This window comes from Beta vulgaris, chromosome 7 (genome assembly GCF_026745355.1).
Source record: "Beta vulgaris subsp. vulgaris cultivar EL10 chromosome 7, EL10.2, whole genome shotgun sequence".
NCBI classification, from domain to species: domain Eukaryota; kingdom Viridiplantae; phylum Streptophyta; class Magnoliopsida; order Caryophyllales; family Amaranthaceae; genus Beta; species Beta vulgaris.
In genome coordinates this window covers 36520803-36592891 of record NC_079208.1, presented here as the reverse complement: position 1 = coordinate 36592891, position 72089 = coordinate 36520803, and the positions used below count along the sequence as shown (strand labels likewise).

Below are 72089 nucleotides of genomic sequence, written 5' to 3'. Positions count from 1 at the left end.
CGGTGTAGGAATTGGTTCCTCCAGAATAACATCAGCCAGTTCCTCAATAACTACCTTAGGCAGTTTCCTCTTGCTAGAGGAACTGGGAGCTGTTCTCCCTTGAGTGAGTACTCCCTCTTGGACAGAAAGATCCAATCCATTAAGAGTTTTCTCATTCAAGATATTTCCCTGTTTAACTCCTAAAGTGGGCCATCCAGTAAGTCTCACTTCGAAATGATGAAGGAGAGATGTAATCAAGGCTCCATAACCAATAACACAGTTGTTTTCGATACAGTGGGTAAGATGTTGTATAAAGAGAGAAGGAAAGTTGATTTGTATGTGGTGGTCTAAACAGAACATGTAACACATGTCTAAGAGACCCACTTCATTCCTCTTTTCAGTGCGAGGAATGAGTGCTCTCCATACTAAGTTGAACAAGACTTTGTGAAGAGGAGAGAGTAGGTTATGGTTTATTTTGTTCTGACCAGCAGTTCCTCCAAATAATTCAACAATTTTATCCTGAGGAAAATTAGGGAAAGAAACAGTTCCTTTCCTTTCAAAATACAGATTTGTTCCTTTGCAAGGAACTTCCCAAACTTTCCCCAATGTTGCTTGATTAAACTTAATTTTCTTTCCCCTAACTTCAGTTGCGCAAAGACCATCAGTGTTGGTAAAATTTGCACAGAATTCATCCATTGCTAAAGGAACAAGTGCATTGTTAAATGCAAATTCAAAAAGGAATTCCATACCCTGTTCCTTTAGAATGTCTGTTAATTCATGAAATTTCACATTATTTGCCCATTCTAGATCTACACAAAAACCTAACACATACCGTGATTCGCTTCTTTCAACCCGTTTCTTGAAAGAAGAGGTAACAGTTCCTTTGGAAGTAGGCATGGCAAATGGGCGGGGCGGATGTGGATACCCCTAAATCCACACCCACCTCCACCTAAATTTTCCATACCCGCCACCTGCCCGCCAACCATGGCGGGTACAAGTTTCCATATCCACCTCCGCCCACGTGGGTATAAGGTTATACCCACATCCGCTCCACCACCCAAGTGGATATCCATTACCCACTTATACCCGCCCATCACCCAGGTGGATATTCCGTCCGCCCACCTGATTTATTTTCTATATATAACCTATTATATAAATTAATTATTTGAAACACCCATTTCAAAGAAAAAAAAAGTACACATTCTTTGTCATACATAAAGTGCAGTAATTCAACCTCAAGAACAGTTGAAAATTGTTCCAAATGACAATACAAAGTTCACAAAACACTAACAAACAAATACAATTATACAATACAATTTCATTGTTACTAATAAATCTCAAGAAACATCAATTAATTCAATTTTTTACAATTTTTTAGATTTATGAACATAATTCTTTATTTTATAAAGGGTAAATTAGTAAATATTATACGAGGCGGGCGGATATGGGGCGGGGCGGGGGGATTTGGGGCGGGGCGGGCGGATTTGGGGCGGATGTGATCTCATATCCACCACCTACCCACCACCCATGGTGGATTTGACTTTTTGTATCCATACCCACCCACTACCCACCAAACTCATATCCATACTCGCCCCAACTGGGGCGGATGCGGTGCGAAACCCACCAAATTATACCCACCTGCCATCCCTATTTGGAAGGAACAGGAGTGATTTCTTCTTCCCCCTGAGTTTGTTCCGAGGACTCTTCTTCATCATCCTCCCCTATTAACTTCCTTCTTCGCATACTCCTTCTTGGTGATTCTAGTTGATGCTCATTAATGGGTGTTTCTTGATTTGGTTCGATTTCTAGGGTTTTGGTAGGAGAAGGAGAGTTTTCCATTTTAGAGGAGTTGGGAGTTTTTGAGGGTGGAAAAGGAGAATTTCGTGAGGTTTTTGCCATGAGTGAAGTAGGATTGGGGTTTTATGGTTTGTGAAGAGGTGTGAGGAGTTTCGTTAATGGCGAAGATGAAGAGTTTTAAGGAACACGGTTTCTAGAGATGAATTAAAGAGGGAAGGGGATGCATGTAACAGTGTTTTTGTACACGCGGGAAAAAATAAAACCAATAAAAAGAAAAAAGAAAAAAAACGAAAAGAAGATAAATGAGAATCAAGATTTAATTAAATCTGATTCCTATATTTTTCGGATTTTTCGGATTTTTGGAATTTTTATAAGTTTTTAATTTTTTTTGGAAGGAAAATAAATGCTAAGGAACTTGTGCTATAGGAACAACTAATGCTACATATCAATGTTCTTCATATCATGCATGTTTCTTTACCTTAGGAACAGTAAGGGGAGTATTATATGACATTTGTGAGTTGTTTAATTCCTTTGAATTCATGTTTATGTTTTGTAACATTCTAATTTGCAATGGTCTTAGGCAATTAAACACAATTATTTTATAGCACACAAAGTCACTCAAATTAATTCAGACATGGGGAAACACTAGTAGAAAAAGGACGATTTGCGTCCCCTGATTTGCGTCGCACAGACACGGAAGTGACGCAAAAAACTTATTTGCGTCGCATGCTGTAAGGAAATGTCGCAAAAGACAACCTATGTGCGTCGTATCTAACTAACGTGTGACGCAAAATAACTATGTGCGTCGCATGAAGCCCATGGTGCGACGCACATAACAGAAGCTATGCGCGTCGCATGAAGCCCATTGTGCAACGCACATTAAAAGCCCAGTCCAAGTTTTAACTCACGCGTGTTATACTTGCTCTATCTCAACCCTAATTTTCTTACTGTCTCATTCTCTCATCAGCAGCCTCTCTCTCCAAATCCTCTCTCTCTCTCTCTTTACTCGCCATCACTCCTCCTCTCTCTCTCTCAGATCTCCTCCTCTCTCTTTGAAAATCTTCAGTTTACAATTTCAGTTTTACAAACGCTAAAAAATTCATATCTCTTTCGAATAATCTTATTAACGAAGTGCGTGGTCGTGTTTGGTGGTTTCCGGCGAAGAGATGAGAAAGAAAGAAGGTAAAATGGCGGTGGTCTGTGTCGGTTTCCGGCAATTTTGAGTTCTCATCCCTCCTCTCTCTCCCTCCCTCGCTCTAAACCTAAGAAACAAATGAGTTTTCCGACGACAACATACAGCCGTTTTCCGACGATTGCCTTTTCGCAGGTAAAATTATCGTTTTCTCGTTTTTTAATTGTTTAGATCTACAATCTCGTTTTTTCATTTTTTCATGTTTTCAGATCTACTATTTTTTCCTTTGTTTTTTCATTTTTACATTGTTTAGATCTAATTTTTTCATTTTTTCATTGTCTTTCGATTTTTATCTCTCGGAAATTATTTTCATTTGGAGATTTGTTTTTTTCGTTTTTTCATCTTGCACCTTCTCTTTCGCAGCGGATAATTCTTTCTCCATTGTCAACCCCACTCAAATTACTCTTTTTTCATCGCCTCATTATCATATTATTACATATACACAGGTAAATTTCTCCTTTATTTATCTCTTCTGTTATCATATTTTGAAGTACAAGCATATCTATAATCTATTCGGTGTTTAAATATACTGTTTTTTACTTTTTAGATCTGATTTTTTATTGACTTTTTTTTCTTACTTTCATTTGCAGATCTGTTTTTTGGTTTCTCTGGAAGTTTTCTTCGTCAGAAATGGAAGGAAATTGATAGAATTTTGCGTCTCTCTACTCTAGATCTCTGATTTTTTATATTATTTGTTCGAGTTGTAAATTATAGAATTTTGGTGGTTTAATGTTTTGTGTTGGTGTTGTAAATTATAAAATTATTGAATTTTGTTGGTATATATTTTGTTGTGTTTAATCCTACTTCGATTTCAGTTGCTAATTTATCTCTAAATCTTCTACTCTTCTACTGTTCGAGAATCATCTTTGCAGTATATCCTAGGTCTAAAAAAAATATTTTTTTTTTATTAAAATAGTAATTTGCGTCGCACATAGCCCGAGGTGCGACGCAAATCACTAATGTGCGTCGCACCCTAGGCAATGTGCGACGCACATTACCCTCTGCATTACTCTGAATTGGGCTGGGATAGCCATCTGCGTCGCACCGTATACGTGTGCGACGCAAATAGCTGAACCATCTGCGTCGTTTCCGCATACGACGCAGATCGTTTCTAAGTCATTTGCGTCGAGGGCTTTGGCGTCGCACCAGAGTCCGACGCAAATAGGCGCCTCACATCCGACGCAAATTGCCTTTTCTGTACTAGTGAAATGAAATAGGAACAATCACTTAATTTTTATTAATCCTAACTCAAGCCTTAATTTTTCATATCTATCTCTTTGTAAAGGCTTAGTTAGTATCGGCAATCTGTTCTCAGTTTGACAAAACTCAAGTTTAATCAAACCTTTTTCAACATTTTCTCTTAAAAAGTGATGTCTGATATGTATATGTTTAACTCTGGAATGATGCACTGGATCTTTTGAAATACTGATTGCACTTGTATTGTCACAATAAATAGGAACACAATCAAAGTATATTCCATAGTCACTAAGTTGTTGTTTTATCCAAAGCATTTGAGAGCAACATGCAAGCTGACTACTATTCTGCTTCAGCAGTGGATAAAGCAACTGTGTTTTGTTTCTTGGTACTCCAAGAAACTAAACTATGACAAGGAATTGTCCATACCTGAGGTGCTTTTCCTATTTACAAGATCTCCAGCATAATCTGCATCTGCATATCCTTTTAGTCGAATGTATCACTTCTTGGATAGTAGAGTCCAAGATCATCTGTTCCTTTAAGATATCTAAGAATTCTCTTCACGCAGTAGATGAGACTCTTTGGATTTGCTTGAAATCTAGCACACAAACCAACACTGAAAGCTATGTCTGGACGACTAGCAGTTAGATACAAAAGTGAACCAATCATTCCTCTATATTTTGTTTGATCAACACTTGTTCCTATGGAGTCTTCATCTAATCTAGTTGAAGTTCCCATAGGAGTGTGATTTATCTTTGAATTTTCGAGGCCATATTTCTTTAATAGTTCCTTTATGTATTTTTGTTGGTGAACAATTATTTCCTTTTCAGTTTGTTTGATTTGTAGTCCAAGAAAGAAATTTAACTCACCCATCATACTCATTTCAAATTCATTACTCATGAGAATTGAGAATTCTTTGCACAATGTTTCATTAGTAGCTCCGAATATGATGTCATCAACATATATTTGAACAAGAAAATGTCAGTTCCTTTAGATTTTAGGAACAAGGTTTTATCAACCTTTCCTCTTTTAAAATTGTTTTCTAAAAGGAACTTAGATAATCTCTCATACCATGATCTAGGTGCTTGTTTTAACCCATAAAGAGCTTTATCAAGCTTGTAGAATGATTTGGGAGATTATTTTTCAAACCGGGGTTGTTCAACATATACATCTTCTTTAGATAGCCATTTAAAAATGCACACTTAACATCCATTTGATATAATTTAAATCCCATGTAAGCAGCAAATGCAATTAAAATTCTAATGGCTTCTAATCTAGCTACAGGAGCAAAGGTTTCTTCATAACTATTCCTTCTTGTTGATTATAACCCTTTACTACAAGTCTAGCTTTTTTCCTTACAATGGTTCCATATTCATCTAGTTTGTTTCTAAACACCCATTTTAAGCCTATTACTTTTTCTTGTTTAGATGAGGAACTAGATGCCATACCTTGTTTCTTTCAAACTCATTTAATTCAGCTTGCATTGCAGTAATCCAATCAGAGTCAGTTAAGGCTTCTTCATGATTTCTTGGTTCCATCATTGATAGGAACGCATGAAATGCACAAAAGTTCCTTAACTGAGATCTAGTTTGCGTACCTTTGGATATGTCGCTGATTATGAGTTCCATGGATGTGACTTTTGTTGTCTCCAAGGTTTTGGTTGAAACTCTCTTATAGGAACATGTTGTTCCTCATGAGTTCCTTGAGTAGATGAGGAACTCTGATCAGTTGTTCCTCTGTTAGCCTCGGTGGACTCAGTTCCTTCATTTGAGGAACAGGAACATCTTCTCCTCCTTGAGGAACAGGAACTCATCGATGTGATATATTCAATTCCTCGTTCCTTTCCTCTTTCACTTCTTCTTCTTCTTGTGAATCTGCATTTTTCCACTTGGTTTACCAACCCATCTCATAGTCATCAACCTGTATGCTTGGATTTATTTGTCAGATTCATCAAAGATTACTGAATACTTTCTTCAACACACATAGTTCTCTTGTTATATACTCTATAAGCTTTACTATGTGAGAGTATCCTAAAAATTGCTTCATCACTCCTTGCATCAAATTTTCCAAGATTATCTTTTCCATTATTATGCACATAACATTTGCACCAAATGTTCTAAAATAGTGATATTGGTTTCTTTCCAAAATAAAGTTCATAAGGAGTTTTATTAATGATAGGTCTCATCATGGCACGATTAATTATGTGACAAGCAGTATTAACAGCTTCAGCCCAAAAGTTCCTTGGAAGTTCACTAGCAATTAACATGGTTCTAGACATTTCCTCCAAAGTTCTATTTTTCCTTTCTACAACACCATTTTGTTGTGGTGTTCTAGGGGCAGAAAAATTATGATCTAGGCCATTATCTCTGCTTAAGTCATCAAATTTATAATTTTCGAATTCTTTGCCATGATCTGATCTAATGTGCATTATTTTATGACCACTAAGTTTTGAACTCTTTTAGCAAAGACAAGGAACTCATCATAAGTTTCATCTTTACTAGTGAGAAAAATAACCCAAGTATACCTAGAGTAGTCATCTACATAACTAAAGTACATACCTCTTTCCACTTCTGCTTTGAATTCTCATTGGTCCACATAAGTCCATATGAATTAATTCTAATGGTTTAGTGGTACTTACAATCGTTTTAGATTTGAAAGAGGATCTTACTTGCTTACCTCGTGCACATGCATCACAAACTTGATCAATATGAAATTTTATGGATGGTAATCCTAAAACAAGATCTTTTGATCTAAGTTTCTCAAGTAATGAAAAGCTAGCATGTCCTAGACGCTTGTGCCAAGAAGTGAATCATCTTCAATAACACTAAGACAAGTTAAATTGATTTGAGGAACAAGGTCTAGATCCACAATGTATGTGTTCCCTTTCCTTGTTCCTTCCAAGATAACCTTCTTAGTTTTAATGTTGATGATCAAGCATTTTTCTTTATCAAATTTTACAGTATTTCCTTGTCACAGAATTGAGAAATGCTTAATAGATTATGTTTTAGACCTTCAACTAAAAATACATTTTCAATGGAGTGTAGTGGTGACTTACCACCTTCCCATGGCAACTATGTTACCTTTCTTATTATCACCAAATGTTACACTCCACCTTCATAGGTTGTGAGTGAGAGAAACTTAGTTTTGTCTCCTGTCATGTGCTTGGAACAACCACTATCGAGATACCATGTGTTGTTCCCCCTCACTCCAACCTGCAAAAATCAACTATGTGTTAGTTGTAGGAACCCCATCTTTCGTGGGTTCCTGTTCTTGACTAGGATTTGTTTTGACAACCCATTTTTTTACTTATTTCAATTTTTCCCAATCATTTCAGTTTTAGTTGACATTGATTTTAATGACCTACCTTCCACAATACATAAAAATTTCACTAGGTAGATCAACATATTTCTTTGTCTTGTTCCTTTTCTTGTAGTTTTCAAAACCAAGACCTTCCTTTTCTTGGTCTGTGGTTTCTCAATCCACTTAGGACAACCATGTTTTGCCTCTGTTCCTTGCGACAACCAGTTCCTTTTTAAGATTACAGATCTGTTCCTTTAAAAATTTTTCTCTTTATTTAATTTTCAATCTCAGATCTGTATCCTTTCAAAGGGTTGATCTTATATCAAAGGAACTCAGAACAGGGACAAACTCCTTCAAGTGTGAAATCTCTAAATTAATTAGATAATTTTCATTTTTCAAACTTTCATAACATTCTTTGATTTTTAAGTTTTTATCAAATAAATCAAAGAATCTTGTTTCAACATCTGTTCTCATTTTCTTAAGCCATTCTATGTGTTCCTTGCAGACCTTTAAGGCTTGTTCGTTTGTTCACGTTTTTCACGTTCATCTCTACATTCAAGAATTGCATCATAAAGAAGATCATATATTTCAGGCCTAGTTTTACAATCTAAGTCTGACTCAAGACCATGTTGACTTACCTCAACTTTTTCTTCATCTTCTTTTTCGTCATGTTTGCCATGAGGCAAAGGTTTGCTGTTTCTTCAGTTTGTTGTTCTCTCTTCTTCTTCCGTCTCTAATCTCCCCAAGCAGCTATCATAGCTTTGCGCACTTTGCCTTAGAGAAAGGTGCTTTGATTCTTTGTTCCTTTCAGCAAAGCGTTCCTTGTTCCTTTCTTTGGTTTTGTCATTTTCCCAAAGAGGACATTCCTTGATGAAGTGATCTGTACTACCACATTTATGACAAGCAGCTTTGTTAGAAAATTTCTTAGTTTTACCTTTGAATTTCCATTCTTCATGTTCCTTACATCTTTCGAAATTTTCGAACCATGAGGGCTGCTTCTTCTTCTTCTGAGTCCGAATCATCTTCATCATCTGCTTTGAGAGCAATTGATTTTGATTTGGAGCTTTCACCATATTCAGTATCAAGGTGAAGCTCATGAGTCATAAGTGACCCTGCCAGCTGTTCTAAGTTGAACTTAGTGAAGTCTTTTGTTTCTTGAAGAGCAGTGACTTTAGCCATCCATCTGTCCTTAGGAAGACTCCTAAGAACCTTTCGAACCTGTTCCTCAGATGAAATAAACTTTCCAAGAGAAGCCAACTCATTATAATGTTAGTAAAACGAGTAAACATGTCTCGATGCTTTCTTAGTTTCATGCAGAACAGTTCATATTGATTCATAAGTAAATCAATTTTTGATCTTTTAACTTCATTAGTTCCTTCATGGGTTACTTCTAGTAAATCCCATATTTGCTTTGCGGATTTGCATCCCATGATCCTATTATGTTCATGGGGTCCAAGTCCACAATGCAACAGTTTAATAGCCATGGCATTTACTTCCATTTTTTCAAAATCAGATTTGTCATAATCAGAGAGGGGTTTAGAGTTACCTCATTTTTGTCATTTGTAGTTGTGACTTCGAAATCACCAACTTCAATGACTCTCCATACCTGATAGTTTTCAGCTTTGATGAATATCTCCATGCGGTTCTTCCATAGTTGTAGTACTTCCCATTGAACATAGGAGGCCTTTGAGTGGATAACCTTCTTCAAGTTTCTCGGTGGTATTCATTGTTCCTTGGATCTTTTTCTAATAGGGTTTCCTATCTTACGTGAGTTCTAGCTCTGATACCAATTGTTATTTCCCTAGGAACACTACAAGAGGGGGGTGAATTGTAGGTGTAGAAATAAACGTAACTTTTTGCGGAAATTTAAAACTTAAACAAATAAACAAGCTAGAGGAACACAAGGGATTTTTACGAGGAAAAACTTCTTGGGCCCAACAAGAAGAAACAACCTCGACCACTAGGGATTTTAAACTCAACTCTTCACTAATTAGGCCAAACAACTTTGTTACACCCTAATTCTATCTCGAGCCACACCTTGAGTTCCTAAACTCAAGTTCCTGAGCCACTGTTCCCTTAACAGAGTTCCTCTCAACTTCACTCGAAGTTTTCTCACCTACAAGCTTACTCAAAGCCTTTCTCTTACAGAACTTCACTCAAAGTTCCCTTACCCCAAAAACCAAAATACAATTGATCGAAATAAGCTTAGTGGAATTAGAGTAAGAAAGCAAAGAACAAATGGCTATTATGAGAGAATGAAGGCACTGACACTTAATTAGTTAAACTCACTTAATTACTTAGTCAGACACACTTTGGAACTTATTTAGACTTCAATATTTATAGTGACAACACATAGAACGTGGGAGTTAAAATCGAGTTCATGTTAATCCATTACCCATGATGTTCCTTCCCCTAAGGAACACTTCTTATCATGTCCCATGATCCCATGATCTTTTGAACGTGGATATGTTTTAGCCACTCTCCTAAAGAATTAGGAGTTCTTGAGCTTTATCCGAAAATCAGTTTAATTAAACAGATTTATATTAAAAATGAATTTTAATCTTTAAGAAAATATTATCTTTTTAAATAAACTTTTCCTTAAAAACCGGATAATTATTTTCTTATGTTTTTCCGAAAAACAAAATCTTTTCCTTAAAAAGATTTTCTATTAAAACTGATTTTCATTAGAAACTGATTTCCTATTATTTAGGCATGACTTACTCAAGTTCCTAATTGTACCGTTATGCCCCTTCACGCCTAAGTCTAGTTCCTTTTATATATCAAGTTCCTTTAACAGATTCGTTTAGTGCCATTAGTTTGTTCCTTAGAAAGGAACAAACTCTCATTCTCAAATAGACTCCAATGTTCCTTACCATCCTTACTTTGTTCCTTTACAATTGGAACTAGAAAATAAAACGCCTGCTTTATTCTTCTTGATCCAATGCTTGCTCCAGTATCAACTTCTAGAAACTTCTTTACTTAGCCTTTGAAATCCTCTCTTGATTCTTCCTTGACTTCGTATTCTCCTAGTTCCTTTCACTGATACCTTAAAAATCATACACTTAAATAACTCATTAGTTCACTACTTAGTTTGCATCTTTGTTTCTTTGTCATCATCAAAACTAGGGTTCAACAGCTTTCTTTTTTATCGTTGCAAAGAAGTGATGACATTTGTCCCTGAATTTACAAAGAAAACGTCTTAGGGCTGCCAATCACCCTGTCAAATGTTGAACTTCCTTAACTTTGGACGGAGATGTCATGCTTAGAATAATCTGAATCTTGTCAGGGTTTGCTTCAATTCCTCTCTGGTTGACCAAGAATCCCAAAAACTTTCCGGCCACCACTCCAAACATGCATTTCTGTGGATTCAACTTCAGCTTGAATTTTCTAAGTGTCAGGAATGTTTCTCGAAGATCCACAATACGATCCACCTCCTTCCAGCTCTTGACGATCATGTCATCAATATAAGCCTCCATGTTTCTTCCGAGCTGCGGCTGGAAGACAATGTTTATTAGCCGCTGGATGGTAGCCGGCGCATTTCGAAGCCCGAATGACATCCTCAGCCAACCATAGAGCCCTTTCTCAGTGATGAATGAAGTCTTATCTTGATCTTCTGGCCACATTGGAATCTGACGAAAACCAGAATAAGCATCCATGAAGCTTAATAGTGCATGCCCCGTCTTGGAATCGACTAACCGATCTATTTTTGGTAGAGGAAAGCTATCCTTTGGACAAGCCTTATTTGGATCAGTGTAGTCCACACACATCCTCTAATTCCATTCGGCTTAGGGACAATGACTAGATTTGCAATCCAATCCGGATAATAAGTTTCCCGGTTGAATTTTGATTTTAACAGCTTCTGTACTTCTTGATCAACAGCCTGATTCCTGGCCGGACCCTGGTGCCTCTTTTTCTGCCGGATTGCCGTTTGACCTGGATCTATGTTTAGCTTGTGAACGACAACTTCGGGATCAATTCCCGACATTTCTTCGACCGCATATGCAAAAACATCCTCAAATTCTTTTTACAGCTTGATCAATTCGTCTTTGATCTTAGTATCTAAAAGAGACCCAACTTTTAGCGTCCTCTCCAGACATCTTTCATCCAAACAAATTTCACCCGACATTTCTACCGGCTCTGGCCATTCTAGTCCAATACCCATGATGACCATTACTTCTTCTGACGAAGCCTTTTCTTATTTGATGGCCAGGCACTTCCCTCTTCTTGCTCGGCAGGAGGATGGATGACTTGCTAATTTTAGGGGCCTTCATCTGAGTTCTTTCTACTTCGTTTTTTAACTCACTTATCTGGCCCTTCACCATCTCGACCGGTCCTTCATCGATAGGCTATTCAGGTTTTTCTCCCTTCCATGATGAATGTTTTAGAGTGGTGAGGTAGCATTCTCTTGCTGCTTGCTGATCTCCATATAGGGATCCAAGCTTCCCTCCATCGCACTCAAACTTCATTAACATCATATGAGTTACAATAACAGCTTTGATGTGGTTCAAGGTGGGTCGCCCGATAATGACATTATAACCCGTCAAATCTCGTACCACCAAGAATTTGGCAAATAATGTTCTCGAGGCCTCTTTATCTCCTACCCTAACAGGCAAGGTGGCAGTTCCTATAGGATGGATTATTCCTCCTCCAAACCCTATGATAGCAAGGTGAACTAGGACCAAGTCATTCTTATTGAACTTTAGTCTTGATAAACATTCTGCACTGATGACATCGGTCGAACTCCCTCTATCAATCAAAATCATTCTTACTCTCAGGTTTGCAATTTTCATTTCCACAACCAAAGGGTCGTCATGGGGGGTTCTTATCTTCCTACGATCCAACTCGCTGACGACTACCTTAGGGAAGGGATCAGACTCTGCCTGATTGGTGAGCATAATCTGGCCTAATTCCCTTAAGTTATTCTTATGTCCCCGGTTGGTTGGACCTCCTGCCGCAAACCCTCCAGATATGACAAGCACTACACCTTCATTAATGCTTTCACTTTATTTTCTTCGGTTCTAACGGTCATCCCGCTTCTGAAACTTTCTTCTAACCTAAGGTAGATATGAATTCATCTTCCCTTTGCGAGCTAGATCTTCCAAAGCCCTCTTCAGATGTTTGCATTCATTTGTTTCATGGCCACAATCTTTATGAAAGTGACAATATTTGCTTTTATCCCTATTTCTGTAGGGAGTTTTCATTTCAGCTGGTGCCTTCAGCGCATGCTGATCTTTTATCTCCATAAGGATGGAATATTGATCTTTGCTGAATTCTATAGGCTTTGCTGATGCTGCTGGTTCACTTCTTTTGCTTCTCTTGGATGAGGTTCTCATTGAAGTCAACGCCCAAGTTTCAGCTTTCTTGGGATTGTAATTCTTTGGCTGAACTGCTTCTTCGGTCTTTTTGTTTCAGAATGCTTTGCTTCTGCGCATACCTTCGTAGCATGGATAAATGCCTCAGCCTCCCGTAGGGCTTCCGTCAGAGTGGTAATTTCCTTTTTCACCAGTTCAAAGTTGAAACTTCCTAGCCTTAGACCCCTGATGAAGGCGTCAAAAACTACCCCCGCATTTAGATCCTGGATTTGCAATGCTTCTAAGTTGAATCTCTTCACAAAACTTATTAAGGCTTCCTTTGGTCCTTGGATGACCTTCCCCAAATGCATGTTGGTCTTTTGTTCCTACCGGTTTGCTACAAAATGACCGGTGAACAGAATACTAAGCTCCGTGAAATTGTTCACGACGTTAGAAGGAAGGTTATTGAACCATTTTTGAGCTACTCCTTTTAAAGTAGCTGGGAAATTATTATACCGAGTAGCATCATCCACTGCTTGGACATACATCTGATGATTATATGCTGATTGATGATCGTCTGCATCGGTAGTTCCGTCAAAGGGTTCTATCGTGGCTAGCTTAACCTTTGGGTACGGGGGAGACTCCATGGTTCTGGTCGAGAATGGAGTCGGCCAGTTAATCTTGAGTGCTCCGGCATGACCCTCAGTGGGTATGTGCTTCTGACGATATTCCTTTAACACTGATTAGAAGAGGTGTTAGCTTGGACTTGGCGTCTATACACCACAGGTTGCAATATAGTTTTTTTTTTTTGCCTTGGCTGGACAGCCGAAGGTCTTTGACTTCTTCCTTCAATTCTGGACGACATCTTTAATGGAGGATCCTTCATATAAGGAGTAGATCCTGAAGCTGAGCGCTGGAGAGCAGCTGCCTTCTTAGCCTCCAGGTACTCTCTAGCATCCGTCTCCATTTTGTGACCGCTGTGAGGTATATTATCTCCAGGTCGGACCACCAACTTCCAATCCATCTTCCTCCGTGGCTCGCTGACCACCGGTTGCTTTCCTTTTGACACTCGTTTGGACACCTCCTGCCGAGGAGGCCGTCTTGTCCCTGGTCGATCCTCCTTAGACTGCCCCCTAGGTGGAGCTCCAGCGGTCGGGTCTGGATTGACCTGAAAAACAACATATTGTTTTTGATTTTCTCCTCCATGACAGCAGCCATCCTAGTCAAGAAGTCATTTAGGACAGTTTTCAGATGGGCAACTATCACTGGACGCTCAGGATTTTCTTAAATGATGGGCTCCTTGCTTCGTCCAGAGAGGTTGACGACATCAACAGCAGGAGACCTATCTCTTCCTCTTGGTGGCCTTTCATCATCCATTATATCTTCTACTCGAATCTCAAAACTTCTATTCCTAGCAACATTGGATGAGTGACAATCAGTCATTGTTGCGTCTCCCCACAGACAGCGCCAAATGTAACATAGTGTTAAACTCGTAAATAATTACTACTATCCCCAACAGTAGGTACAACAATGTGAGACTTGTGCAACAATGCCTGGACTCAAAACCCGATCCTGAGCTTTGTCTTCAAACCTGCAAAAAGGGACCCACCCTGGAGGTTTGGGTGGTATTTCCCCCTTCGAAGCTTAAGTCAGGTATCAGGAGTATGAAGGAACTTTTAGGGAGAGAAAGTAGAGAGAGAATTTATAGCAGAATAACATTACTATGCTCTGAAAAACGTACCTTTTCCCTAATTTCAAGGACTATCTATAGTGTCTGAAATGACTGTTGTACCTTGATGTCACCCTAATTTGGGAGCATCTGATTGGCTAAGCAATAAGGTTATGACACGTGGCGATCATTGATAGGAAAGCAGACATCATCTATTACAAAAAGATGCTATTTGCTTTCATTGGGCCTAAGTATAGATTGGGCCATAAGAAGGGCTAGCACAACTTTCTTTATTCAGAAAAATGTACTTTAGTGCATACATGCTTCTGGTCCATGTACTTTACAACAACAGAAAAGTGCCACGTGTAGGGCTGGTGATGGGGCCACGTATCTTATTGATATCCGTTGATTTTTCATGCTACAACACCACCCTTTTGGGTTTTCAACCTAGCGGGCTTGGACATACCTTGAAGGAGTTAAGGTTGATGAAAGGTGAAAGTTTTGAGGCTTGAGATTTGATGAAGGTTTAGCTAGTTGATATAATGTTCTGATGAATTGAAGGGCTTTGAATGAGGGGTAGAACTTGTATGCAAGCCTTCTAACTTGGCTTTTTATTTATTTGCCTTTGGCTTTTTCTTTTTGCACTTTTTTTTTGTCTTGCGCGTTTTTTTTTTGCCTTTGCTTTTTTTCGTACTATGAATTTTTTAACTTTTTTGTTTTGCATGGCATTGATTTATTTTTATGTAGTAAGACTTGCACACAATCAATTGGTTTAGGGTATTAGAAGGTTTTGAAAGATATTTGTGGAGGTTTTGTTTTGGAAGGTTATTTAGCTAATGACGATCAATGAATGATGAAGAGAGAGGCGATAACTCTTGATCCAAGGTATGTCCATTTTTTTTTCTTTTTTTTTTTTCAGATCTCATTTTTTATTATTAGTCAAGTTCGTTAGGTGATTTAAGTTTTATCATTGAATTAGAAGCATAGATAAAATGATGGAAGGAAAATGAAAATAGGAATGCAATTTTTCTAATTATTAAAGATAAATAGAACAAGGCTTATTGGAAATAAAGTCCTAAATGACACAGACTCGACAAGAAAGGAAAGAAGGATCTAGGGGTGACTCTCTGGCTCAACCTAGAAAACCAACGCCAGATGACTAAGCCTTTTGCACTGTTGATACGATGTCCAAGGGGTTATTGGTGTCAGCAAAATCAGAAGTCTGCCACTATCAACCATGTCATGTGGATCATTCCTTAAGGCCAAACACGTAGATGTTGGGTGTCCATTTCCTTGGTGGTAATTGCAATAGGCATTAGGGTTCCACTTCTTGTGCCTATTTTCAGGTGCAGGGTATGAAGTAGGACCGATAGGATGTATTGCTCCTTTTTTATGAAGCCTATTGAAAGCTTCTTCTAAAGTCATGCCCAATGGATAGAAGCTTCTTTGAGACTTTTGATAACCTCCATTTTTCAGTAATTAGGGCATTGACATCATTACCTTTGGATCTGGAAGGGTTATTGTTACTCTTCTTGAAAGAGTTGTTGTAACCCTTACTATTTGAGGCTTGGACCACTTCTTCGATCAATAAACCTACTTTATAGAGCTTCGTGAAAGACTCTATAGGTTGGAATTTAATATGTTCTTCGCACTTAGGTTGTAGATTACGGATCGCCGTTTAGACTTGATCCTTTTGAGATGGTCTGTTAGTCATTTGTGCCACTTTTCCCCTCTATCTGTTAAGAAAGGTGACGAAGTCTTCGTTGGAGTTCTCTTTAGTTATCTCCAACTCACGAATGCCAAAGGGATGCTAAGTATTATTATATGTGTTATTTGCGGAACTCTTCTCTGATATAGTCATAGTCATTCAACATGGTCTTATTAGTCACCTGAACCACTTGGATGGATGTGAATCCAACGTCAAGGGAAATACATAAGCAAACATGTCCTTGCTCATGCCTTTGAGAGCCATAGAGATGGAGAAAGCTCTGAGATGATTATCTAGGTCTTTGACTCCCTTGAATTTTAGGAGGTCGTTTGATGTTACCTTTTTAGGGAGTTTTTCCTTCAGTTCATTATCAATAATGTCATGGTCATGAGCATGACTCTCGAGTGTAGGAATTAATTGAATCAATTGCTCGAATTTTTCAAACATCAAATCCGTCTTGGACTTGATTGGAGGTGGTGGTGGTGGAGTGTTGCCTTGTTCTTCTTCTTCAGTTAGTTTCTCTTTCAGTGCCTTAATCTCTTTGTCTTATTACTTAAGACGAGAATTCATCAGTTAAAGTTTAGCCCTAATAGCACTGAGTTGTTCATTAGTATTTCCCATATCAAATGATGATTTAGAAGAGTAAGAGGATTCGTCTGAAAAGGTTAGGATGTGCTTGACGAGTCTGGGAGTAAGTCGACCTTATGCCTATCTGTTGGAAGTTCCCAAGTTATAATCTCACAACCTATCTTGAACATAAATCAGATGGGCCTTCTAAATTTTAAGAAATAATATTTTCGAAATGAGAAATGGAAATGAGAAACGGGAACAAAGAACTGGAGATGAAAATGGGAGATGATTAGAGATGGGTATGATTTTGTGCTAGTATGAGCTTGACCATGATGGAGATATGGGACTAATTAAATGCACATATAGACATGGGCCAAACTTGATTGGACTATGCAAGTAGACTGAAGGATTGGACGACTTTGCTAATTACCAGACTTTGCACTTATAATAAACCAACTAGATTCAAAGTAGGGTAGACAAATAAAGGTGGTTAAACTTAGGGGATGAACTTTTATAGTCCAAAGACTTACTAGGGTTTACATATAATGCAAAATAGAACTAGGGAAATTTTATAGTTTAAATACTGACTAGGGTTTACATATAATGCAAACTAGACCTAGAAATATTTTATAATCTTAAGACTGATTTTATAGTCCGAAGACTAACTAGGGTTTACATATAATCCAAACTAGACCTAGGGAAATTTTATAGTCCTAGACTGACTTTTATAGTCCAAAGACTGACTAGGGTGTACATATAATGCAAACTATACCTAGGAAAATTTTATAGTCTTAAGACCGACTTTTATAGTAAGAAGACTAACTAGGGTTCACATATAATGCAAACTAGACCTACGAAAATTTTATAATCCTAAGATTGACTTTTATAGTTCTAAGATTAACAAGGGTTTACATATAATGCCAACTAAGATAAAATAAAAAATTATAGTCCTAAGATTGACTTTTATAGTCTGGATACTGATTAGGGTTCACATATAATACAAAGTAGATTAAGGAAAATTTTATATTACTAAGCCCGACTTTTATAGTTCGAAAACTGACCAGGATTTACATATAATGCAAATTACACCTAGGAAAATTAGATAGTGCTATGACCGACTTTTACAGTACAAAGACTGACTAGGATTTACATATAATGCAAACTAGACCGTGGGAAATTTTATAACCTAAGACTGACTTTTATAGTCCGAATACTGACTAGGGTGTACATATAATGCAAACTATACCTAGGAAAATTCTATAGTCTTAAGACCGACTTTTATAGTACGAAGACTAACTAGGGTTCACATATGATGCAAACTAGACCTACGAAAATTTTATAATCCTAAGATTGACTTTTATAGTTCTAAGACTAACTAGGGTTTACATATAATGCCAACTAAAATTAAAAAAATTTTATAGTCCTAAGACTGACTTTTATAGTCTGGATACTGATTAGGGTTCACATATAATACAAAGTAGATCAAGGAAAATTTTATATTACTAAGACTGACTTTTATAGTTCGAATATTGATCAGGATTTACATATAATGCAAACTAGACGTAGGGAAATTTTATAGTGGTAAGACTGACTTTTATAGTCCAAGACTAAATAGGGTTTACATATAATGTAAACTGGATCTTGGGAAATTTAAAAGTCCTAATACTGACTTTTATAGCCTAGAGAATGACTAAGGTTTACATATATTGCAAACTAGATCTAGGAAATGAAGTGGGCCTAAATGGACCTAAGATTTAAATTGGACTATTCTTAGACTTATATTGGAATGGATTAGGATTACACTTGGACTAGACTTCACATAAAGATGCAAATGAATCTAGATTTTGACTTGAACTAGACTTATATGGGCCAAAGATCGACTATAATGCTAGAGAATGTATGGCTTCATATTAGACTAGGCTTAGAATTTTGGAAATTCATATTTGAAATGAACCCCTTGTTTCTGTGTTTTGTTAGCAAAAGATGATGGATTAATTTTGTAAAATATTTTTTAAAATGTCTTTTATGATTATGATTTATAAATGTTCTTCAGAAAAGGTACAATAGAAGAGGGTGTAAAATTGAATTTTTGAAAAATGTAATTTTATGAAATTGGTTGAAATTGATAGAAAAGATTAGTTGAATAGCCGGGAGAAGGTAGACATGCATGACAACCCTAACTCTACCATGAACATTTTTCTAGATGCACTTTTTCTAGGACAGACACGACCTTACATGAAAAGATTGGTTTTTTTTTTGTTTTACGCGAATGCAGACAAACCGAACATAGGATTGAATACCACAACAACTAAATCAAAGAAAAGCATGCGATGCATAAACTGCGTGCCATGCAACATTGCTGCTTTGGCCAATTGATGATCTTTGTTTGTTTTTACATGCGAGTTTAGGAACGACGCATAATAATGACAATTTGACAAGATAGTAACAAGCAAAATGTCATATAACATGGATGCAAAATTTCCAACCTAAAGTCCAGTTCTATGTTTGAACTATGGTCAGTTTTGGATTAAGTGTGAAAGGGTCCATTACTAAGAGATTGACCCACGCTTCATACCTCAGCTTAAAGAGGTGGCCACGCTTAAATGCACTCCAGTTCTCACGTCAGGAACAAGAGAATAATGCCATTTTTTGGGTAGGTTTGCTTATAACTAAGATCCAACACTATCGCTCATGAAGCTTTTTGGAAGGACAAGCACACCCCCTCCCCCCCGGCGAGTGACCTCACACATAGAACATGTGCTAATAAGGCAAGGTAGAATTTCCTTATGCTGGTTGAACAATAGCCATACATGTGTAGAACTTTAATGTTATTCTAAGGCATAAAAAAGTATAAATCGTATTTTTCAAGTTTCACCCACTCCTTTTAAAAATTATTATTTTTAAATCCTCCATAGTGGAGTCGCCAAATTATAGGCGTATTTCTATTTCGTCTACACGAGATGAGTGCATATTTGATTTGGCTATCCCACTGTAAAAGTTTTGTATTGAAAATTGTTTTGAAGTCGCCAACAAGTCTTTAAAGGGATACTCATAAACCTAATTGGATATGTGAAATCGTAGGGACAAATTAGGTACTTATCCAATGTATATTTTCTCATCTAGACTCCGTAGATGGTCAAAATGAACCAAAAATTGAGTTCGGGGTGAGGTACAAACACAGTCAGGAACCGTGTTGTGCATTGCTTGCCTCTACTAAATATCATTTTATGTCAATGTTTATGCAAAAGAATAACCAAATAACGTTTTAGCACCCAAAAAAAATAATAGTATAGGTTGGTTCAGCAAAACAAATAAAAGACTATTTTTTGGTGACATGTTATTATCCAATCAAATCACAGGGAACCTAGCAGGTTGTCCAAATTAATCTGATTAATGTTAGAACAGTCTATAGGTCTTGATTAACAAAAATAACATGTGGGTGATAAAAGCAATAAAGCAGTCGTATAATATGCATAGAATAATCAGGCAAGCGTATAATAATGTATGAAAATTAATAAAACAAAGGATTAGAATATACAGTAGAACGATTTTATATCAAAGATCTACATCATGAAATAAATGGTTAGTAACTTCAATATAAAAATAGAGAATTTATTTAAGGACCCTCAGGATTATACATGGCTTGGGTCTAGGAGATTGACAACCTCCGAGAAGAGCAATCGTGAATCCTGAAAATATGCATGTATATGTATGTACATTGAATGTGTTTGTGTTTGAAAGTATGAGTTTTTTAGCGAAGTTTTGTATAGAGAATCGTGATTGTATTCGTAAAGTGTAAAAGGTCTAGTGTTGAAGTTGTTGTGGAAAACCTTTCTGAAATCTGTACGAAAATCAGGTATATTTCACTAGTGGAAAAAAGCCTATCCGATGCGGTCAAAATTAGGCTTACTGATTCGGTTTTGGTCCGCATCGGATAGGCTCGTAGTAGATCTAATATATTTACTCATGCAGTCCCAAACTGCGTCAGAAAATGATTTACTGATGCGGTTTTACCTTAAAACCTCATTAGTTAATCATATTAACTGATGCGGTTTTAGCATCAGTAAATAATTTAGTGATGCGGTTTTACCTAAGAACCGCATCACTATGTAGAAATTGATGGTCAGAAAAAAGTTGCAGACCTGCAGCGGCAGTTCTGCAGCTTTAACATTCCTCTCAGTTTTGGCGAAAGTACTCTCAACTCATCTGGGCTATGGCGACTTTCTTACCAAATATATATATATTTATATACCAACAATAATACATTATACAGAAACAAAAATTATACAAAATACATACAAATAAGAATTTATATATATAAACTAAACATAAATTCATGATTAATGTATATACATAAAATTACACAAATACACAAATAAGAATTTAACATATATGTACAAAATTGCAAACCTAAAAATTGAGACTATACGAAAATTAAGAACTAAATCCCAAAATAAACGACAATAATGAGAATTTATATATAAAAACGAAACGAAATTTAGATCTAAAAACTAATTATACGAAAATTGCAATATACAAATTATACGAAAATTGCAATACACGAATTATACGAAAATTGCAATATACGAAACGAAAATTAGATCTAAAAACTAATTATAAGAAAAAACTAATTATCCAGTCACTAAGTATTCGAAAATTGCAATATATACGAAAAAACGAAAATTAGAAAATGAAGGAACTAATTATACGAAACGAAACGAAACGAAACTGGAAGCCCAAAAAAACGAAATAAAATCCTCAACCCGAAACCAGATCTAAAAACGAAATCCCAAAATAAACGAAAAAAAAACACCTAAAACCAGATCCAAAAACTAAATCCCATAAAAACTCAAACAAACCGATTTCTTGTGTACATATCTTCGATTCTTCGTTCTTCCTTTCGTTCTTCATTTTGTTCTTCATTTTCGATCTTCAATTTTCGCTCTTCATTTTTTTCTTCATTTTTGCTCTTCTTTTTCGATCTTCTTTTTCGCTCGACGGGAGAGAGAGGTGAGTGAGAATTTGCGCTTGATGAGTAGAGAGGAGGGAGTTACGGTTTGAGGAGAGTGGCTGGGACGAAGAGAAGAGAGATGGAAGAGAATGGGGCCGCGTGTGAGGGAGGAGTAGAGAGGAGGGAGTTAGGGTTTAAGGAGAGTGACTGGGACGAAGAGAGGAGAGAGGGAAGAGAATGGGGGCCGCGTTTGAGGGAGGAGTAGAGAGGAGGGAGTTAGGGTTAGGATGCTTAGAAATGAGGTGAGGTTTAAGTGAATATAGGTTGTTTCTGTTTTATGGCCGCTCATATTTAAGTGAATATGGGATTTGGGCCAAGCAGAATTTCTGATGCGGTCCGATGAACGACATCAGATTTTGAAAAACCGCAGCGATTTTTTAATTTGATGCGGTTTTTTGAGGACCAGCATCAGATTTTTTTACTAACTTTCCATCCTATCTTTTGGTTGCTTTTCGAATGCGGTTTTATAAAGACCGCATATGTAATTAAGTGACATATAAGGTTTTTTCCACTAGTGTTTGTAGGAAAAACAAAACTGCGCCTGGCGCAGGCTGACATGTCACGCGTAATTCCACGTGTAAGGCGTAGATTGGCGCGCCTGATGCGACATGCCCAGTAGAAAGCGTACATGTGGTACACACTTTGACAAATATAAGAAAGAAAAACGTGCGTCTCGCGCAAAGAAGTGCGCTTGGCGCATAACTCTATACGACACATAAGTCCACGTGGCAGTTGTGTGCGCTTGGCGCAAGCTTACGTGGCAGTCTACGTGTCAGGACACGTGCGCTCGGCGCAGGACTGTGCGCTCAACACATGCAGGTGAGCTCAGCATAAGCAGGTGCGTTCAGCACATCGCCGTGTTTTTGACACGTTTTGGCAGGTTTTTTAAAAAGCGTGTTTGGAAGATTTTCTTTTATCTATTAACTCCGGAATTATGTTTTTACGGGATAAAATCCGATTATGAAAATATCTTTGAAACTATTATTTTGTTTCTACAAAATAATTAATTAGGCTTTCCAAAGGATTGTGCTCAAAATACAATTAGTTATCATAAATAATTAACTGGGCTTTAAAACTAAACTTCAACACTTTTTCGAAATTGTTTTGCAATGAATTTTTAGATTTTTCTCCCCTTAGGTCGGAGCAATTAGGACCGGTGTATGTTTGATCCTTTAATCCTTAAATGGGGAGACATGATTAGGTATATACAAAATCTCCCACTTTGACTAAGGTTTAGGATACCGAAAATCGAAGTATACGGTGCTTGGATGAAGAACGATTCTAAATGCTATGTAGTTTAGACATGATCTATATATGCCAATCTCTGCAAAACAAAGTTAGTATGCATGACAATAACAACAATTTATCTGATTACCTGCAGAAGAAGATGTTAGCAGATAGGTCTATACAACTCAGACATAGCACATAATAATGTAATAACGCAAACTTAGACTCTCTAAGGATGCATGAGACGCTATGCAAGGATTAAGGTTATGCAAAGATAAGGATGACACGTCATGCAAGGTCAGGGTTATGCAAGACTAGGATGTATGCAATGTAAGGTCAGGGTTTTGCAAGGCTAGGACATCTAGATATGTAGAGTGATAGAATCATTAGAAATGACTATAATGATTTTCGAAAATCGTTTTTAGTAAATAATCCCTGTCTGTAAACAAGGTTAGCAGATTACAATTTTTTCAGAGTTTGATTTGAATTGGAGGAACCACCACATATAGGAAGCCCCCACTTTGGGTGAGCTTGTCTTGAAGTAGGCATGTACTTGATCTGATATTGAAATGTAGTTGATTTGTCTTGAACGTTGAAAGTTGGCACTGGGGATTCTTTTTTGGGAAGTTGTTTTAGGCAAAGTCAAATATTGCCAAAGACCATGAAATTATCTGATATTGCTTTTTTCGCACTTTGAATTTTTGACCTTTTGTTTTGCCTGATATTGATTTATTTTTATGTAGTAAGACTTGCACACAAGCTATTGGTTTAGGGTATTAGAAGGCTTTGAAAGATATTTGCGAAATTTTGGTTTTCGAAGGTTATTTGGCTAATGATGATTTATGGATGATGGAGGGATAAGCGACAACTCTTGATAAAAAATATGTCCATTTTTTTTTTCATTTTTTCTCTTTTTTTTTCAGATCTTTTTTTTTATTATTGGTCAATGTTCGTTAGGTGATTTAAGTTTCATCATTGAATTAGAAGCATAGATAAAATAATGGAAGGCCAATGAAAATGAAAATGCAATTTTTCATTATTATTAGAAATAAATAGAACAAGGCTTATTGGGAATACAATCCTTAATGACATAGACTCGACAAGAAAGGAAAGAAGGAGCTAGAGGAGTAACTCTCCGACTCAACCTACAAAACCAACGCTAAATGACTAAGCCCTTTGCACTATTGATACGATACCCAAGGGATTGTTGTTATTGCTGACTTTTTCTGCCAACGGAATCGGAAGTCTGCCACTATCAACCATGTCATGCGAAGTATTCCTTAAGGCCAAACACGTAGATGTTGGGTGTCCATTTCCTTGGTGGTATTTGCAATAGGCATCAGGGTTCCACTTCTTGTGCCTATTTTCAGGTGCAGGGTATGAAGTAGGACGGATAGGATGTATTGCTCCTTTTTTATGAAGCCTATTGAAAGCTTCTACTAAAGTCATACCCAATGGATAAAATGTTCTTTGAAACTTTTGATAACCTTCATTTTCAGTAGTTAGGGCATTGGCATCATTACCTTTGGAGCTGGAAGGGTTATTATTACTCTTCTTAAAAGAGTTGTTATTGTTGTAACCCTCACTCTTTGAGGCTTGGACCACTTGTTCGATTAGTAAACCTACTTTATAAAGCTTCGTAAAAGACTCTATAGGTTGGAATTTAATATGTTCTCTGTACTTAGGCAGTAGATTATGGATCGCCGTTCAAACTTGATCCTTTTGAGATGGACTGTTAGTCATTTGTGCCACCTTTTCCCCCCATATGATAAGAAAGGCGACGAAGTCTTCGTTGGAGTTCTCTTTGGTTATCTCCAACTCACGAATGACAATGGGAAGTTAAGTATTATTATATGTACTGTTTGCCGAACTCTTCTCTGATATAGTCACAATCATTCAGCCTGGTCTTATTAGTGACCTGAACCACTTGGATGGATGTGAATAAAAGGTCAATGGAAATACATAAGCAAACAGGTCGTTGATCATGCCCTTGAGAGCATAGGGATGGATAAACCTCTCAGATTATCATTAGGGTCTGCGATCCACTTGAATTTTGGGAGGTTGCCCGATGTTACCTTTCTAGGGAACTTTTTACTCACTTCATGATCAATGATGTCATGGTCATTAGCATGCCTCTTGAGTACAAGAACTAACTGGATCAATTGCTCGAGTTTTTCAAACCTCAAATCTGTATCGGACTTGATTTGAGGTGGTGGTGGTGAAGTGTTGTCTTGTTCTTCTTCTTTAGTTAGTTCCTTTCTAAGTACCTTAATTTATTTGTCTTATTCCTCACGACGATAGTTCATCAATTAAAGTTAAGTCAAAATAGCCTTGAGTTGTTCATTAGTGTCCCCCATTTCAAATGATAATATAGAAGAGTCGGAGGGTTTGTCTTGAAAGGTTAGTTAGCGCTTGATGAGTCTGGGATTAAGTTGATCTTATGCCTCTCTATTGGATGTTCCCAATTTATAATCTCACAACCTTAACAAAATCGAATGGACCTTATAAATTTTAAGAAACAATTTTTTTATAATGAGAAATGGAGATGGGAAATGGGAATAAGAATTGGAGATGAAAATGGGAGATGATAAAGATGGGTATGATTTTGGACTAGTATGAGCTTGACCATGATTGAGATATGGGCTTAACTAAATGCATGTGCAGACATGGGCTGGAGTTGACTGGACTATGCAAGCAGACTTAACGATTTGACTTTGTTGAGTACTAGACTTTGCACTTACAATAAGCATACTAGGGTTTACATATAATGCAAACTAGACCTAGGTAAATTTTATAGTTCGAATACTGACTTTTATAGTCCGAAGACTGACTAGGGTTTACATATAATGCAAACTAGACCTAGGGAAATTTTATAGTCCTAAGACTGACTTTTATAGTCCGAAGACTAACTAGGGTTTACATATGATGGAAACTAGAACTAGGGAAATTTTATAGTCCTAAGACTGACTAGGGTTCACATATAATGCAAACTAGACCCAAAAAAATTTAATAGTGTTAAGACTTACTTTTATTGTGCGGAGATTGAGGTTTTACATATAATGCAAACTAGACCTAAGGAAATTCTATAGTCCTAAGACTGACTTTTATAGTTCGAAGACTGACTAGGCTTTACATATAATGCAAACTAGACCTAGTGAAATTTTATAGTCTTAAGACTAACTAGGTTCACATATAATGCAAACTAAACCTAGGAAAATTTTATAGTATTAAGACAGACTCTTATAGTTCGAAGACTGACTAGAGTTTACATATAATGCAAACTAGACCTAGGAAAATTTTAAAGTAGTAAGACTGACATTTATAGGACGAAGACTGACTAGGGTTCACATATAATGCAAACTAGATCTAGGGAAATTTTATAGTACTAAGACTAACTAGGGTTTACATATAATGCAAACTAGACCTAGGGAAATTTTATAGTCCTGTGACTGACTTTTATAGTACGGAGAGTCACTAGGGTTTACGTATAATGCAAACTGAATCTAGGAGAATTTTATAGTCCTAAGACTGGCCTTTATAGTCTTAAAACTGACTAGGGTTAGATATAACGCAAAATAGACCTAGGGAATGAACTGCGCCTAAATGGACCTAAGATTTGAATTTGATAGATTATGTAGATATTTAGTTATAAAATATTGTATAATCTTCTATATTAGGTTAGTAAAATTAGTTCCAATTTTGTAGCCTAATCTTACATTGTATTCTTTGTATATCAACCTACTGAGGTAATGAGAATAATCAAGCAATTACATTCTTTTATGGTATCAGATATTAGTGTAATAGCCTTATTTTTAAGAGCGTTTATTAAAAACTAATCATAATTATTAAGTTAATTATGTTTCAAAAATTCCTATTTTATTTGAGTTGTGAAGTATGAATTTTATTATGGTGTTTGTAATATATTTATTTTTGTAATTTTATGAATTTATTATTATGATATCTATTTTGGGTTCTAAGTATAATTTGTTAATGGAGTCAATTCTTTCCCTTGTCGGTTAATGAAAACCCAAACCCAAAGAAATTCGATCTCATTTCTTTTCTCCTTCCCCGTGAAAACCCATTTCACCCAAAACCCCAAACCCCAATGTTTTCTCTCTCTTTCTCGTGTCCTGCTCGGTGCTCCACCGACGAATATATTGCCGGATTTATGCTGCCGTCGTCGCGCAATAGCTCGTCAGCCCCTCCTCAACCCCTCTATGTTCTTGGCTCTGTTCTTCGCTGCTCTTGTGAGTAGAGGTACTAAACTAAGTCCCCCTCCCTATTTCCTTTAGCAATTTAATTGACTTTGTTATGAATTGAATGTGTTATTATGATGTTCATTGCATTGTATAAGTTTCAATTAGTTTCAATTTGATTTATGTTTGCAGAGAAATACGAATTTCAATTGGTGTTTATAAGTATATTTGGAATTAGTGATTCAAACATTCCTCTTGGTTGATATGTTGAAATTTGATATTCAACCTTATTGTTTAATTCATGTTTAATTGATAGTATTAACTTAGCATAATTCTGGTTATATATTGGTATACTTGATGATGTTGTTGATATTGTTGTGGATATGTATTGGATCGATTTATAACATTATCATTTAGTTATTATTTTAGAATTCAGTAATTTGATTAAAGGATTGAGATTATATTCGTTATTAAAGAATGGTTGTAATATACCCATATTTTCAGTATAATGGAGAATAAGCATCTAGTTTAAATAGTTTCATTTGTGAGCGAAGTTAGTTTATTGTTTCCATTCTTATTGGTGAGACTGTTGTTGGAATCGAACATGTTAGGGTAGTTTACCAGTATTGAAGAGGTTTTAATAAGTCTTTGGTGAGTTCTTATTTAATACGAAGTAATCGAATTAATCTTATTTAATTGAGTTAGATGAATGATTGTTATTATTTGGTAATTAAGGAATTGGAATGCTATGAGTTAGTAAGTGACAACCTAAGTTTCTTTGGTCCTAAGGTTGGTAGAAAGTTGCTAATCTTGTATAGTATTTTATATCGTCAAAATATAATAGTAGTCGAAGCTTACAGTTGAGTTAATCTTGAATAGTTTTGTAACTCATAAGTCCATTTGTGAAGTTTATATGTATATCCGAGTTAATGTGATGGGAAAATACCTTATAAATGGATTAATATAATAGTTAGAAAACCTATTTAGAGTTACTAAAAAGGAATTAAGATGTTTATATCCTTTAGTACTACTTACTAAGTAATTCTAAAAGTTTAGTAAAGTACTTTTAATTTTCTGAATGTTCTAAAGTATAGTATTAACTTCTTCTTTGTCAGATGACTAAGAGCGAAGTTATTAAGGTGAACCCACGGATCCAATTTGATTGGCTTTTAAATAAAGAATGTGAGTTGTTTGGAGATGGAAATAGTTCTAAAATGATTAACTAATCATGGTTAATACTGTGAAGAGTATCAGAGTTAGTTTACCTGACTATGAATTAGATTCTAACCAATGATATAATATGAACTATATTTAGTTACCTTGGAGTAATCTTCGGATAATAAGCGGTAAGTTATAGAGTTCGATTAACTCTCGCTTGTTAGTTTATTCTGGTTAAGAAACCTATTGTGTGTTTTGTGGTTATTTCATAACCACTATTAGTATTGTTGTTAGGCTAAATGTGGATTGATAATCATGAAGTGTAAGAGAGTATAAGTTATTTATATGTATGCAAGAGTATGAGTTTGGTGTAAGTGATTCATTAACTCTCCTTAGTTAACTCTAAGAGAGAGAAGTATATATTGTGATTGTTGTTGGGATTTGATAACTGATATTATTAACGAGATGAATATAGATTGATAAGTATGAAAAGAGAAATAGTATGGACTATCTATATGTAAAGGCAGGTGTTGTGTGGAATTGGCTTAATAACTCTTGTTAGTTAATTCTAACTGAGAGACCTAGTGATATTGGTGTGGATATTTTATGGACTACTTACTACCAGTTGTGGCTCACAAAGTTAATGATTGGAATTGAAATTGAAAGCCATGTATGCATCGATTTGAAATACGTATTTATAAGAGTCATATATTAAATGATTATGGTCGTTATCTACGAGGAAAATCACTTGGTTTGGTTCGTATTCAAAAATCATTCTTAAGAATTACTAAATTCTTGGATGAGTTATAAGAATGACCTGATTGAGTTGTGAACGATAATCGAAAGGAATCTAAAAGGGGAAAGTAGCCTCATCTGAGTCGACGGATGAGGTGACACGAACATTTCCCCATGGATTGTGAACCTTGGGGGTGATAAGTGCAAATTTTTATATATTATAACTTTATTATTCCTTCTTGCTAGCTCTTTATTAGTATTATAAACAATAAGTTGTGGGTTTTAGTTGTTTTCATAGATTATATAGTAATTGTGCTTTTATGATTATATATTACTTTTACCTATATTATATTTTTATACTAGTAATAAGTTATCGAATGTTGGCAGGTACATAATCGTTTCGGAAGTCAAATAAAAGGAAATTGGCCTTTGGTGAATTAATGGAATAAACCCATTAATGTAAATAAGGAAAAAGAAGTAAGAGAACAAAGAAAACCCTTTTTTTTGGACCAAATCCCACGCAGCAACAAGGTGAAAAAATAAGAATTTGGGCTTGCATTCAAAATCCACACTACAACAAAGAAGAAAAGGGAGTTGATGGATTTTTGTTTTTGGTGGGCTGAGAGGAACGCATCAGAGGGTTTGGAAGGGGTTGAGTTATAGAGCACAACATCAATAAAAAGGCAGGAAGGAGGAGACCAACGGGGGGGAGTAGTTCGACGAAGGCAGAGCACAAAGAAGGGTGCAATCTGATTTTTCGACCATGGCTGCTTATAATTGGGTGATGTTCTCTTCAATTATGAGTAGCTAATTTCTTAATTCTAGGGCTTAGATGAAACCCTTATAATATGAATTGATAGTTTAATTGTGTTTGAGAATTGATTTTGGTTTATGATTGCATAACTATTAAGATTATTATTGGGTTTATCATTGTTTGCAACATAGATTGGTAGTTGTTCTTGTAGAATGATTTATTAATTTATATTGTTATTAGATTTACACACTTTGTTCTTGTAGTTCAAAGGGTGATGTTATGCAATGGTGTTTGAATAATTGTGGTTGAAAAGTTGAATAGTTTATGCTTTAGTTAGATAAATTATGTCACCTAATTAATCGCAATACAATTTTTATGAGTATTCCGGCTTGTAGTTTAGGGTACTTGATAAACCTATTAATTCTCATTCCTATTAATCTATTAGTCATATTATTAGTGGTGGATTCGACTGTCCTAGATTTCATATTATCAACTGTTCTCCGATTCACTTTTGTTATTGTCAAGTTTATTTTGTTTACTATATATTTCAGATTAGTTTAATTAGTTCACAAACAATTCATTATATTTATATTTAGGATTAATTTAGTAGACATTAGATTAATATTAATCTACACGTTCCCTGTGGATACGATACCCTATTATTTATCACTTACTACTAAGTCTTGTACACTTGCAAGAATAGAGTTTTATAACTTGTTTAAAATCGCTATTAAGGGGCCCCATAGGGAAATCTGTCCATAGCTCTATGGGGCGATATATCATGTAATGTGAAACCTGTGGATGGCTGATGAAATCAGTGGAAAAATGTACTCCGGAATAGTCGCGGTTATTGGCCAAAAGTAAAGTGAATGGTTGGGTGACGACCACAGAGTGTAAGCTTTGTCTCCTCTGCCGCGTTCTCTTTCCCCCTAGTTAAAAAGATTGTTATCTTAAAGTATGAAAGTTGTTTCAATATTGGATTCCCGATAAGGAATCATATCAGGTAAGTAATCAATGTTTATTCATTCCCGATAAGGAATCATATCAGGTAAGTAATCAATGTTTATTCAGTATATGAATATGAATATCGATATTAGTTTCCTGATAAGGAGACATATCATGGTAAGTGATACTAATGTTGGATTTTCGATAAGGAATCTTATCTTGTTATGTGGATTCCCGATAAGGAATCGTTATAGTGAAAGTTGTTATGATATTCATTGCTTGATAAGAGGTTGTTTATAAAATATAAGAAAGTGATTGATAGAGTATGGAAGCTTTAGTTTGAATTTTTGTTAAGAAATTGACTAAAGGAAATGAAGAATATTATTTATATCAAAGTTGGTGACCTCAAATTCCTACTATGGAATCGTGGTAAGTTGAAAGGTTGATGAAATGAGAATATATGAAACATGTCATTGTTGGCAGTCACCTTAGTGTGTTTGTTACTATGTGATTTATGATGTATTATGAAATATGGTAAAGGAATTGTCATATGTATGTTCAACAAGAATATTGCTGCTAAGTATGCTATGATATATATGATTATTGAACTTATATTGATTGTTGAGAGTTGTTTTCAAGTAAAAGCCACCAAAGCATGTGTTAAGCTTATTTACGGCTTTAGTACTCAGCTTTGCTGATGTGTGTATGTCGTTTTATCAATTTTGTGGCCTGTCACTTGGTGGGTGGCAGTATCCTAAATGTTTCAAGTTGAAGCCGTGAGTAATCTTTCTGAAGTTGAAGTTGTTATGTTTTGGAAGAATAATTGTAATGTTATACGGAGATACCAAAGTGAGGACGCTTAACTTGTAATAGTTAGTTATCAATCCTCCGTTTTAATTCTTTATACTTAAGATTCGTTAGTGCTCCTAATTCTCTAGTGGTTGTTGCTCCGCGAAAGCGTTGAGGTTGATGAGCTTTGGGATTTGGAAATATTTTATAGATTGAAATTGTAACAGGTTCATCTTATTTCTCGCTTTTGCGTTGTCCTATTTTCAAAGGAAACTCTGCCGGATTTTTTGTAGAAATTTATGAGAATAAAGTCTGAGAATCAGAGCGTTGTTGTAATAGTTAATCAATTTGAATATAATTGGGAATTGAGTTCTACACTCTCCGAAGTAGTTCGGTGAGTGTGATGGTAATAGTTCGGGTTATCTCGACTAGAGTCTCTTTCGCTGTGCCTAATCCTCTGAAAGCTTTTCAGGAGAATCCGGGCTGTTACAAGTGGTATCAGAGCTTGAGTAGTTTTGGGATACACTGTGATCTCCATATTATAGTGTAAGGGTTGAAAAATAGGTTTAATGGATTGACTAAAGAGTTAGGTATAAATGAATCAAGCCGTATGAGTGTTTGCACTTATGCCTGTGCTATATGGATCCATTCATATGAATAGGTGTTACTTGTGTGTATATTTGCTAATGTGTACAATGTTATCTTGTTATGACTTTATTGTCTCTGATATTATTTACTTAAAAGTGTGTATATTTGCTAATGTGTACAATGTTATCTTGTTATGACTTTATTGTCTCTGATATTATTTACTTAAAAGTGTGTATTTCGAGAAAACTTACTTGATTTGCTTCATTAAATTTCATTAAATGAATTTCAAACGAGATCTCTACAAATGAGATGATTGAAATCCAATACCAACAAGTTTACCTCTTTAGTTCTTTGCTCCTTGATTTCGCGAGTCAAGTCGAAGTAGAGATTTTCTTTGCTTCTTGATTTCGCGAATCAAGTTGAAGTAAAGATACAAAAGATGATGGTAGAATGGAGGCTGGTCATTCATGTCTTTGGAGCTTGAGATTTCGGTTTTCTTTAAATAATTGTTTACAAATTTCGAGGATGAAACTTTAAATAAGGGTGGTACTATGTAATAGCCCTATTTTTAAGAGCTTTTATTTAAAAGCTAATGATAATTATTAAAGTAATTATATTTTGGAAATTCATATTTTATTTGAGTTGTGAAGTATGAATTTTATTGTGGTGTTTGTAATATATTTATTTTTGTAATTTTATGAAGTTATTATTATTATATCTATTTTTGGGTCTAAATATAATTTATTAAATACTTCCTCCGTTTCTTTTTACTTGCAACGGTTTGACTTTTACACTATTCACCAACTCTACTTAGTTTATGTTTGGTGATTTATAGTTAAGGAAAAACATATTCATGTGGGATCTTGTTAGATTCGTCTGAATGTATATTTTTCGGATACACTACTACAAAAAAGCCTAAAGAGACCCCCTAAAATCTCATTGAGAGACCACATGAGAGGTGGTCTTCAGCTCACAGGTCTCTCAGGATAAATAACCACTTATTGCAGGTGGTTTCTTAATCTGATAGAAGAGGCCACCTCCTTAAAATAAGTGGTTATTTATGAATTTAAATAGGGAGAAAAGAAGAAGGATAAGGTGCCACATTTTACAGATAGGTGGTCTTTTTTATCTTACAAAGAAATCATTTTTAATATGTAGGTGGTTTTTTTAATCATTCCCGAAAAAACCACCTGAAAGGAAAAGGTGGTCTCTTTAACCTTTTTTTTTTAAAAAAAAAACGGCAATATTTCAATATTATAATGTGGCTTCCCAATCCGTTTTACCTGCTCCATGCGTGTCTTTCATGATCTACAAGTAATTTACATATAGAAGATCTAGATACTTGTATTGAGATAATTCAAATGACTTTAAAATTATAATACCTTTTCATTCATTCAATATCATTCACAAAAAAATCACATACATATCAATATAATGTTAGAAGATTCCAAAAATTCAACTAAGTTATATATAAAAAAATAGAACGCCTAGGCCCGTTTCTTCCAATTCATGTGCACAAATTCCATGTTTTTGACACAGATTTGAAGCGGATTACAGGCTGGGTAATATTTCTCAAGTTTCTCAATATAAGAAGCTGAATCATCATCTTCACAGCTCACAACGGTAACCTTCTCCTGTGAATTAATATTTGTATTATTACTACCAAACTCAAACATCTACTATGAAATAGAAGATGAACAAAAATATAGCAAAACTCACTTGTCGAGCTCGGACACTAAGATGGGATAAGTGTGGTAACTCTTGCAGAAATATCACACCAACTATATTAGTCCCTGCAGCCGTCACCTGCCAAATATCCCTCATGTTACTCATACAGTTCAGGGTCTTCAACACTATATGCTAAACACATTCAGAGATCTTTCATACCACTTCATCTCCATCAGCTCTGCGAACCACAAGAATTACAGGCCTTGTTACAGATGAAGGAAGTGAGCCAGGTATTATGCTGTCAACCTGAGTTAAAAATTATAACACATAAGGAGATCAACTGTTATTTAGATATAATAGCAGTAAATGCTAAACCCAATTTCAGGGAAAATGTTACGCTACAAAAATAAATGAAAGATCTTCAAGGTATAGTGATTCTAGAGTAAAACAGTTGAGCTCTATCTGACGATAACATCTACCCTAGGTGTCCAAAAAAAAGGGTTAATGGTTCCCCTATCCCTCCCTTCATCCTTGTACCACCATTATCTCATAATCTCATCCCCTTAATCACCCCCTATACAGCTATATGCTCCTTTAATTTCCTCAATTTGCCTCGTAGTACCCCTTTCTGCGTTGGCCCATCTAAGCTTCCCACTGTATTTTTTCAAAAGAGATACAACAAAAAGTAGTTGCGCAATAGGTTGACACCGTATAGAAGAATGACTGAAAATCTGACTCGAGTGCTAGCAGGGTATGGTAAATATAAAACATTGCCTTATGCCCTTCATTTCACCCATAGGTTCCATATTGCCTCATATATAAATCACCAATTAAGGTCGATTTTTTCTTACTTCGACTATATCAATAACAGGAATTGTAAAAATTACAGAGGGGTTATGTAAAAAGCAGAAACACTAAAATTTCTTTTCATTAGAACATACAACTGCATTTGTACGCACAGAAGCATGGGAAGAGCACACTACTCATGGAAAATGTTTACACAAGTTACACCAGCTTTAAAACCTATCCAAAAATATAATGTGAATGGATATGTAAGCTTAGCAGAAGTTGTTCCATCACATCACAAAATTTACAAGTTAGCAATATTAAATAAACAACCTGAAGCTCCACAAATGCAGCCATCCTCGTCATCCTTCACCACAGTGGATGTGTCAACATCCCCACTACCAGGATATGTAGATATAATTTTCTAGAGAAGGAAAAAAGATCAATTCTTCCAAAGCAGTAAGCCTGCAAGACTTCATCATGTTTAGTATCATGAACAAAGTATGCATTGTAGTTCCCTGAACATCCTAGGGTGGAAGGTAGCAAGGAAGTCATATTTGCAGCATGTAAAAATGTTACGGGCAGGTTTCCACACTAATACGCAGACATGAAACAAAAGAACATAAGGTCATCTTTGGTCATCTTTGATTTGTCAAATCAGCCTTCTCACTTTCATGTGAGGTTTTCCTCTGTATGCTATCCAGAGAAGAGTTGGCATTCCTTCGATATCTTGGCCTGGCTGTCCAATTGGTTACAAGTCATGAAAGCTTTAAGTGTAAAGTGATATTGTAAGAAGAAGATTGTGTTTTCATCAATAGGTTTTCGACATTTCAATTCTGTAAGATACCTGGGAAGGCGTGATCCTGGCTCCAAATAAAGTAGATCATTAGCATACTCGTCAAATGGGGAGACAACAGCTATAATATATGCAAGTCCCATCCTCAAAGAGTGTTCCTGTGACCATTTAAACACTTTAACATCGTCTCATAGAATTTAAAAAAGAACGTGTCAACTTATTATCTTAGTTACATATGGTTACCATATCCTCACATATGTTGGTATATTATTCTGTCATTCTGTGATATTCAATCACTAATATGCTATGTCAAACTTGGGTACTCAAGCCAGATACGGGAAGGTATCCAAGTGTCTTGACTATGCTATTTTACCAGTTACTTTCATGATCTGGCCCAAAATGAAATACCCATGTCGGAGTGTCAAGGATCCAATCGAGGTACTTGAGATAAAATGAAGACTCTCAGTAACATAACTGATATGTTGAGAGAGAAGACACAAAAATCTCTTCCGCCCAAGTAATGTGAAGTTGTGAACATACCTGATGAACAACAACACCGGCATAGACTCCGAGAAAGAAACTAGACATGAATGCAGCAACAATTGATCCATTTACGCTTATCCAAGAAGAAACTCTCATAATTACCAAATCTGATCTCACTGTCTCACACACAGAGCTTAACGTCAATTTCTAAGTTCGGAAAGATTTTTAACAACAGTGGCACTCAATAAGATTTCACAAGTTTTCAGGCAACAACAAACCCTCTTACTCAACGACAACCCTTATGATAGTATTTATCGTGATTCGTAAAGCCTCATATATGTATTCAAAAGGAAGCATCAATAATGCCCCTTGTATCTTTCTTGTAAATGGAACAGAAAAAAACTAAGTATTTGGTTTTCAGTAATACTAATTAAACCTAAACCCCATCTTCAAAAGTAACCAAATTCACTTCTTTATGCCAAAATATCACATATCCCTTTCATTAAAGCCTAATTAGTGATTAGGGTTCATAAGAAGAGAACTTTAATAAAAGTTCATGTTATCTAAAGATGAAAACTTTAGCAAAATAATACAATCATTTAAAAACCCTTAATCATATTATATGCAATATTTACTATATTTTCACATACTGAAATCAAGAATTAAACATCAAATAAAATGGACAAACATTAAAATTTCAATCTAAACGAAAAAGAACCTAGAAATGCTCACGACACCGGCGATAATGCGGTGGTGGTGGGGTGGTAATGGAACAGAGTATACCGACGGGATAAATGGCTGGCGATGACGAGTAGACCGGTGAGGAATATTGGCCGGCGAATTTCGAGTACTAGCGACGCTAGTTGGCAAAGGAATTTGGGGTGGGTTGCAAAATTTAGAGGTTCTGCTGTGCTAGCGCTGCTCTAGGGAGAAGAACGAGATGTAAATTGTGATTACTAAGGAAGAAATAAAGTATTCTTTTAATTAGGGTTTTTTTAGAATTGGAATAAGTTTATTTTTTTACTTCCTTGTTTAAAAAATTTAGGCGCTTTTTTTCCTTTTCAATTTAAAATTCATCACCATACCCGCTAATATATATTTTGAAAATTCATATTTTCTCTAAAAAGATATAAAATTAAAATAACCACTTAACAAAAATAAGTGGTTTCTTTAATATTTGTGATTTTAAGAATGTGCAAAAAGACCACATGTTTAAAAATGAGGTCTTTTTATCATAATATAAGAGACCTCTTGTCTAAAAAATTAGGTGTTTTTTGCTAAATAATCACTTATATCATCAAAGTAGTCTCTTATGGATGGTCACTTTGCCCAAATTTGTAGTAGTGATATATACTTTTTATAATTTTTATTTATCGGTAATTAAACTTATTGATGGTTGAAATTATACATTGGCAAGCGTGAAAGTCAAACTGTTGCAAGTGAAAAGAAACAGAGGAAGTAGTATTTACCCGATTAGGAAATCAAAGTTGGATCCGTTTCTTTCCCTTGTCGGTTAATGAAAACCCAAACCCAAAGAAATCCAATCTCACTTCCTTTCTCTATCCCCGTGAAAACCCATTTCACCCAAAACCCCAAACCCGAATATTTTCTCTCCCTCTCTCGTGCCCTGCTCGGTGCTCCACCGACATACAGATCGACGGACTTATGCCGCCGTCGTCGCGCAACTGCTCGTCAGCCCTTGCTCGCTAGAGTTTTCCTTTCCCTCTATTCGCGTGGCTGGTGATGTTACTACTGTCTTGTTTTTCTCTATCCTTTATTGTGTTGATGCGTTGTGTTGTTTTGTTGCCTTGTCTTGCCGGAGCTTCGTCGTCTGCCGCCATCTACTCTCTCCTCGTCGCATTTGTTGTGCACCACTAGTGTTGTCGCGTTTGTTGCTGATGTTGCGCTAGTCCCTTGTCGTGTATTCTCGCCTTCTCGTCGTGGTGGTGTGTGCGGTGTTGTTGTGTTGTCGGTGGTGCTGCGAGTGTTTTTTGTGGTGGTTGTTGTCGTAAGTTTGAAGTTGCCGCAGCTCCACTGCTGTGCACTATGCACTGAAGCTTCGAAAACCTCCTCAACCTCTCTGTGTTCTTGGCTCTGTTCTTCGCTTCTTTTGTGAGCAGAGGTACTAAACTAAGTCTCCCTCCCTCTTTCCTTTAGCAAATTAATTGACTTTTTTATGAATTGAATGTGTTACCATGATGTTCATTGCATTGTATAAGTTTCAATTAGTCTTAATTTGATTTATGTTTGTAGAGAAATACGAATTTCAATTGGTGTTTATAAGTATATTTGGAATTAGTGATTCAAACATTCCTCGTGGTTGATGTGTTGAAATTTGATATTCAACCTTATTTTTTACTTCAGATTTAATTGATAGTATTAAGTTAGCATAATTCTGGTTATATATGGGTATACTTGATGATGTTGTTGATATTATTGTGGATATGTATTGGATCGATTTATAACATTATCATTTAGTTATTAATTTAGAATTAAGTAATTTGATTAAAGGATTGAGATTATATTCGTTATTAAAGAATGGTTGTAATAGAACCTTATTTTCAGTATGATGGAGAATAAGCATCTAGTTTAAATAGTTTCATTTGTGAGCAAAGTTAGTTTGTTGTTTCCATTCTTATTGGTGAGACCATTATTGGAATCGAACATGTTAGGCTAGTTTACCACTATTGAAGAGGTTTTAATAAGTCTTTCGTGAGTTCTTTTTTAATAAGAAGTAATCAAATTAATCTTATTTAGTTGAGTTAGATGAATAATTGTTATTATTTGGTAATTAAGGAATTGGAATGCTATGAGTTAGTAAGAGACAACCTAAGTTTTTTTGGTCCTAATGTTGGTAGAAAGTTGCTAATCTTGTATAGTATTTTATATCGTCAAATATAGTAGTAGTCAAAACTTACTATGGAGTTAATCTTGAATAGTTTTGTAACTCATAAGTCCATTAGGGAAGTTTATATGTAGACATATCCGAATTAATGTGATGGGAAAATACCTTATAAATGGATTAATATAATAGTTAGAACACCTATTTAGAGTTACTAAAAGGGAATTTAGATGTTTATTTCCTTTAGTAATACTTACTAAGTAAATCTAGTAGTCTAGTAAACTACTTTTGTTTTGCTGAATGTTCTAAAGTATAGTATTAGCTACTTCTTTGTCAGATGAGTAAGAGTGAAGTTATTAAGGTCAACCCGTAGATCCAATTTGATTGACTTTTAAATAAATAATGTGAGTTGGTTGGAGATGAAAAGAGTTCTAAAATGATTAACTGATCATGGTAAATATTGTGAAGAGTATCGGAGTCAGTTTACCTGATTATGAATTAGATTACAACCTATGAACTATATTTAGTTATCTTGGAGTAATCTTCGGATAACGAACGTTAAGTTATAGAGTTCGGTTTACTCTCGCTTGTTAGTTTATGCGGTTTACTATTAGTATTGTTGTTAGGCTAAATGTGGATTGATAATCATGAAGTGTAAGAGAGTAGCAGTTATTTATATGTATGCAAGAATATGAGTTTGGTGTAAGTGGTTCATTAACTCTCCTTAGTTAACTCTAAGAGAGAGACATATATATTGTGATTGTTGTTGAGATTTGATAACTGATATTATTATCGAGATGAATATAGATTGATAATTATGAAAAGAGAAATAGTATGAACTATCTATATGTAAAGGCAGGTGTTGTGTGGAATTGGCTTAATAACTCTCATTAGTTAATCCTAACCGAGAGACCTAGTGATATTGGTGTGGATATTTTTTTGACTACTTTACTACCAGTTGTGGCTCACAAGCTTAATGATTGGAATTGAAATTGAAAGCCATGTATGCATCGATTCGAAATACGTATTTATAAGAGTTATATGTTAAATGATTATGGTTATCTACAGGGGAAATCACTTGGTTTGGTTCGTATTTAAAAATCATTATTAAGAATACTAAATTATTGGATGAGTTATATGAATGATCTGATTGAGTTATGAACGATAATCGAAAGGAATCTAAAAGGGGAAAGTAGCCTCATATGAGTCAACGGATGAGGTGACACGAACAGTTCCCCTTGAGGGCCCCACAAGGAAACCTGCCCATTGCTCTGTGGGGCGATAATCGGACGATATATCAGGTAATGTGAAACCTGTGGATGGCTGATGAAAGCAACGGAAAAATGTAATCTGGACTAGTCGCAGTTATTGGCCAAAAGTAATTAAAGTGAATGGTTGGGTGACGACCCCCACTGTCGGAGTGTAAGCTTTTTCTCCTCAGCCGCCTGCTCTATCTCCGTGGTTAAAAAGATTATTCTCTCAAAGTATGAAAGTTGTTATGATATTGGATTCCCGATAAGGAATCATATCAGGTAAGTAATGAATGTTTATTCAATATGTGAATACGAATCTCGATATTGGTTTCCTGATAAGGAGACATATCATGGTAAGTGATACTAATGTTGGATTTTCGATAAGGAATCGTATCTTGTTATGTGGATTCCCGATAAGGAATCGATATAGTGAAAGTTGTTGTGATATTTATTGCCTGATAAGAGGTTGTTTATAAAATATAAGAAAGTGATTGATAGAGTATGAAAGCTTTAGTTTGAATTTCCGTTAAGAAGTTGACTAAAGAAAATAAAGAATATTGTTTATATCAAAGTTGGGGACCTCAAATTCCTACTATAGAATTGTGGTAAGTTGAAAGGTTGATCAAATGAGAATATATGAAACATGTCACTGTTTGGAGTCACCTTAGTGTGTTTGTTACTATGTGATTTATGATGTATTATGAAATGTGGTAAAGGAAATGTAATATGTATGTTCAACAAGAATATTGCTGCTAAGCATGCTATGATAGATATGATTGTTGAAGTTATATGGATTGTTGAGAGTCGTTTTCAAGTAAAAGCCACCAAAGCATGTGTTAAGCTTATTTACGAGTTTAGTACTTAGCTTTGCTGATGTGTGTACGTCGTTTTGTCATGTCTGTGGCCTGTTACTTGGTGGGTTGCAGTATCCTAAATGTTTCAGGTTGAAGCCGTGAGTAATTTTTTCGGAGTTGAAGCTGTTATGTTTTGGAAGAATAATTGTAATGTTATACGAAGATACTAAAGTGAGGACACTTAACTTGTAATAGTTAGTTATCAATCCTTCGTTTTAATTCTTTCTACTTATGTGTCGTTAGTGCTCCTGATTCTCTGTTGGTTGTTGCTCCGCGAAAGCGTTAAGGTTGATGAGCTTTGAGATTTTGAAATATTTTATAAATTGAAATTGTGACAGGTTCATCTTATTTCTTGCTTTAGCGTTGTCCTATTTCAAAGGAAACTCTGCCGGATTTTCTGTATAAATTTATGCGAATAAAGTCTGAGAATCAGAGCGCTGTTGTAATAGTTAATCAATTTGAATAGAATTGGGAATTGAGTTCCACACTCTCCGGAGTAGTTTGGTGAGTGTGATGGTAATAGTTCGGGTTATCTCGACTAGAGTCTCTTTCGTTGTGCCTAATCCTCTGTAAGTTGGTCAGGAGAATCAAGGCTGTAATAATTAGGGTTTCTCTTCCTCTTCCGCTACCCTACTACTCTATCGTCTTCATTGATCCGAAGCTTTCGTCCATGGCAGACCCGAAGTTCCACCCTGCTTTGGATGTCTCAAATATCAAGAACAATATCCCTTTCGTTCTTGAGATGGAAATAGATCATTATTCGGCTTGTGCCGAATTATTTAAGCTTCATGCACGATCCCACCGTGTTCACTCGCACATCTTACCTATTGGAAAGGAAAAGGCTCCTTCCACTGATGGAGAAAAAGAGATGTGGTCCACGTTAGATGCAACGGTGCTCCAATGGGTGTATGCTACCATCTCCACCGATTTGCTACACACCATTATTGCTGAAGATCACTCGGCAAAGGAGGCTTGGGATTGGCTTCGAGATCTTTTCCAAGACAATAAAAACTCTTAGGTGGCTGCCCTTGAACATGATTTTTCTCATGTCAAAATACAAGACTATCCTTCGACTTCTTCTTATTGCCAACGATTAAAAACCTTGTCTGATCAACTAAAGAGCCTCGGCGCTCCCATGATAGACAACTGCCTTATTCTACAGTTAGTGGCTGGCCTCACCGATGCCTAAAGAAAGTGGGCACTCTACTCTGCCAAAGTAAACCTCTTCCTTCCTTCTCAGAGGCTCGCTCAAGTTTGTGTCTTGAAAAAAAAGCGCTGGCTGAAATGAATGACGAAGCGCCAACTGCTATAGTGGCTTCTTCGAATCACGACTTTGATGAATCGTCCCTCTCTGGAAATCACGGACAATCTCATCAAAATAGCAACAAGCACCATCATAAAAACAAGAATGGCGGGAAAAAGAACAACGGTGATGGTGGTTGTGGTTCTGGCACCGGCGGTGGTAACCGACGTGGTGGAGGTCGCGGGTCCGGTGACGCACAACAAGCTCTGGTACAGCAGCCTTGGAAAAATTCTCCTTACCCTTGGCAGTGGGGTTGGATGCCACAATGGGCTCCTCCTCCTTGCCCTTTTCCTAATTCACAATGGGCTCACCCCACTTCTAGCCCGAATAGGGTGATGGCTTCTAATGGGATTTTGGGCTCCAAGCCTCCTCAAGCATTTACTGCTACTGGGTCAGTTTCTCAAGCTAGTGTGCACATTGATGTTGAGAATTCTCTTCATACTATGACGTTGAACCCACCCGACCCCACTTGGTACATGGATACCGGCGCAACTTCACATTTGACGTCCACCAATGGTAATCTCTCGTCTTATTTTAATTTGAGCACTCATAATAATGGTATTATTGTTGGTAATGGTCATTCAATTCCAATTCGTGGTTATGGTCATGCTACTTTGTGCGCCCCCATCCTCCATTATGTTTAAAAAATGTCTTTCATGCTCCTAAACTCATTATAAACTTAGTCTTAGTTCGTAAGTTTACTACCAATAATTCTGTTAGTGTTGAATTTGTTCCATATGGGTTTTCTATGAAGGATTTCCAGATGGGGACCATGAGATGTGATAGTCGGGGTGATCTTTATCCATTATGCAACTTCACCAATACCATTCATTCTCCATCAACTTTTGCTGATTTGTCTTCCACCCTTTGGCATGATCGTTTGGGTCACCCAGGTGCTTCTATTTTGAATATTCTTAAGCGCAATAAATGCATTGAATGTAATAGTCCTAGTTCTACTACTATTTTTCATTCTCGCGTTCTAAGTAAACACATTAAGTTGCCTTTTTGCTATTTTTAATTCCGAAACTCTGTTAGCATTTGATATTATTCATAACGATTTGTGGACCTCTCCTATTTTGAATTCAATGGGACATCTCTATTATGTTTTATTTTTGGATGATTTCACAAATTATTTATGGACTTTTCCTTTAGCTCGAAAATCCGATGTTTATGCCAGATTCTTAGCTTTTAAGGCTCAAGTTCAAACTCAATTTGATCGTCCAATAAAAAATGTCCAATGTGATAATGGGAGGGAGTATATAATGGTCAATTCGGAAAATTTTGTGAGGTAAATGAAATGTCTTTTCACCTTTCTTGTCCACACACATTAATAATATCATCCGTACTATCCGTGCTCATGCCTCTCTTCCCCCATCTTTTTGGCATCATGCATTGCAAATGACAACTTATCTTCTTAATATTTTACCAAGTAAACTATTGCGCGAAAAATCTCCTTTGGAAGCTCTTTATCACTGGAAGCCATCCTACTCTCATTTATGGGTTTTTGGGTGTTTATGTTATCCCCTTTTTCCATCTACTACAATTCACAAGTTACAACCTCGGTCTACACCTTGTGTCTTTTTCGGATATCCACCTAATCAGCGTGGCTACAAATGCTTTGATTTATCTTCTAATAAAATCATTATTTGTCGTCATGTTTTGTTTGATGAAAGTAAATTTCCATTTTCCACTCTTCACAAAATCCACAAACGTGAGATGCTCCAAAGAACAGGTGTTCTTCAGAGTAGATGTTAGTCTAATACTATAATTCATACAAAGTAATTCAAAACAAAATAAAAATAAACCGTCTTCCAACAACGTTGCCAAAATTTTACAGGCTAAAGTCGTATCACCTCATAAAAAATAACCTAAGGTCCACTAACTAGTAGTCAAAAAAGTCAGGATCGAATCCACAAGGAGAAAGTTATATTTGTATCTGAACTCTAATATTATACTAACAAAATCAGATGAATATGATTGTGTTACTAAACTAAGCAAATAACAGAACTAAACAAGAAGGTATAAATCGATTAACAAAGCACTAGAATTATGGACCACTATGCATACAATTCGGGAAATCAGGGACGAATAACAACCACCTAATAAGTCAAACTGTCTAGGGCACAATAATTTCTCTCGAACATGACCTCCCTAAAAGATCACCCAGCCGCTCTCGCATGGTCAAGGGTCACTTTGCCTAATGATTGAAAGCTATACGGTATCTCTCCTCTCGAAGCAGATTCAGTATTGTAATAATAGAAATATAAATCAGGCCTAACTTATAAATCTAGCATGAAGATTCAACCACTAGGACCACTATTGAAATACAAGGCAATCAGACTAATCTACCAATCCCTCATTGCATATATAAATCCCCACAATCCTAGAAATAAAACTACTCACTCATAATTATGAAAACAATAACAAAATTAATATAAAAACTCATACTTTGAAACATTGCAAATAACGAAGAAAAGAATCTAATTAACAATAGAGGAAGTAATAAAGAAAGATTACCGAATTATATTGAACTTGTGAATAAGAAAAAGGTTCGATCTTGAATTGAAATAAAAAAGCACTAAATTAGGGTTCTTCAATCACTCTCTAGAGAAAACTAATAAATAAAAACAAGGATGTCTTCTAGAAATTCTAATTTTTCTATTTATACAAGTCCTAAAACCAATAGGAAAAAGTCTCAAAAATCAGCTTGGGATTTATTAAAAAGCGCGTAGCGCGTCGTCGTCCGATCGGGCCAAGGACGCCCGATATAATCGGGCTCCAAAATATAGAAAGCAGCTCAAAATCACAGGCGCCTGATGTTGTCGGGTTGACTCGCCTGATGTCATCGGGCCGCCTAAAAACTCAGTAGATGCGCAGCAGGTCGTTCATGGGCGCCTGATGTTGTCGGCCAAACCTCCCGATCGGGCGTCCAAAACGAATTACGACTGTGCTTCAACGCCCGATCGGGCCCGCAACAAAATTCATTGTTTCTCTTCTGCCCCCGGTCGAGCTGTACCGCCCGATTCTGTCGGGCCAAGCATCCTTTACTCTTTTCTTGGCTCAAGAGCCAAATCTTTGGCTCTTCTTTTTCTCAAGGTTCTGGAAAGCGTCCTCGGTATCTCGGGACTCAGCATCGAACCTCTCTAATCTAATGTAGCGGTCATATAACAGATAGAAAGTAGGGAATAGCTCCCTAAAACCTGCAATGCAACACAAAGCAGCAAACTACAACTAGATGGAGAGTGTTAGTACAAAATGGCTCCTAGAGCACCATAAGCATCACTTTTAGCATATAAGTAGGGGGAAAAACTCTATATATAATCATAATATCAAATTCCCCCAAGCTAAACCTTTGCTTGTCCCTAAGCAAAGCACTACATGAATATGAATAGAACTGCTTCACCCCTTAAAATATGAAATTCAAACTCAAACATTTTCAACTCAAAACCCTTCAAGCAAGCAAAATTCAAGTTCAGTTACTCAGATCACTTTGACCACCAATCACTTAAGCAAATTGTCAGACATAGATGCCCTACATAACTCGCACATCTTGAAAAGGTGCTCACCGAGGTGTCACTCCTCTCAATTTTGTGGCGAGCATAAAGTGTGTCCGATCGCTCATCAACCCAACCATAATATCCCTTCCCACTCCCACTCACACTCTCATGTGTTTAGAAAAGGTATAATATCGCTCATCCTAATCAAGTCGACTCGAATAACAAACTTAAACTTCAACTTTAGCATATTGACTCTGTATTACTTTAATAAACAATCAAACATGTGCTCGAAAGATCTTTCTCAGGGTTGTAATGTGGCTCGGGTAAAGGTATGGGAATTATTTGAGCAATGTGGTGGAAAATCCCAGAAAAGGGGAGCAAATAACACTAGTAGAACTAGATGTGGTAAAAACAACTCCCACGGCCTCAACAACATGACAAAAATAATGACCAACTTTAAATTTTTCGAACCAACCAACAATAGTCTACTTCAATATAGTTTTCAACAAAATTTAATTTTTTAAATTTTTTACTTTTTTTTTTTTTTTCTTTTCATGAATCGTAATTTCTTGAAACTTAATGAATGGGAATAATGGAGACTTTTCATGTGTTATTTTTCTTTCTTTTTCTCTTCTTTCACTTCACTTTGTGTCAACAAAACACTATTTTTCAATCAACCCACGAAATCAACCACACAATATAATATTAAACCTAACAAATGCTCCCCCAAGCTAGGCTTGGGACAATAAACATTGAAAAGGCTCAAGGCGTGTAATGTGGCTTATAGATCCAAAAAGTCATTAAGCTCAGCGGGGCTAGGAAGGAAAAAGTGATTCTTTTAACAACTCTGAGGCTAAAAAAAATCAAACAAATGAACGCCTCTATCACAGCACATGTCCAAAGTCATCAGAAATCAACGAGTACAATGCCAAAGTCAATATAAGAATTATAAGAGGAACTAACACACAAGGATAGTTCGGGCATAAATATACATCCAAAGGCTAGAATGAATCCTTACAATGTAACCAATTCAAGCATGCAGTTAAAGTAGGTGTTTTATCATCAAAATCTACTCAAGACCAAGGCAATCAGAGATCACATCACAACATCCCAATCACAAATGCCCAACCATCCAGTATAATGAGTTAAATCATTTATCAAAGCAAAGTTTGGGACAAAGGGAAGCAATTACACTATTCATGTTCAACTCGTATTTTTGGTATTTTTTCAACAATATTTCATTTTTTTTTTGTTTGTTTTTAAAGCAATTAAACTAACTTAACTAGCCTAAATAAAACTGTAAACCTAATCTATCTAAAAAGCAGTAAAAGTGAGAGTAATACTTACAGAATTCCTCCCCCGGGCTGAACTTGACAATGACGGCATTGCAACAAGGGAAAGAGTGACATGGATATCAATCATCCATGAGTGTATCCTCACCATCGTCATCTGCATTGCAACAAGGGAAAGAGTGAAAGCGGCGTGGGGTGCCTCGATAAATGTAACTACCTATCAAGTAAAGTTCATGCCCCCGAATTAGTTGGCCTTCTACCCACCCAAACAATATTTTTGACATAAATTGGACCCAAATTTTGAAGATGGGCTGGTGGATATATTTGGCATGACAATGCTGGAGGCTGAAATCATGGTCGTCACCCGTAATGACGTAGTAGACATCGCGGTGATGGTAATCGGGGGGATGCCCAATCTCCCCCCAATTTAGGACACGAAGTATTCTAGCAAACTCCGGGAGGGTTAGTGTGAAATCCTGATTAAGTAGCCTATATGTCACATGTGATATCGGTCCGTTTCGAGGCTTGGTGACCATTAGACTACTATTAAACTCATAGACAAGCACATGATACTTGTTAACATGAAAAAAGGATTCCATCCTAATTATTTTCATAAAGTCCCTAAATTCAGAAGAAATACCTAAGTTACTTAAGAACTCAATGTCAAGAAAAGTAATAGGACTCTCCTCGCTCCCTTTTAGGTGCTGAAATCATTCCCGTTATTCTTCGGTGGTGAAAATAACATCCAGGAAAGTGTCGTCCCCTGGAATGACTGGTGGTGGTGGTTGCGACCCGGTGCCAGATTTTCGCCGCCTTGAAAACATGTTGTTTGAATGCCCAAGAATTGAGAAATTCCTACCCACTCTTTAATGGTGGAAGAGGAAGAAAAGCTTTTACTCACTCACTCTCACTTTAATGGTGGAAGGGAGGAAGAAGAAGATGGAGGTGAGAGATAGAGTGAAAGAAAGTGGAGAGGCCAGAGTAGCAAATTGGTAGGAAGTGATGAGGGAAGTAATTTGGTGAAAATTTGAGGATGTGAGTGGAGTTCTTCAATGGTGGAGGGTGATTTTTGGGAAGAAGATGAGAGAATTTAGGGGTTAGGGTTTGAAGGAGAGAGAGTGTGAGAGAGAAAGTGGGTGAAAGAAAGGAGAAAAACCTCCTTAATGAGAGCAATCCGTGCCCCGAGCCCGATAAAATCGAGTGACTTTTTTCTTTGTGAAATCCGTCCAGTATTTGTTACGGGCCTGATCAGGAGAGCATGCCCGACGGTATCGGGGGTAAATATTTTTTCCCTGCAACTCTTGATTTGGTTACGGACATGCCCGACAGAATCGGGCGTTCTTTTTTTTTTCTATTTTGTCGTTCTCAATTCTGACGAAGGTAATGCCCGATCGGGCGAGATGGCCCGATGGCATCGGGCGTACCCCTTTTCAGTTGTTTCACAATTTTTTCGTTACGTCTCGATCGGGCGCATCTGCCCGATGGCGGCGGGCGTTTCCCCAATAAGTGATGGCCTGGATTTTCGTGGGTTTCTCCAATTGATCACCAATCCTGCACACATGTAGCTTTAACAACCCAAAAAGCCTTATACTCTAGTTCGACAGGTAGGTGACATGCTTTAGCATAGACTAGTCTACAAGGGGTCGATCCAATAGCGGTCTTAAAAATAGTTCTATAAGCCCATAATGTGTCATCTAACTTATCACTCCAATCCTTTCTAGATTTGGCTACCAATTTCTCCAAGATAGTCTTTATTTCACGATTAGACACTTCTAGTTGCCAACTTGTCTGAGAATGATATGTTAAACCAGTCCTATGGTAGACACCATATTTCTTGAGTAAGGCTTCAAAAGTTCTTTTGTGAAAATGAGATCCACCATCACTAATGACAACCCTTGGTACCCCAAACCTTGGAAAGATAATATTTTTTAACATTTTCATAACAACCTTAGAGTCATTAGTTGGTGATGCAATGGCTTCTACCCACTTAGACACATAGTCAATAGCAACAAGTATGAAATTGTTGTTTGACGAAGAGGGAAAAGGACCCATAAAATCAGTACCCCATACATCAAATAGTTCAACTTCCAAAATGAGGGTTTGGGGCATCTCATGTCTACGGGAAATATTTCTTGTTCGTTGGCATGCATCACAAGACTTAACAAAAGTACTAGCATCATGAAATAGAGTCGGCCAATAAAAATCAGACTGAAGTACCTTAGCGACTCTTTTGGAGGACCCAGTATGGCCTCCACATGGAAGGGAGTGAGAGTGCTTCAGAAGTTCATGCACCTCCCACTCTTGGATATATCGCATGTAGATGGTGTAAGCACAAATCTTATAAATAAGAGGATAATCCCAAAAGTACTTCTTGGCATCATGGAGAAATTTCTTCCTCTGCTGATAACTCAGCTCTGGGGAAGTTTGTCCACTCACACAGAAGTTGGCGAAGTTCGCATACCACGGGGTGACTGAAGTGACTACCAGGAGCTTATCATCAGGAAAGGAGTCATCAATGGGTAGGCCCTCTTCCATATCCTCGTACTGCAATCTGGACAAGTGATCAGCCACTACATTTTTTGCTCCCTTTTTATCTCTAATCTCCAAGTCGAATTCTTAGAACAGCAAAATCCACCGAATGAGTCTAGGCTTTGCTTCCTTTTTGGTTAGGAGGTACTTCAATGCAGCATGGTCGTATATACAATGACCTTAGACCCTAGTAAATAGGTCCTGAACTTGTCCAGTGCATAGACCACAACTAGAAGCTCTTTATCCGTGGTGTCATAGTTAACTTGAGCTTCATCTAGTGGTCTTGCTATCATAATATATGGCGTGAAGGATGTTGTCTTTCCTCTGACCAAGTACATCTCCCACATCATAATCGCTAACATCACACATAATCTAAAATGGAAGGGTCCAATCTAGAGATTGAATGATAGGAGCAATAATCAGAGCTTGCTTGATCCTGCTGAAAGACAAAAGACATTCATCAGTAAATAGGAACGGGGAATCCTTGAGGAGCAACTGAGTAAGTGGTTTAGCAATTTTAGAGAAGTCTTTGATATAGCGGCGATAAAACCTCGCATGACCAAGAAAGCCTCTAACTCCTTTGACATTCACATGAGGGAGTAATTGCTCAATCACTTAAATTTTTGCTTTATCCACCTGGATGCCTCGTTCAGAGATAATATGACCAAGTACAACTCCTTCAATAACCATGAAGTGGTACTTCTCCCAGTTCAATACCAGATGGACATCTTCACATCTTTTCAAAACTTTAGCTAGATTTATCAAACATGCATCAAAATCAATTCCATACACGCTAAAGTCATCCATAAACACTTCCATAATGGACTCAATAAACTCAGAAAAGATAGCCATCATACAACGTTGGAAAGTAGCAAGGGCAATACTTAGTCCAGGGCATCCTTTAATAAGCAAAGGTACCATAAGGACATGTAAATGTGGTCTTCTCCTAGTCGTCTGGATGGATAGAGATTTTGAAGAAACTGGAATAGCCATCTAGATAACAAAAATTAAGAGTGACAAGCTAGCCGTTCCAACATCTGATCAATGAAGGGGAGGGGAAAGTGATCTTCTTGGTGGCACCATTTACTTTCCTATAGTCAATGCACATATGCCACCAAGTGACTATTGTTGTAGCAATTAGTTCATTTTTCTCATTTTAACTATAGTAGTACCTCCCTTTTTAGGAACCACTTGAACTGGACTCACCCACTTAGAATCGGAAACGGGATAGATGATCCCAGCATCAAGCAATTTTATAACATCTTTCTTGACCACAACTTCCTGCATATTGGGGTTCAAATGACGCTGGTCTTGTATACTAGGACGATGATCATCCTCGAGATGAATTTTATGCATGCAAAAGTCAGGGCTTATGCCTTTCAAGTCATCAATACTATATCCAATGGCCTTTTTATGTTTTCTCAAAACAGACAAAAGTTGGGACATTTGACCATCATTCAGTGAAGCACTAACAATCACAGGGCAATTTTCAGATTCATCCAGAAAAGCATATCTCAGAGAAGGGGGAAGGGTTTCAGTTCAGGTTTCTTTACCTCTACCGGTTGAGTAGCACATACTAACCGTTCCTCCTCGTGATTGGTAATACCCTCAAGCTCTACACAAGTAAGAGCTGCTTCCCGGTCATCCACTTCAGTACTCATAGGACTACCATCACTTGCGGAAGATGTAAAACAAAGCAAAGCCTTCAAAGGATCCCGCATAAGGGATTGAGGCATGTCATCATTAACCAACACATCAATGACATATATTCTATAACAGGCTTCCTCTAGCATGGGACTTTTCAGAGCATTGGTCAAACTAAAAGTCACCTTATCATCTACCACAGTCAAAGTCAATTTCCCATTTTTAACATCTATGACAGCTTCAGCAGTATGAAGGAATGGTCTTCCTAAAATGATTGGGATTTGAGTATCCTCTTCCATGTCAAGCACAACAAAATCCACATGAATAAAAAATTTACCTACCCTCACAGGAACGTCCTCTAAAATACCTAAGGGGTATTTAACAGAATGATCGACCATTTGAAGAGTAATGTTGGTACATTTTAAATCTCCCATGTCAAGTTTTTGCAAACATTAAGGGGAATGACACTAACACTAGCAGCTAAATCACATAAAGCTTTGTCAATAAAAATGGTGCCAATATTACAAGGGATGGAGAAACTCCCAAGATCTTTCAATTCGGGAAGGGGATTGATTTTGCAAAAGAGCACTACATTCTTCAGTAAAGGCAACAGTTTTAACTGCATTAAAGGCTCTCTTCCTAGTCAGAATCTCCTTCAAAATTTTAGCATATGCAAAAATTGGAGTAATAAGTTCAGTAAATGGGACATTTACCTGAAGATTCTTCACTACCTCCAAAAACTTACCGAGTTGGTGATCAAGCTTATTTTTCAATAGACAATTGGGGAACAATATCTTTATCACAGGAGTGGTAGATGAAACTTTTCAGGTACTATTTGCTTTTCTGCATTTGCATTGGTGGTCTCCTCAGGAGCTGTGGAAGTTTTAGTGACATCTGCAAATTTTTCTGGCTCAATCGGAACATCCTTAAGCATCTTTGGATCATCATAATGTGTTCCATTCCTAAGAGTGATGACATTGGCGGTATCCCTTGGTTGCATTAATTGTGAAGGTAATGCCCCAGGTGGTCTACTAGCAGAAGAACTAACCAACTGAGCTAGTTGAGTCTCCAACATCTTGTTATGCGTACCTAAATTTTCCAGTTGAGTTTTTGTGTCGGCTTGGAAAGCTTTGAACTCTTTCTGCATCTGGAACATCATGTTCTTCAACTCTGTCATGGCTAGGTCAGTAGTAGGAGAGGGCTTGATTTCTCCGGAAGCCGGGAGGAGCTTGTTGTGGAGGTTGATATTGTTAACCCTGTAGTTGAGGCACATATGGTTGTTGAGGCTGAGGATTCAACACATTAGTACTCCTAAGGTTTGGATAGTGTGTCAACCCTGGATTGTAGGTGTTAGAATATGGGTTGAACTGATTCCTAGATTGTGACTGAAAAGCATTAACTACCTCACAAGCATCACTAAATGTGAACATTGTAGTTAGAAGAACTAGCCATCGCGTTAACACTCATGTGGGAGGAGTCATTACCTAACTTGAAGGAATCAATCTTTTGAGTTAGAGCAGCTAGTTGCCCAGACAATAAGTAAATAGCTTCAACATCATGTTTACCTCTCTTTTTCATGAATAATAGATGCTTGATTAGGTGCTAGTTTCTCCATAAGTTCATACCCTTCCTAAATGGCTTTATCCATGAAGAACCCTCCGGATGCTCCATCAATTACCCGTCGTGTATCTGCATCAACTCTAGTGTAGAAAATCTAACACAAATACCACTGGTCCAAACCATGATGAGGATAGAGACGCTGCAAATCCTTAAACCGCTCCAAAGCTTCATATAAGGACTCACCAGGATCTTGGGTGAAAGTAACTATGGTATGTCTCATATCTGCAGTCTTTTGGTAAGGGTACCACTTGATAATAAAAATCTTGGAAAGTTCTGCCCAGGTGGTGATGGTGGAAGGCAGCTTATTATACCAAAATAGAGTTTTTGTCGCGTAGAGAGAAGCCCAATAGGATGAGTTTTGTTATGGCTGAATTTTCTACAGGTTGACATTGACGCAACGACGCGATGACTCAATGACATGACGCCATGTGGCATAGTGACGAAGAAATTCAGACCCGAAGACGCAGCAAACGATGTGAGATTTGAAGCTGAAGCATTAAATAAGTAACGGTCCGGCTAAATAAGGGAAGAGTTTAACAAGCCATAAATTCAGCCGTTGAGGAGCATGAGTCAAGACGTTGGAGCATAAGTGAAGGAGATCACCGTGATTTAGCATTCTTTGACTCCCCTTTGCATTCTTTCGTCGCATCGACTTTAGCATCATCTGGTTGACACGTCCCACAAACTTCAATTTCATCATAAGTGATAAACTTTAGCATAAACAATTTGGCGCCCACCGTGGGGCATAACCAGACCATCTACTATTCAAATCCGTTAAATGGGAGAAACACCTAACCTCGAGGAAATGCAAAGGCAGTACGAGCAAATGAGAGCAGAGATGCTCGAAATAAAGCAAGCTAACGAGCGTCTAACTACCGACTTTACGACATCGCAGGAGAGGATCCAGAAGTTGCAAGAGGAGTTAGCATCGTCCAGGGCCTCGAAAACCCGGCGTCGAGAAAATCTGAACGACATCCCTTTTATGGGGAATCTCTCTGAGTCAGATGATGAAGAGTCTGAAGATGGCGAAGAGCCCGAGGACGAAGAGCCCTTGAACAATGAAGAGAACGACCAAGGTGGAGGAGAAGCGAATCTTATGACAAAGTGCATGGCTCAAATCAAAAAGCAAAACAAGCGCTTGATGAAGCTCATGTCCCAGCTCCCCGGAGCCCCAACACCAGGCATCGTGGAACACCTCGACGGCTACGCAGACTCACCCTTCGTTGATAGGATCTCAAGGGTCGTGCTCCCCAAGAAGCTCAACCTGCCTACCTTAGCTACTACTTATGACGGTTCAACCGATCCAGGCGAGCACGTTGCGCAATACAAACAACGGATGTGGCAAGAGTCAATTCCCTGGCATTTAGTAGAGGCATGCATGTGCAAGTCGTTTGGAGCCACGCTCACCGGTCCCGCTCTCAAGTGGTTGGGATCTCTCAAGCCAGGAAGCATTGGCAATTTCTCTACCCTTGTCAATAAGTTCTATGAGAAGTTTGAAGGCAATCGCAGCCTGGAAAAGCAAACGAGCGACCTATATGGCGTCGTGCAGGGTTCCAAAGAATTCGTTCGCGATTATTATAATCGCTTTAACAAAGAAATGATTAGCATTAAAAATCTTGATACTAAGAATGCTATTGAACGTTTCAGGAAAGGATTAATCTTGCGGTCGAAGCTGTACAATCGTCTGACGAAGTATCCGTGCCAGACGTTCGAGGAAGTCAAGTCGCGAGCATTAGCACAGATGAGGTTGGAGGAAGACGATGCCATCCTCAACACCATATCCACCCGACGCACACCAGATACTCCCGCTGATCGGAAGGCCTTTGTCCCTAAGAAGAACAACTGGCAAAGTCACCCTTACAGCCGTTCAAACCAGGTAAACAATGTTACTGACGTTGTCGAAAGTGCAGGTAATAGCGCAAGGATGGAGTCGCCAACCTTCCCTCCTCTAGACTCCTACGGATTTTTCGTTGACGTCGGAGGCGTTGTGAATGCCTTATCTAAAATCGGAGCGCCAGTTCGTTGGCCGAAGAAGAGCGACTGTCCGGAGGCGCAAAAAGATCAGTCAAAATGGTGTCAGTTCCATCATGACCATGGTCATAAGACGGAGGAGTGCATTGCGTTGCGACGAGAAGTTGCGTTCATGCTCAATAAGGGGCATCTTAAGGACCTCTTGAGTGACAAAGGTAAAGCGTCCTTTGGAAGAAATACCGCGCAGTCCGACCCTCCTGTGTCGCCCGCACATGTAAAGGTAATTAACGTCATCTCTGGTGGATCTGATGTATGTGGACTAACGTATTCCGCAGCCAAAAAGGCTAGCAAGGGAGGGCACCCCCTCGTCCGCCGTTTATAAATCTTGCAGGTCAGCTGAGGAGCGCAAGCTCAAAGCGATGACGATAACCTTTGACGATGACGACGTCTGCGACGTGGAGCGTCATGACGGATTAGTCATATCCCTGACTGTCAGCAACTGCTTATTGAAGCGAGTATTAGTCGATGGGGGCAGCTCAGCCAACATCATATTCAAAAGCGCCCTCGAAGGTATGGGTCTGTGTGATAAAGATATTACTAAAAAATCTACTGTTTTAGTAGCTTTCAGTGGAGAGGCTCAACATACTGTCGGAGAGATCACGCTGCCAACGCTAGCCAAAGGCGTCAACCTTCCAACCAGGTTCAACGTTGTGGACTGCCCGTCAGCGTACAATATCATTCTCGGTACCCCATGGATACATAAGATGAAGGTCGTTCCTTCAATCTATCATCAGTCACTGAAGTTTCCTACCAAATGGGGTGTCCAAGAAATAAAGGGCGAGCAGAAGTCTGCAAGGGAATGCTATAGTTCGTCACTCAAACCCCCAAAAGCGACTATCTAGCAATTAAAGGATGGGTCAGTGCCCGACGCGCCCAGCGAGCAGGACGTGGATGAAGTGATGCTCGATCCATCCATCCCCGATCGCGTCGTTCGAATCGGAGCGACATTGTCACAAGAGATACGAGGTCAGTTAGTCGATTTTTTGAAAGCTAACCAAGATTGTTTTGCTTGGTCCCATGAAGACATGACAGGAATCAGTCCTAACGTCATCACGCATAAACTCAACGTCGAGCCCGCTCACAAGCCTGTAAAGCAGAAAAGACGCAAGTTCGCTCCTGAAAGGAACCAAGTCATCAATGATGAGGTCCAGAAATTGATCGATACCGGAAAGATCCGCGAAGTAAAGTACCCAGATTGGCTAGCCAACGTCGTAGTGGTCAGCAAAAAGAACGGGAAGTGGAGAGTCTGCATCGACTTCACAGACCTAAACAAAGCATGTCCTAAGGATCCATTTCCTCTCCCTCATATAGATGCAATGGTTGACGCGACGGCCGGTCACGAGCTTTTAACGTTCATGGACGCGTATTCCGGGTACAACCAAATATTGATGCATCCGGACGACCAGGAAAAGACCGCGTTTGTTACTGATAAAGGTATATATTTGTTACAAGGTTATGCCTTTTGGTTTAAAAATGCAGGTGCCACGTATCAGCGACTGGTTAATCAAATGTTTAAAGATCAACTGGGTGATACCATGGAAGTGTACATCGACGATGTGCTCGTCAAATCCAAGCAAGCAGGCGATCACATTCAACATCTGTCGGAGGCTTTCGACGTATTACGAAGGTATGGCATGAAATTAAATCCTACTAAGTGCACCTTTGGAGTGTCCGCAGGAAAATTTCTAGGGTACGTCGTGACGCAACGAGGAATTGAGGCCAGCCAAGATCAAATAAAAGCCATCATCAACATTCAATCCCCACGAAGTGTCAAGGAAGTGCAAAAGTTGACCGGTCGTGTGGTTGCGCTAAATCGTTTCATATCCCGGTCATCTGAGAAGTGTCATCTATTTTATGACAACCTGAGAAAGAACAACGGCTTTGAGTGGACGCAACAACATGAAGATGCGCTACAAAAGCTGAAAAACTACTTAGCGTCGCCGCCATTGCTATCAAAGCCGAATATCGGGGAAACGTTGCAGCTCTATCTTGCGGTAAGTAACGTGTCCGTCAGCGCTGTCCTGACGCGGGAAGCTGAGCCAGCAGCTACCAATCTACTATGTCAGTAAGTCTCTGCTAGACGCGGAGACCAGGTATTCTTCATTAGAAAAGCTCATTTTAGCCATAGTCGTAGCTGTTAAGAAACTTAGGCATTATTTCAAAACGCATATTGTTGTCGTTATGACTAATTATCCTATCAAGTCTGTCTTGCGACATCCAGAATTGACAGGTCGCATGAGCAAGTGGGCAATAGCACTCAGCGCGTACGACGTCCAGTTTCATCCAAGAACCGCTGTCAAGTCACAAGATTTGGCAGATTTTGTGGCAGACTTTAGACCAGAGCTAGAAAAGCTCGCAGACGACGAAGTCACAAGGATTAACCAAGTGAACGGCGACTACTGGATATTGTTCGTGTGATGGATCTTCTAATTTTCGTGGTGCAGGTCTAGGCATTGTGCTAAAGTCACCACAAGGGGGCAAGATAGTACGAGCCATTTGCTGTGAATTTAGAGCGACGAATAACGAAGCCGACTACGAGGCGCTCATAGCCGGAATGACGTTAGCTGAAGACATGGGAGCGAAAGCATTGAAAGTCTTCAGCGATTCACTGCTGATAGTCAGCCAAGTCAAAGGCGAATTCGCAGCAAAAGACTCTAAAATGGCCATGTATTTGGAAATAGCTCAGAGTAAAAGTAAAGTGTTTAATTCGTTTGACATTTTGCAGATACCTAGGGACCAAAATACATAAGCGGACGCATTGGCCAACCTCGGATCTTCTTTAAGGGACGTTTCGTTTACGTTCGTCCCTATTGTTCATTTGACAAACCCTGCTATCGCTAGGAGTATCGGGGACGCTGTCGCAACGACGACCGACCAGCCTCGAGACAATCGTGGGGTCGTCAATAATGTTGATAATCCCGCACCAGAAAGCGACCCTGACGACGATGAAGTAAGTGTCAGTTGGACAAAACCATTTTATGATTTCCTTGCTAATGATGTACTCCCAACAAATAAGGCGGAAGCACGCAGAATTCGATTCAAGGCGTCGCGATACGTACTCATTCAAGGAGTACTCTTCAAATAGTCTGCCGCAGGCCCCTACCTACGTTGTTTGGAAAAGGAGCTGTGGGGGCAAGTCCTGAAGGACATGCATGACAGCACCTGTGGGAATCATTCAGGAGGACGTGGCTTGTCTAATAGAGTATTACGCATGGGCTATTATTGGCCAACAATGAGGAAGGACGCAATAAGGTATGTCGCCAAATGTGATAGTTGTCAACGACATGCAGGTATGACGCACAAACCTTGTGAACTTTTGCATCCTACTCTAACACCTTGGCCTTTCATGAAGTGGGGCATGGACATAGTTGGTAAATTACCTCCAGCCCAGGTCAGAAGGTCTTTATGTTGGCACTAACTGACTATTTTTCTAAGTAGATTGAGGCAGGTTCTTTTCAACAGGTACGCGATAAGGAAGTGATTTCCTTTATATACACTAACATCATTTGCAGATTTGGCGTCCCGTCGGACATAGTATGCGACAACGGGTCGCAGTTCATTAGCAACGAAACAAGATGCTTCTGCGATGAATGGGGCATAGCGTCTCTAACGTCAATGCTAAGATACCCGCAAGCCAATGGACAGGCTAAGTCCAACAACAAAACGATCATTGACTCTTTGAAGAAGCGACTCACAGCCAAGAAAGGTAAATGGGCGGAGGCGTTGCCTTCCATCTTATGGGCTAATCGCACGACACCGCGCACCGCTACTGGACAAACTCCGTTTTCACTAGTCTATGGTTGCGAGGTTGTCCTGCCTTCGGAGGTGAGCGTCCCAACCGCGAGATGCAGCCTAGCGACGGAGCGACAAAACAACGATGAGTTGATAAACGACCTAGATACCATTGAGGAATTGCGCGACGCAGCGCTGGTGCGCATGGCAGCACAGCAGCAAATAGTAGCGAGGAGCTTCAACAAAAACGTCCAAGCCAAGTCCTTCGTCGAAGGAGATTGGGTCCTAAGGAAAGTATTCAGAACACACAAGAGGCTAACGCTGGCAAGTTAGGTCAGAAGTGGGAAGGACCATATCAAATCAGTAAAGTAGTGGGCCATGGAGCCTACCAATTGGTCCGACGTGACGGAAGCGCCGTACCTCATAGCTGGAATGCCACACACCTCAAACGATACTACTTTTAAGCCAAGTGACGAGCTTTGTTTTCTCAGTCTTAAAAAAAACACACATATATATACATAGAGATGTAGAATGGTTGGTAATGCTATAATGTTTGGGTCGCTAGGTGTTAGCGACCATAGCGTTCTCTCACTGGGTACTTGTTGAAGTTGCAGGCAAATTGTCCCCATTCAACTTATTAACGTCCCGACGATTTCCACCATTGCCTCAGCCGACGCGACGACAGGGGCACAGTCATTTTAAAATCATAGCCACTGATGACATTTCAGCCATCTCCCTGACGGGAACATGTAAGTTTTATGTATTTCCTATGTGTATTCTAAAAGTCGTTTAGCCCAAACGACACGTCTGAACGACCTGTGACGACTTTCATTAAGTCCAAACGATACGTCTGAACGACCAATGATGACTTTTATTAAGTCCAAACGATACGTCTGAACGACCAATGATGACTCTTATAAAGTCCAAACGATACGTCCGAGCGACCAAAGATGGCCTATTGGACGCCTGGCTAATCCTCTAGAAACGTCAGAATAACGACCGAGACACATGCATGTGACACACAGTAGAGACATAAGATTATCTATGTGAAAAATTCAAAAGCAACAAAGTAAACGGTCACCCCCATAGGCGACCCAAAAAGAACAACGATAGAAATTAAAAGAGTTATGGTCACCCCATAGGTGACCCAAAAGTATAGTACAAACAGTTACTCCCTTGAGTGACTTAAAACATAGTTTGATATAAAGTTTAAACGATAGAGGCATGACGTAAGGGACTAAGAAATTAAACGTCAGGGATCTTCTCAGCTTCCTTCCCCTCTGACGCTTCAGCTGGCAGAAGTGGCTGGGGCTTCTTTCTCAGTCTCAGGGTCAGGAGGCACATATGACGCTATGAACCCAGCACAAGAAGGGGCGTTCTCATCAACCTTTGGTGAAGAATCCGCCGTCGCAGCCAAGTCCTCCTCATCCATAAGATCTTTCATTGACCCCATGAATTGGATGTATAGGTCATGTCCTTCTGTGGCGTCCACGACGCGTCTTCTTCATTAAAACTGGTACATCAGCTTTGCCCTGACCCTAGTCGTCACCTCAGCCTCGAGCATGTCCAGCTTGTTCTTCTGTGCTCGACACTCGCTTGGAGCGTCGTGATCTCATGACGAGAAGACTCCTCCAACTTAGTCGCCCTCTGCCTTATCTCTTCTAGCTCCTCCCCATTCTTCTGCAAAGTCTTTTTCATGTCTTCCATGGCCTTCTTGCAAGACTCCACCTCGTCGCTTTTGGACTTCGCGTCCAATCAGCCTTCTCCATTCTCTGCTTCATGGTCAGATGACCCTTCAGCAGAAGGAGATCTCCCTCTTAGCCATCATGAGATGTTGAGAAGACTGCACAAAAAGATATGATTCGCGTCATTTAGAGAGTCACAATTTATTGTCATAAGTAGGCATAATGTCTGAAAAAGGAAGTCGGAAGTCTATACCTGAAATAGGAGTTCCAGCCCATCCGACATCATGCGAGGAAGAGTATGTTCCTTGATCCTTTCCATTGCGCTAGGAAAAAGGAACCTGTGAGCCTCAGGCCATATGGACCGTTCCAACGACATGAAGTCATTTGGGACGGTCACAGAATAGGAAGGACCGCTTTTGTCTGAGGGGGCCAGGAAGTCAGTCTTGCGCGTCTTAGACGCAACGTCCAGCTCGTCGTCCAAGTGAACGACAACCGTTGTGTCCTTCTTAGACAATGCTGACGCAGCGTCAGTAAAGGACTCCCTCTTGCGCTTGCACAGCATCTCAGCCAGTGCCTACCCATCCAGACTCCCCCTAGGACGCGATTGAGACGAACCTGTCCGGAAGTGATTAAGTCGTTAGTGTACAACCTTCCATGGTAGAATCCTACTAAAGAATAAAAAGCAGAGGAAAAATCTAAATTAGATAGACTAACCAGAAGTCATAGATGAACAACTGTCTTGAGAAGCAAAAAGAACCCTTCTGAACTGCCTGTCGTCCTCTAACACCTTCAGAAACTTGTCACAGAGACTCTGAGACTCGTCGCGATGCAACAGTAGTTTTGGATTAAGACCTGCAGTAGAAACGATGTAAGAACGGTGTTAACGACACATCACGAACTTAGAAAAACTGGAAATAAACACACCTTCGGTATTCCAGCCACCAACCAGAGACGCCCCGGCTTACCCTAGCGATGATCTCTTCACAAAAACAAACCTTTTTTTCCAACCTCTGTCGTTTGACTGTATCCCCCCGACCAGAGGTTCTAACCTCGCCTTTGCATGTAAAGCTATCCTATTTTTCGCTTTGACCCTAATTTCATAATGTAGCAACAAGTCGTGAAGGGTGAAGGCTTCGTCCCATGACGCCGTCACCCAGTCGATGACGCTCAGGATCCTCCAGACTTGGGGCATAATCTTCCCTGGGGTGATTTGGTAGATCTGCATCAAGTCCCTTGCCAGGGGGGTGAAGGGAAGTCTAAGACCTATTTTGAAAGGGTATTCATAGAGCACTACCCATTTTTGGGGACACGACTCTAGGGGTTTGTCAGGTTCAGCATTCCTAATGACAGTATTCTCAGGCAAATTTCCTAAGTCTAAAAACCTTAAAAGGTCCTCTTCTGACATTGTTGACAGTTCGTCCTCATTTTCTACCCTTAATTCTACAGCTTTTTCTTTCCCTTTCGATTTCTCTTGGTTTTTCACAAAAGTCCTAATGTTGCGTCTACTGGGCACCATGAGAACAGTAGAAGTAGTAGAGCGAATTAAAGGGAAAAGCGAAAAAGTATGAAATTACCTGGTGTCAGTGATCGATTTTTCCGGCGGAGAGAATAATGAGAGTTAAGGAAGTTGCCTTACTTAAAGAGAGAGAAAGATTTGATGGAATTGGAAGTGAGGATTGAGTTATTTAAAAACCGCCTTAGTTATTTATGCCAACTAGAAGTAATCATGACAATTGGACCAACGGTTATAATTAAAACGGCAATTTAAACAAAAACTACCTTTTTGCAGCTGGTGACTCTTGAACTACCAAAGATAAACCGCTCAAACGGATCTCCTTTCCTTCCTTATGTCCCCTTCGGAATTTTTTCTATAAACTGACAAGAGCAAAGACTTATCTTATGATTTTTTGATTTCCTAATGATTTAGATAGAGTTTCTTTGTTAATTTAAGAAATTTTCTACAATTGTCTCATGGGCTTTGTGTCACCCCGATTTCAACAATTGGGGGCAAACTGTTATGGCTGAATTTTTTACAGGTTGACATTGACACGATGACTCGATGACATGACGCCATGTGGCATAGTGACGAAGAAACTCATACCCTAAGACGCAGCAAACGATGTGAGATTTGAAGCTGAAGCATTAAATAAGTAACGGTCCGGCTAAATAAGGGAAGAGTTTAACAAGCCATAAATTCAGCTGTTGAGGAGCGTGAGTCAAGACGTTGGAGCATAAGTGAAGGAGATCACCGTGATTTAAGCACAAAAATCAATGTAATAATGAGTAGATTTATTTTTGTATTCGTTGGGGAAAAGCCAAAGAAAAGAGAAGGCATATAAAAGAGAGAGGGAGGTCATTGTCATGTTTTTTACGCAACATTGTGAGAAAGACACTAGAGCGAAGTAAGCATTCTTGTAAACGACGATCAGTCACGAAGAAAGATAGTGAACTATATTAGTTTGGTGGATCTCCAACCACCCGCGGTTTTTTACCCATCTTCATTGGGGTTTTCCGCGTCACCATTTTTGTGTGTTCATCCCCTTTGACTCCCCTTTGCATTCTTTCGTTGCATCGACTTTAGCATCATCTGGTTGACACGTCCCACAAACTTCAATTTCATCATAAGTGATAAATTTTAGCATAAACAAGTTTCATCTCATCAGGAGTAACCCCAGCTTGTTTCTGAGTAGCACAACATTGTAAAAACCTCTACTGGTGCTGATTTGGGTCTTCAGATGGTAACCCAGCAAACTGATTGTTCTGAACCATATTTAGAACATGAGACTTGATCTCAACATTTGTAGCAGTGATATTGGGCATCCGTACCCTAGTGGGCACATTATCAGGAGATGGTTGTGCATAGTCCCTGAAGGTTCGTGTAACATTCTCACCCATATTGAGAGTAATAGGCGAGACGGGGAATTTTTGTTGTGGTGAAGATGGTGGAGAAGGTGTCTGTTGGGAGGGTGTCCCTGTAGACAGCTTTGCTTGCTTAGTTTTCTTTCTAAGTCTATGAGAAGTCTTTTCAATCTCCGGATCAAATGGAATGAGATTTGGGGATCTCAATTTCTGCTCATACACAAAAACACTAAAACAAACGTGAGATGCTCCAAAGAACAGGTGTTCTTCAGAGTTGAGGTTAGTGTAATACTATAATTCAGACAAAATAAAAAATAAACCGTCTCCTCGACAATGGCGCCAAAATTTGACAGGCTAAAGTCATATCACCTAATCAAAAATAACCTAAGGTCAACTAACTAGTAGTCGGGGAAGTCAGGATCAAATCCACAAGGAGAAAGTTATATTATTATATCTGAACTCTAATATTATACTAACAAAATCAGATGAATATGGTTGTGTTACTAAACTAAGCAAATAATAGAACTAAACAAGAAGGTATAAATCGATTAATAAAGCACTAGAATTACGGATCACTATGCATAAAATTCAGGAAATCAAGGACGAATAACAACCACCTAATAAGTCAAACTGTCTATGGCACATGTAATTTCTCTCGAACATTACCTCCCTCAAAGATCACCCAATCACTCTCGCATGGTCAAGGGTCACTTTGCCTAATGATTGAAAGCTATGCGGTATCTCTCCTCTCGAAGCAGATTCAGTATTGCAATAATAGAAATATAAATCAAGCCTAACTTATAAATCTAGCATGAAGATTCAACCACTAGGACCACTATTGAAATACAAGGCAATCAGACTAATCTACCAATCCCTCATTGCATATATAAATCCCCACAATCCTAGAAATAAAACTACTCACTCATAATTATGAAAACAATAACAAAATTAATATAAAAACTCATACTTTGAAACATTGCAAATAACTAAGAAAAGAATCTAATTAACAATAGGAAACTAATAAAGAAATATTACCGAATTATATTGAACTTGTGAATAAGAAAAAGGTTCGATCTTGAATTGAAATCAAAAGGCACTAAATTAGGGTTCTTCAATCACTCTCTAGAGAAAACTAATAAATAAAAACAAGGATGTTTTCTAGAAATTCTAATTTTTCTATTTATACAAGTCCTAAAACCAATAGGAAAAAGTCTCAAAAATCAGCTTGGGATTCATTAAAAAGCGCGTGGCGTGTCGTCGTCCGATCGGGCCAAGGACGCCCGACCTAATCGGGCTCCAAAATATAGAAAGTAGCTCAAAATCATAGGCGCCTGATGTTGTCGCGCGGACCCTCCCGATATCATCGGGCCGCCTAAAAACTCAGTAGATGCGCAACAAGTTTTTCATGGGCGCCCGATGTTGTGGGGCCAAACCGCCCGATCCGGCGTCAACAGATAATTACGACTGGGCTTCAACCCCAGATCGGGCCCGCAACAAGTCATTGTTTCTCTTTTGCGTTTGATCGGGCTGTACCGCCCAATTCTATCGGGTTAAGCATCCTTTACTCGTTTCTTGGCTCAAGAGCCAAATCTTTGGCTCTTCTTTTGCTCAAGGTTCCGGAAAGTGTCCTCGGGATCTCGGAACTCAGCATCGTACCTCTCCAATCCAATGTAGCGGTCATATAACAGATAGAAAGTAGGGAATAGTTCCCTAAAACCTGCAATGCAACACAAAGTAGCAAACCACAACTAGATGGAGAGAGTTAGTATAATATAGCTCCTAAGAGCACCATAAGCATCACTTTTAGCATATAAGTAGGGGGGAAACTCTATATAAAATCATAACATCATTATGACTCGTCACAAAGGAGGGATGTTTCTGTCACAACGAAAATATGCTTAGAAATTATTGAACGAGCGGGAATGTCCTCTTGTAAGCCTTCCTTGACTCCAATTGATACTAAACCCAAGGTCAGTGGCTCTACTGGTGACCCCTATGAGGATCCCACTCTTTTTAAGAGTCTTGTAGGTGGTCTCCAGTACCTTACTTTCACTCGCCCAGATATATCCTATGCTGTTCAGCAGATTTGTCTCCATATGCATGCTCATACCGATGTACCCATGCTTGCTCTTAAACGAATCATTCAGTATATCCAGTGCACACTTGATCATAGGTTACATCTTTACCCCTCTTCAGTTACTGATTTGGTATCCTACACTGATACTGATTGGGGTGGATGTCCTAACACCCGCCAGTCTACGTCGGATTATTGTGTTTTCTTGGGAGATAACTTGATTTCTTGGTCCTCGAAGCAGCAGCCTACCCTCTCTCGCTCTAGTGCGTAAGCTGAATATAAGGGGGTTGCTAATGTTGTTTCTGAATCATGCGAGAGACGCAATCTCCTTTTTAGAACTCCATTATCCAGTTCATAAAGCTACTTTAGTATATTGTGATAATGTGAGTGTCATATATCTGTCTGGAAATCCTGTCCAACATCAGCGTACAAAAACACATAGAAATGGAAATCCATTTTGTTCGTGAGAAAGTGGTGGCCAAGTTCGTGTACTTCATGTTGCATCCCGATATCAGATCGCCGACATTTACACCAAAGGGCTACCCCAAGTACTCTTTGATGATTTTCGTGACAGTTTCAGCATTTGTAAGCCTCCCATTTTGACTGTGGGGTTGAGATAGATTATGTAAATATTTAGTTAGAAAATGTTGTATAATGTTCTATATTAGGTTAGTCAAATTAGTTCCTATTTTATGGCCTAATCTTACGTATGTAATTGCTTGATTATTCTCATTTGCTTAGTGGGTTGATATACAAAGGATAAAACGTAAGATTAGGCTACAAATTAGGAACTAATTTGAATAAACTAGCTAATATAGAAAATTATATAATATTTCTAACTAAATATTTACATAATCTTTCAAAATTGGACTAGAGATAGACTTAGATTAGAATGGATTAGGAATACACTTGGACTAGACTTCACATAAAGATGCAAATAGAATTAAATTTTTTAGATGAGCTAGACTTATATGGGCTAAAAATCGACTCTAGTGTTGGCGAATGTATGGACTCAAATTAGAAGGAGCTATGATGAATGCAAAATGGACTCTAACGCGTATGGGCCTAGAATGGATGAAAATGGGTTGAATGAAGTTTTTTGGATAGTATGAAGGTGTTTGGACTGGGCTAAGAATTTTCGAAATTCGTTTTTGAAAGGAACCCCTTGTTTTTATCTTCTTCTTTTTTGACGGGAAAGAGCCACACTTTTATTCAGAGATTTCAAGGTCAGCTGTTACAACAGGTTGAACCTCTACAAGGACTTCTTCCAACCACACCCTCATTACAGGATAATTTCGACTCAAGTGAGCTAATTTTTGTGCTACTCTATTTCCTTCCCTCTTAACATGGACACAAGAAAAGAATGACACTCCATTGCTAGTACTATGATATCTGCAATGATATTACTAAAGCTAGAGTTTTTTGTCTTGTCGTTGCAAATGAGTGGTCAACTTCAAGGAGTCACTTTCAAGGATGATCTTCCTTAGTCCAGCTTCCATATGTATCTTCAATGAATGACGAGCAGCAAGAGCCTCAGCCACATCAACATCAAATTTTTCGTCAAAGCTCACACAAGTTGCTCCCATCACCTCTCCTAAGTAGTCACGCATAATCCCTCCACATCCTATTTTTCCATCCCTAAATACAGCAGCATCCGTATTAACCTTATACTGGTCCACCTCTGGTGGTCTCCAAACCACCTGTACCGACGAAGGCTTGTTCAGCTGGGATTGTGAGGCCTCCTGAGCAGTACTGAATTCCTCCACGCTCCTCATTACCTTCGCTAGTACCTCTTGGGGCAGCAACTTCCTTCTCTCAAAGACCCATAAGTTTTCTCGCAGCCAGACATTCCATATGATATACCAGAAAATATCCCACCATCGAGTATCATGGGTAATTTTGACATAGTTCTCGCACCACTCCTTGAAAGATCCCTTGGTGCTCTCCCGGACCTCCACACAAAGGGGGGGACATACCCCATATTCTCCTAGCTTCCACACAATCCACCAACATATGATGGGTTGATTCAACCCCATCTCCACACATCGAGCATACTTTATCATTCGCACATCCTCGCTTGCTCAAATTTTCGAGGGCTACAACACCATTATATATGTAAGGCCCTTCAACCAAATTTTTTAACTTTGGTTGGGACATTTAAGCGCCACAAATTAATCCACAACTTATTCACCTACTTCACCGACGAAGTAGCCTTACACCTTCTCGTCTCATTCAGCTTAACATAGTATGCACTACGCACTGAAAAATTCCATATTTTGTGGGATGCTAAGCCCATTTATCTTCACACTTGGACTGAGAGATTGGAATGCTAGTAATAGCTTCAACCTCCCATCTTGAGAACAATTGGTTCAGCAGCTCCACATTCCACACTTTATTCAACATTAGGTCACTCACAGCATGCGGTTTATCCTCCAAGGTCTCCCCTCTAGGAAGCACGCGAAAGCTAGGAAGGGTTGGGACCCATGGGTTCTCCCAAATACTCACTGTAGTGCCTTCTTCCACCACCTTTTTAAATCCCTTTTGAAGGAAATCTCTAGCAGATAGAATGGATCTCCAAGTGTAGCTAGCAATGGGACTCACCTTGACCTCCATGAAAGAAGAGTGCGGGAAATATTTATTTTTTAGAGTCTTAGCCATTAGGGAATCTGGGAATTTTATCCATGCTTGTTTTGAAAGAAAGGCCTTATTGAAAATCGAAAGATTTCGCATTCCCAAGCCACCATTTTTCTTAGACTCATAAAGCTTGTCCCGCACCACCTAAGCCATCTTCTTCTCCTCTTTCTTTTGCCCCCAAAAGAAGGCTCGATACATAATTTCCATCTCCCTCAATATGCTAAATGGGATTGTGAAACATTGCATAGCATAAGTAGGGATTGCTTGAGCTATAGATTTTATGAGAACTTCTCTGCTTGCATGAGATAAGAAACTTTCTTTCCACCCCCCTTAAGCTTCTTTAGAAACTCTTTCTTGAATATGTTTGGAAACTGGCTTTTTGGATCCACTAACATAAGTTGGTAGTCCAAGATATTTTTCATGATCGTCAACAACCTTAAAAGATAACTTCATCTGAAGCAAATTCTTCTTTTCTTGATCAATGTTTCGGCTAAATGACACCTCTGATTTCTCCATACTCAACTTTTTCCCCGAAGCTGCTTCATAAGTGACAAGAATCTCTAACATTTTTTTAACCTCTTCTTCATTTGATCTGGTGAAGAGAAAAAAGCAAATGAGATATTGCATCCACCTTTTTTCCAATTTTCAAACCATGAATCTCCTTTTTTGCTTCTGCATCCCTCAACAAGGTTGATAGACCTTCCGCACATATAATGAACAGAAAAGGGGAGAGCATATCTCCTTGTCAGAGCCCCCGCGATGGCACAAAGGACCGCGTTGGTTGGCCATTCAATAATATAGAAAAAGATGAAGAAGTCACTCACCCATGATGAGGCCAACGAATCTCCCCAGAAATTCCATATTTAACATAATATGTTTCATGTTTTGCCACTCAACTCTATCGTATGCTTTTCACATGTCCAACTTTTGTCCCATATGATTAACCTTCCTTCCCTTTCTTATTTTTCCTTAGGAAATGAAAGCATTCATAAGCAACCAGAATGTTATCAGTTATAAGTCTTCCCGGCACAAAATCACCTTGAGACTCATGAATGATACTTGGGAGAACTTTTTGAGCATGTTAGCCATGACTTTAGAAATTATCTTATAAATGACATTACATAAAACAATTGGTCTAAAATCAACAGGAGACTCTTATTCTTTCTTTTTGGGAATTAAGAAAATGTGAGTCCGATTTAGAGAACCAATTTCAGCATTATTATTCAAAAAGTCGAGAACATCTACCGATACATCATTTCCAATGATAGACCAATATTTTTTATAAAATAAAGCACACATACCATCAGGGCCAGGGGCTTTCGTAGGGTGCATCTGTTTTAGAGCTTCATCCACCTCTTCTCTTCTGAAAGCTTCGTTCATCATAAGACTTATTTGGGGGGTAAGCAACTCGTGGATCTTGTCAAGGACTGGCAGCATATCAATATGTTCATGGCGCTAAAAGGGCTCTCAAAGTGTTGCACAAGTACAGCAACAACATCATTTTCATCTTCAAACAATTCGCCAAATTCATTTTTCAACCTTTTGATGTGATTTCTCGCAACTCATTGTTTTGCTTTAGCATGGAAAAATTTTGTGTTATGATCTCCATGTCTTAGCCATTCTTGCTTGCTTCTCTCTTCCAGAACATATCCTCTCTTCTCTCTAGTTCATCCATCCTCTCATCTATGGCTTGCATCCTTGCAATATTTTTCATCGTTTGCTCACTTTCCATCAATTGCCCCATTTGTGTCTTACAAGTCCTCATCTCCTTGGCGAAGTCACCAAATGTATTTTTGCTCCACTCCTTTAGTTCACAGGCCATTCAGGCGATATTGCTGCTCGCATCCTCACCTTTTCTCCACATTGCTTCAATAACATCACCACATTTGTCCTCCCTTGTCCACATCTCTTCAAATCTAAAGAGTTTCTTCTTTTTCTGCTCGCCGGTAGGGGTAATTTTGACAGAATATTCAGCAGCAATGGCAAGTGATCCGAGCGCCTTTTTTCAAGGTGAGCCACATACGATCCCCCATACTTATGACGCCACACTACATTTGCTACTACCGATCTACGCGCTCCCGCAAATTTTCTCTCCACCCTAATTATTGATCATCCAAGTAAATGGGTGACCCTTGTTTACAATGGGTGACCCTTGTAGATCCTCCAGCCTACAATGGATGACCCTTGTTTTTATCTTTTGTTAGGAAAAGATGATGGATTAAGTTTTAAAAATATTTTTGTAAATGTCTTGTATGATTATGATTTGTAATTGTTTTTGAGAAAGAGTAGAATAGAAGAGGGTGTAGGATTGATTTTTTGAAAAATGTAATTTTTTGAAATTGGTTGAAATTGATAGGGATGATTAGTTTAACAGCAAGGACAAGGTAGACATGCATGACAACCCTAACTCTACCATGACCATTTTTCTAGATGCACTTTTTCTAGGACAGACTCGACCTTGCATGAAAGGATTGTTTTTTTTGTTTGAATTAGGTGAGACCCCTAAAATGACCATGTTTTACACAAATGCAGACAGATCAAACATAGGAAGAAACATAGGATCGACCACCACGGCAACAAAATCAAAGAAAAGCATGTGATGCACAAACTACGTGCCACACAACATTGCTGCGCGCGGCGCAAAGTCGTACATATGGCGCTGGAGTGGTGCGCCGGGCGCAACTTAATGTGCTTGGCGCACTACTCCCCTGACATGTTTTTTGGGGATATAGTCTATGTTTTGGCCAACTGACTATCTTTGTTTGTTTTTACACGCGAGTTTAGGAACGATACACAATAATGATAATTTGAAAAGATAACAATAGGCAAAAATTGCGATCACAAGCAAATGTCATATAACATGGATGGAAAAATTCCAACCTAAAGTCAAGTTCTATGTTTGAAACTATGATCAGTTTTAGGTTCAGTTTAAAATGGTCCATGACTAAAAGAGTGATCCCACGCTTCGTACCTCAGCTTAAAAAGGTGGCCACGTGTAAGACGCACTCAATTTCTCAAGTAGAACAAGAGAACAATGTCATGGTTGGGTAGGTTTGCTTATAACTAAGATCCAACACTATCGCTCAGGAAGCTTTTTGGAAGGACAAAGCGCAGACCCCCTGCCGGTGACCTCACACATATAACAAATGAAGCAAAGTTGATTGTCCTTATGGTGGCTGAACAATAGTCATGCCTATGCAAAACTGTAATGTTATTCTAAGGCATAAAAAGAATATGAATCGTATTTTTCAAGTTTCATCAACTCATTTAAAAAATTATTTTAAAAAAAAAATCCTCCCAAGTGGAATCGCCAAATTATAGGCGTGTTTTTATTTCGCCTATCCGGGAGGAGTGCGTATTTGATTTAACTAACCCACTGTAAAGGTTTTGTATTGAAAATTGTTTTGAAGTCGCCAATAAATATTTAAAGAAAGACTCATAAACTTAATTGGATATGGGAAATTGTAGGGACATATTAGAGACTTATCTAATGTAGATTTCCCCGTCTAGACTTCATAGATGGTCTAAATGAACCAAAGATCGAGTTCAAGGGTGAGGGTACAAACACAGTCACGAACCATGTTGCTCATTGTTGTCCTCTACTAAATAACAATTCATGTCAATGTTTATGTAAAAGAATAATCAAATGATGTTCTAAGCACCCTAAAAAATGTTAGTCTAGGTTGGTTTAGGAGACACATAAAAATACTACTTTACCGACATGTTATTATGCAATTAAATTACTAGGAACCTAGCAGGTTGTCCATATTAAATCCGATTGATGTTAGAACAGTTCTTTAGGTATTGATTAATAAAAATAACATGTGGGTTATAAAAGCAATAAAGCAGGACAATCGTATAATATGCATAGAATAATCAGGCAAGCATATAATAATGTATGAAAATTAATAAAAGAAATGATTAGATATACAGTAGAACGATTTTATATCAAAGTTCTACATCATGAAATAAATGGTTAGTAAATTCAATATAAAAATAGAGAATTCATTTGAGGACCTTAGGGATTATCCCGTGGCTTGAGTATGCGAGATTGACAACCTTCGAGACGAGCAATTGTGAAGCCTGAAATTCTGAATGTTTATGTATGTAGATTGAATGTGTTTGTGTTTGAAAGTATCAGTTTTGTAGGGAATTTTTTTACAGAGAATTCGTAATTGTATTTGTAAAGTGTAAAAAGTCGAGTGTTGAAATTGTGCGGAAAACTGTCCTAACATTTGTATAGAAATCACATGTATTTATAGGAAAAATAAAACTGCGCTTCACGCGCCAGCTACCCCTGGCGCCGGCTAACATATCACTCGCAATTCCACGTGTCATGTGCTGATCTACGCGCCTGACGCGGCATGCCCGCAGAAACCATATATGTGGTACGTGCTTTGAAAA

At 38.2% G+C, this 72089-nt stretch overlaps 2 protein-coding genes, 2 long non-coding RNA genes and 1 pseudogene across 8 annotated transcripts; 4 read left to right on the top strand and 1 right to left on the bottom strand.

Annotated features, from left to right (window-relative positions):
* The first annotated feature begins 26985 nt into the window (after window positions 1–26985).
* Window positions 26986–29994, top strand: LOC130589587 (uncharacterized). The gene is made up of 2 exons (XR_008967130.1): window positions 26986–27195; window positions 29415–29994. It is a non-coding gene; the product is annotated as an uncharacterized LOC130589587 (long non-coding RNA).
* A 4360-nt stretch (window positions 29995–34354) lies between these two features.
* LOC109134598 (uncharacterized) lies at window positions 34355–37430 on the bottom strand. 2 transcript variants are annotated; one of them, XR_007276235.2, is made up of 3 exons: window positions 37306–37430; window positions 35405–35511; window positions 34355–35296 (listed from the first exon to the last, which is right to left on the bottom strand). It is a non-coding gene; the product is annotated as an uncharacterized LOC109134598 (long non-coding RNA). The 2 variants fall into 2 exon arrangements; XR_008970205.1 differs by lacking the exon at window positions 37306–37430 and adding an exon at window positions 35894–35960.
* LOC104899415 (uncharacterized) lies at window positions 37385–43197 on the top strand. 4 transcript variants are annotated; one of them, XM_010686601.3, is made up of 3 exons: window positions 37821–37958; window positions 40858–42604; window positions 42843–43197. In XM_010686601.3, exons 2-3 carry the CDS (start codon window positions 42070–42072, stop codon window positions 42869–42871), a joined length of 564 nt encoding a protein of 187 aa, XP_010684903.1. In that variant the 5' UTR covers window positions 37821–37958; window positions 40858–42069; the 3' UTR covers window positions 42872–43197. The 4 variants fall into 4 exon arrangements, 3 of the variants coding, with proteins under 3 accessions (XP_010684903.1, XP_057252165.1, XP_057252164.1); XM_057396182.1 differs by having other exon boundaries at window positions 37823–37958; window positions 39854–42604; XM_057396181.1 differs by having other exon boundaries at window positions 37823–37958; window positions 39747–42604.
* A 9589-nt stretch (window positions 43198–52786) lies between these two features.
* LOC125492083 (small nucleolar RNA R71) lies at window positions 52787–52901 on the top strand (annotated as a pseudogene).
* Window positions 52902–64899: 11998 nt separating this feature from the next.
* On the top strand, window positions 64900–65322 carry LOC109135515 (uncharacterized mitochondrial protein AtMg00810-like). Its single transcript, XM_048634003.1, has one exon. It carries the CDS (start codon window positions 64900–64902, stop codon window positions 65320–65322), a length of 423 nt encoding a protein of 140 aa, XP_048489960.1.
* The last annotated feature ends 6767 nt before the right edge of the window (window positions 65323–72089 follow it).

Excerpts from the sequence above, each read along its gene's own strand:
- LOC104899415 (XM_010686601.3), top strand. The coding sequence starts at position 42,070 with ATGAATGACGAAGCGCCAACTGCTATAGTGGCTTCTTCGAATCACGAC. Across the intron at positions 42,605-42,842 it reads ACATTTGACGTCCACCAATG|GATTTCCAGATGGGGACCAT; the intron begins GTAATCTCTCGT and ends TTTTCTATGAAG.
- LOC109135515 (XM_048634003.1), top strand. The coding sequence starts at position 64,900 with ATGTCCTCTTGTAAGCCTTCCTTGACTCCAATTGATACTAAACCCAAG.